We start from the raw sequence: 72089 nt of genomic DNA, 5'->3' as shown, positions 1-72089 counted from the left end.
GGTGGAGGCGATGGTTAATACAAGCGCTGTGCCCGCCACAGCCATGCAGCACTTTGTTGGCTGCAGGCCCTGCGTCAGCAGCATAAATAAAGTGTCAAAATGCTGGAGTGAGGACAGCAGTGCGGCCACTGACACTGTCTGTGGAGGTCCACCATTCCACCCGCCTGTCCCCCGAGACACAGACGCCTGATTGTCAGAGCTGACAACTCTCTTGCTTTGCAATTCCGTCTTGCCCTCGCGCTGGTCACTTCGCAATCAACGTAAGAAGCAAAGACGTGTTTTGTAATCAGACGACCATGCTCACCACACATGGCGATACATGCACTCATGATTTGCACATGGACAAACACACTCGCACACATCCTGATAAATGAAGTAATAAAGATCGCTTGACAGGTGTAAAGTTATGTATGTGTTGTGAGAGGAGAGTGGTAGAGGCACAGAGAGAGAGAGGCACTTTCAACTCATTCTAACGTGATTTCAACGTCATGTTTACGTTACTCTTCCGTGATTCTCTCTATGCAGTATCCCTTATACTGATTTATACTGATGGCCAGGTACTCAAATATATTGTACTGAACAAAGGAGAAAAACCACATTAATGCCTGTACTGAAATGGTCAGATTTGTAAACGTTTAAAAGAAAAAGTTTTCTCTGTTTCTGGTTCGTTCACAAGAAAAAATGAAAAACAAATTATATTCGTACTATCAACTCATCTCAAACCTTGCTTGCTAAATGTTGTAGTATCTCTGTAACTGTTCATGTTGAAAATGTTAACCAACCTCAGCGCATGTGACTAGTCAGTCAAATGAACTGTCACAAAGTCTTGTAATGGGAACAACATCTCTCCTAAGCAAATGAGAACAGTCCCGATGGTGATCGAGTTGCCAGTAAGATTTGCAAAAATAAATAATAAAATGCAAAAATCAACTAACGTTGTTTCATTTAAAATCAGGGCCTGGCCTAGGCTTTCAAAGGTGGAAGTTTTTTCTCGAAGGACTGTAAAAGAAAATGGACCAAGCGCAGCGCCGAATCACATTTCGTGAACCTTCGGTGTGTGTATTTTATTTTGTTTGTATTTTTTGTGAGTGTCTGCATGCAGGCTATAAAAAGGCGTTCCCAAGCGTTTGAAGGAAGTGAAACTATTCGCCTATTTCCATTTATGCAAAGTGGCAGTGTCCAATTCCTTTTCCGTCAATCTTTCTTGAGAAAACAGGAACTTTCCGCTTGACTACTTTCTCGCAGTGCCATTCACTATCGACACATCTGGATGTCACACTCAATAAAATGTCACAGTACAGTACAGCTTGCCCAGAGTTAGAAGTCTGCTTGAAGGAAACCTGTTCAATCAATACTGAATTGAAATACAGACGGGAAAAAAAAGAAAGAAAACGCATACAAAACTGCGCAGACGCACATTCAGAGACACACAAAAAGATTAATCGAAAGGCAGAAAGGCTGGTGGACGAATGGAGTTTGGAAGGTATACAAATTTGAAGTGGTGGACATATAAATCATAATAAAATGAACAACGAGAAAAATAAGATGAGAGTATTAGCATGCAGTTGGAACAGCCTTATTCTCACTTCTGGTGGGCTTTGGGTGCAAAGGAACAGTTTAGAGAAAAGAGTTTCTGCTTAGGAGTAATCAAAATGCAGTAAAAGGAAATACAGGAGGCATATAACCACATCCACTCAGAAAGAGAAAATGCAATTGGAAAAGTGGTTAGCCACACACACACCAAGCTTTTCCCTTCACCAGCCTGCTGTCAGCGTTGTGAGAAGCAAATTAACATCCGGGCGCCTCGTGTCCAATCAGTGTCTTTGTTAGTCTTGGATGGTGTTAGTGCAGGTGCTTGACTGGATTACAACCTTTCGAGTACTGGCTGACATTTGTTCTGGATGTCCAGGCAGGCGACATGAAGGAGAAGCACAGAGATGTGCAGCAACAGTCCAGCTCCGTCTTCTCCAGTCCTGACAAGAAATATACGTGAGGAGACTGAGAACGATTAAAGACATATTGATGCACAGTGCAAGCTGTTGGCGGTAGAACAAAGCAACCGCAGAAAACCCATATTTACTCAAAATGTGAACTGGTTTCATAGTCTAGTCATACAAAACTGAATCTGCTCGTGTTGCACGGACTCTGCTCATTACAAACAAACTCTACCCGTGATAACCGTGTTTCTATATGTTGTAACCATCGCACTTTTGGGTTTGAGAATACAGAGACGACTGCGTGAGCCTGCACTCTTGATGCCCCCGACTTTCTCAAGGACACGGGGCACGGTGACCCCTGACCTCAGATGCACGCACGCATTAGTACAATCCAGAAACAGAAAACACGCATCAACACAATCCCTTCAGAACTGAAAGATATTTGTTGACAATGTATTTGAGCTAGATCTTTACAGACTGTTGCAAATAATTATAATTTCATTTGATATTGTTTAATATTGTTTCAAATCATGGTAAGGGATGAAAATCCAGGAAACAAATATGACTAACAAATATTCCCCCCAAATGTAACAAATTCAGATGGTGACACCCGTGCTCTTTTTCCTGTGCTATGACAACGAGTTATTTGTCACAAGACTCAGGAGTATGACTTCAGCTATAGTCGTTATTCAAAACGTAAACAACGTGTTATTTTTCCTTTTTGTTTTCACCTGAGAGTTTCGTTCTGGCCGGAGCACATTATGGAGGCAAACATTTCACCGCTGGAATCTCCTAGTCTCCAGATTAACATTTGCTGGTCATGGCGGACACAGCTGGCTAGCAACAGGCAGAGAGTCCTCTAGAGTAACCCCCATCAATTTTTCACACCCTTTGAGAATGCTTTGAATGCCAAAGCAATTTCGATTTCTTGCGTTCGGAGAGTCTTTCCAGTTCTTGAGCTTAGCGTAAGCTGACAGGGTTGTGCCCTGTGTTGTCTGCCAGGATACATAAACTGACAGGACTGTGTCCTGTGCTGTGTGCAGGATACATAAACTGACAGGGTTGTGCCAGGATACATGGAATCTGTCAACGCCTCACTGATGAGACTGTGGGAAATACAAAGCAGGCCGACAATCAGTGCTTACTGAGTACAGTCAAGGCAAGAAGAGGTGGGTGTAGTCACGCCAATTTTTCTTTCTTTTTTTTTCCCGCAATTTCGCCTATGTTCCTCATTCATTTTGTTTTTTCAAACCACACTAAAACTTTGTTGATTATTTTTTTCATTCTTTTGTTCATATTTTTGTTCGTTTTTCCTTTCTTTCGTTTGTATTTCTTACTCCCTCGCTCTTTTCTTCTCTGAATCACTCGTCTAACTCCTTTCTGTAGACTGTGTGACAAACATTAGACGCATGCTCCACACACGCGCGAAGGATTTTTAGAGCGCTTGATAATTATTTCACTACTGGTGTCTTCCCGGTGGCTTAGCACTGTGATTTGCCTGCATCATATCTGGGCATCTGTATGAAGAAAAAAGAAACAGAAATGATTACAAACTTGAAAAAAAAAGGATATTTTTCAGATAAAACAAAGCTACCAATTCTTTTTTTTTTTCTCAAGATTAGATATCTGGAACTAGCATATTTTTTAGAGAATTTGAATCCAGAATCTTTATAATACTAAAAAATTCAGTTCATAAGATGTGACTACTAGCATCCCCGCGCACACAAACGATTAGTTTTGTTAGTGAGCATGACCACTGAGCCTCATCTACTACTTGTGCATTGTGTGATACGATAAGTCATGTAATGACACCTCAGGTCAGGTTTCCTGATGAGCCTCACCTAGCGAACAGGACACACCAGCGCCACATGTGTAACGTAGAATAGGACGTAAGGGAGACAATCGTTACATAAGGAATGGAAACAATAGGCGCAGTCATACATAACCAATGAAGTCTTCTCTCCAGCCACCAGGACTGAAGACGAGACCTAATCTCGAGTAAAGCCTCCTGCATAAAACAATTAGGACACAGAGGGCGCTGCGTGTTACTTGTTTCAAAATAACAGCAACAAGAGAGACGGATTCATTCCATTAAAAGCTCGATTCTATAACAAACTGTCAGTGAAGAAGAATAATGGGCTTTATTATTGCTTCCGCTGAGTTTCACTCATCAGATTTGATCATTATTCAATCCAAGACATAAAACCTTGCTGACGTCATCGTTGATAATAGAAAAGCTAAGAATAATTCAAATAACAAAAAGTGATTCTCTTAAAATAAAAACTTGCATTAGAGGCGAAATGGATCTGTGGCGTCTATCTCCTCTACACAAGTTCTATCCGTGGTCGAGGTGCCTGCGAGGAACCTTCATGCTCAGCCCAAAAGAATTTAGAAATCGCCCACAACACCAGGTGGCGCCAGCTGTGTTGTGAAGGGTTCACTGGGATAATGAACTCTACAACAGACAGACAGATGACACAGCGTTGAGTTTTACTCCGAGGACGACCTGCTTTTGCAAATTTCTGGACTTTTTGCCGAAGTGAGGGGGAGGTGTGGACACAGATCGTTAAGGATGCCGAACTAATTAGACCGGTCGCCACTTCCGTTTGTTAGTTTGCTTAGAACGACTAAGATAAGTGCCATCCGCCGCAAACCCTCTAGACAAACAGCTCACACTCACGCTTTTCAAGATTTTATTGCTGTAATTCCTTGTCCTCTGGCTGCTCCGGTTATCTAGTTCGCAAGCTTCAGAAAGTACAGACTTCTTTCCTTTTTATCTCTGTCACCACCCACCATAGAGTCTTTTAAACGTGCATTAAAACACGTTTTTTTCACCCGAGCACAACTTACACTCCTAACCACAGTCCTTTGTGATACTACCCTGTTCCCTTTCTCTTCTTCGTTGTCGAAATAATTCCGACATGATGTGTGTGCATATGCTTTCTGGTAATTCCACTCACACGTGTAAATTTTGAATGTTTGAGATTATCACAATTGTCATATTAGTCACAGTTGTCATTTGTCAGTATAGTCACAGTTGTCACTTATCAGTCACAGGTGTCACTAGTAATAGTCATAGATGCAAAATTCGCCGAAAATGCCGACAATCGTGTCATCTTCATCTGACATCTATTGGCTACAAGAAGAGTCAGACAATCTTCTGAGAAAAACCCTAATTGTTTTTTGTTTTTTTTTCTTTCAAGCTCTTAATTGAATTTTCATTCACACGAGACTAGCCTCTACCCGAAGATGAGCTCAACACCAGATGTCTATGTTATCCTCTCCTTGTAGCTGCGTTGTCGCAATGAAACTGTAGCATGTGGATGTGTTTTCATCCGCAAAATGAACTTCTATCAATGTAATGTGAAAAACACTTTATTTGCCGACACATTTATTTCTAATGCTGCCTTTATAGAACCTTTATGAATATTACTGTTATTATTTGTTGAGTAACAACTGTAAAATTATTAAAAGGCTCATTGTGAACCCGTTGAAGTACATTCTGAATACAAGGTCGCAGTATTTGGCAAATAATTGTTTATAACATCAGTTTGATAGACTGTGTGTCGCTGTAGCTTGCCACCATGAGTGCCGCCATTGCCTCACAGATGTCGCTGTGACCTGCCAGCCTGCGATGGCAGCAGGCAAGAGGATAGCCAAGTGCTCAGAGCACCAACGTGAAAGGTCAGAAACGTGCTGACTAACCGGTTCGATACCCGCGCGGGGTGCAACCTGCCTTCCTACTTGACCTAACCGACTTCAGGACTGGGGAACAAAACACAAAAATGGAAGATGGTAGCCACCTTCACAAACTCGCCCCGAGAAAAATTCGTTCTCACCCCGCTATCTCAGTACCTAAAGGTCACGGAACTGCTCTTTTTCGGTTGCTGTCAAATAGAATGTGTCTGTAGAGAAATATTATTGACATCACTGTCTACAGTGACACATTGTTAAAACTGTAATGCCACTCTAGTCATGCATGATTACAACTGTAACCCAACTGTCTGTCACGCTTGCTGTTACGATGTTCTTCGTGGCAAAAGTTTTTATGTTGCATAAGACCCGATTGCAACACAACTGCTGAATTTAACCCCGATTCAGTAAAAACCAACCAAAAAATCCAGCTTACGGGGGGAAAGGAACATCACCTTTGGTGCCAAGGAACCAGGTTACGTAGCAACAGTTCTGACATCAGCGGGTCACAGGAGGTGAAGAGAAGCGCACGGACATAGTTCCGAGAGGGTGTGGCAGGGGGGAGTAGCGGACGTCGTTACAGTTTGAACTTTATGAGGCTGGGGCACTGTGAACACGTGGCAAAGTGTTTCCGCAGTTCTGTTATCGACTTGTCAAAAAGAGTTAATGAAGCGTTAGCACTGAATTAAAGGGCTGAATGAAGCAGTCCGCGTACATGGACAAATGTGAGGAAGGTTCACATGGATAGTAGCAAAAATAGTTAAAAGATTCTTTTTGTCCGATTTTATACGTATACGAAGTCAACCACATAAAGCAGTGAAATGTTCAAGAAAGCCTTTGTATAAATCATTTAACCATGAAAGGCATAATTACAGAAAAAAGCTAAATGAAACAGATACATGGCAGTTATTAAAACTGGGATGGAAGGCGCGCTCAGCATCACGTGATGTATCAAGGCAACGAACAATAAAAAAATGTGATTCATTTGAGAGAATATGATGTAAAATCTACAGAAAAGTACCAAATAATTTCAATATTGTGAAATTTCTAAACAAATCCACCTGAAGAGCGACTTTTATGATACATACACACACATGACTGCGTACTCACAGTAGATCCTTCTGGAAATCAAGAAACGAACTGATTGAGACATACTATTGACAACAACCATTTTTTGCTCAAATTATGTATGTATTCATTTCTTTATGTATTCTACGACATCGTGTGCTCATGCTGGGGATTGGATTTAGTGATGTACTACATGTCGGCCACAGAAATGAAGTAACAAAACTATTGGTTTTCTTAACACAACGTATGTCTTCGGTAGACTCAAGTAAGAATCCTCCATGAGAACAGTGGATTTCTTTTGTTTTCCTGATTGAATCCGATTACCAACGGTTCCAACCTCAGCTGTGGAAGACAATTTTCGATGCGTAGCAGGTTATGTCCCTTCAGGGGATGGATTTTTGGACAGAGAAGATAGTCGCCTGGGCTGCGGCCACTTGAGGGAGAATTTCGGAGAAAATGGGATGTCTGGAGTTTGCCGGAGAGTGCCAGACCGAACCACTAAGCCCCCATTTCCGCTTTTTGAGGTCCGTTATTCAGTGAACTGCTTACCAGTTAGAAGACAAGATCAGTTTCAATCAACGCACTGCGCAAGGTCGGGGGTGGGGTTGTTAAGGATGTGCGGCCACCAGACGACCCTCTGGAGAGGCTGTCTCTTGTTACTGCTCAATCGAGCTGCTGCTCGGGACCAAACACATCTTAGCGCACTCTTTACACTCTTGCTGAAGATGTGTTTTTAAGGGTGATATTTCTGGTCTGTTAGATCGGGACAAGTACGTGGGTGTCATAATGTTGCCCGGAAATAGCAGATGATGTTGGCGATATGTGATGCGATAAATAAATGTAGGCGTCCTCGACATCTTAAAATAAACACATTGGTCTGTCGTTAATGTGTCTATGTTAACTTTAGACATAACAATCATGACAAAGTATATAACAAGGAAAAATATTTGAAATTATAAATTTACATAGATATTTAGATATTAAGAAAAAGTATATGTAAATCATAAACAATGTATTAGAATGTCCCAGATTCGAGAAATTGTGTGCCGTAAAGAAGGTTCTAACAGAGAAAATAGTTCCTACGAACAATTATTTGATGAAGACACTAGAACTCTTACTTCCCTTCCTCACATTTTTCAAGTATGGGTTAGGAATCATACCTAACATACTCTGCATTTTGTTCAACTCGTAGTTTTGTGTTAAACTTTTCTACAAACCGTATCTGGGTAACCGTTGCATTGACCATCGACCTGGTCCAGTTAGCAAGCAGTTCAAATATTTAAATATTTATAATGACTGATGTATACAATGTGATAAGAATAAATGATTTTACGGCTCAAAAGCACACGTTTCTGCAGAGAAGAAATATTTTTTGAGGGAGGTATGACCAGGAAAGCAATGAGATCATCAAAAGAGCGAAATAGTGCTGGTACGAACAGGATGACAAGAATGACAAGGTATAAATAGGTAAAATGATGTAAAATAATTCTAGATTATGTACACATATGTAGTAGACACGGAAGGTACAGGCAGACCCTGTGAAAAGGCCTGAAGCATCAGCTGTCTGGATGAGGCTGCAGCCTGCACACCTCATCGATTTCTTTGAGGTGTGATTGATGTCTCCTGCGATGTCACAGCCATGATTTAATGGAATGCCTCTTTCTGGTCTTCATAAATCTTTAAGCCTGTGACACATTTGCCAAATATTTCAAGGCGTTAATAATTTCCTCTCTTACTCAGACCATAAGGTACCGACATTATGGTGCACACGCCACATTTCTCCTGGACACATCGGGGTGCCCCGCCGGGGAGGGTGGGCGTTGATGAAGTAGTGTTTCTCGGTGAGAGAGGCCTGCTGTAGCGGAAACATTTGACCTTTGACAGACGGCTCCAGGTCATATTGAGGACGTATTAGAGGCGCTGTCATCTAGGATCTCGAGGGTTTGTTGGTGGCATTGCACTAGTTTAAAGACGTGCATGATAGCAATATAAAATGTCTGATCGCAGACTGATTTTGGAATATCACTGATACGTCCTACAACTACTATTTTTCTTTTAATTATAAAACTCGTTGCTCTTAAGTAGTCATGGCCTACATCTGCATGTGACTTTCAAACTGACCGATTCAAAATCATAAAGTATTTCTTTACAACACGTAATTACGTGTGTCGCAGAATTGATTGAGTAAATGAAATAAAAACATTATTTTGGTACCGGAAATACAATAATTACCCTGAAGACGTCTGCACCACGCTGTAGGATATCAGCTGCAATACTAAAATTAGCTTTGTGTGTGGAGGATACTGTCACCAGCTAGTGACATAAAGCCAGAGGGAAGTCGCCATTTAGCAGAGGGTGGTCCATATTCTCAAAATTAATACACTTCCTGCCTCACAATATGAGTTCTGACAGATAGGGCTTGGGGGATGTGACCGCTAGCTAGCTCTCCGTGCTCTTCGCTTAGAACAACCAAACGAGGAAAGACAAAAGACAAACCAGACAGGTTTTAAAAATTCCTAATATGTAGCTTATGATGAACCGTATCCAAAGCTTTGACATTCAAAATACACTTATATTCCATTATCATTTTATGAGCAATATCTCCCATCGGAGAATGAAGAACTGAAGACAGTACTTTGCGCAGCCATTTCTCAAGAAAATGGAAATGGAAAGCCCCGATGAAATAGCCATTTTCCTTGAAGTCTGTCCTTGCTCGGGTAGTGACTCTAAAATGTTGCATTATTTCTTGCAGCCTGCAGGTACTTGTGCGAGCAGCGACCGAGAAGTGGAAGATCACGAGCATTTTGCTCCTCCCACGTGAACAGCTATTATCGTGAATTAACCCCCTATTTCTTGATTATTAATATTTCACTTCCCTAGCGCTGGAAGATTCGGACAGACAGAATAAAATTGCCATCACGGCATCCTCGTGTAGGTTGTGTCGTGCGAAACCTTTGGTGTGCCGCCCCAGTGTCGCTGGTGTCTCCCCCGGCTGCCGCCACGCCACCCACGCCCTCACCTCACGGCTTCCTCCCAGAGACCAGCGTGGAGGACACCTGAGAAGACATGGACGGTCTCGTGTACGGTCGCCACCTAGTTGTCGCTCCCAGTAAAATAATTGGGGTTGCTGCCAGGCCAGTGTGATGTAAGAGGACGAATGTTCTTACAAACTATTCAAACAGTGGGACCTCGATACAGGTTCGGTACCTTGTCACGTGATCAGCTTGCATCAGTGCCGATGCCTTGCTCCTTCTGATGTATATTCACAGAACGTGCATGGGAGTTGTATGTGTAAGGTTTACATAAGTATGTATGTGGTCATGTGCTTGTTGTGGTCATATGCAAGTACCGAAGTAAAATACTTTAAACAACTATGAGCTCACACAAAGCTGCTTACCTGTTACGCACAGGTATTTATTTATCCTATACTATTTGTATCCTTGTGGTTTTCGATTCTGTAACTGTACCTTTTTCATTTAAGCTTCAAGTGTGATTCGATGATTTCTTGTTCATTTCACCTCCAATCCACAAAAGCACTTCATCAAGTGACAGATAACTATCTTGATGTCTCCTCAAGTTCAATATTGTTTTTTGTTTTTGCGCTTTCCTTTAAGTTTTTAACGTTTTAAATTATTTCCCGACAAAGGACACAAAAACAAGAAGATCAATGCAGATGGCTTTGACACTCAGATATCACCTCGCTAAATGGTTTTTTATCTCCATTAATCATGCATCTTCTGGCTTCTAAATCTCTACGTTTCAATTTTGTTGTTGCCAGAAGAAAATGTGGTGTTCAGCATTTTTGACACATTATTTAGTTGATAATTGAGTATTGGAATCGAGAATTATATTTCAATACATAAAACCTACCATAAGTTTAATGGCTGACTGAAACCTCGATTGTACACAGAGAAGATTGTACAAAATACATCTGGTTACTTTCAAAAGCATTCTTTGTCTTTGCTTCTCTTTCAAGATGACTGTACATAAGGACTTGTTTACTTTTAACACGGTTAACCTTCTTTGTTCTGTTTTTATTGAATAACACTTACGTGTAGGCAGGTGGGAGCGCAAGAAAGATTTAACAGAATAATTAGAAAGGGAGGAAGTGTGTGTGTGTGGGTGCCTATATTTTACTGTATGTATGTGTGTACATATGCATGCATGCCTGTACAGGCCTCTTCCAGTCATTGAGTATAATCAAGTCTGAGGAAACAAAAGTTTCGTGCTCAAACAGTGGACAGTTGAGAAAAAAAAAAGTTTTTTTCAGTCAATACCTGTCGTAGGTATCTTGCAGAGAAATTTAATAAAAACCCTCGTGGGAAAGTCAAACTTTATATTGAGTTTGTGTAATTCTTTTTTCGACTTGCAAATACAATTAAAGCAATTCCAAATTGGAAAATATATCTTTTTTATTGTTTTTCTGTATGTTCTTCTACCTTTCACGTGTCTTGTAAAACACATTATGTGCTGCTCCCTCGCTCATTCCTGTCTAGTTTTCCCCCCGCTAGGAACTATCCTGTCTATAACTGCCACCCTGCTGCGGTTGTCTCACTCAAATTAGATGCATTGGCCGACATATGAGGAGCACTGCATGCACAATCAGCGGGAATTCCAAGCACGATCTCAGTCTCCATCAGGGATGGAATGAACCCATGTTGTTTGACTTTCATGAAGGCTGTCTCCATTTCCAGCTTGCTGAGTTTTAAAATGTAGCTGGGTGAGCGTTGGGTTGTGAAAAATACACTTGCTTACAAAAAGAATTTCAAGGATGGTGAAGCTGTGAGTGTAACAGTTGCTGGACTTGTCGCTGAATTAATTACTTTGCGATTTGACTATTGAAGGTATGGGATGTAAAAAGAGAAAGTTCTTTTGAAACTTCCTGATTGAGACTTTGTCGTTAATTAATGGTACTTATTTATCCATATTTATCCATATTAAACAAGCATTAAGTCACTACTCGGTCCTGAATATCTGTCCGCGAGAAAAAATGATTGGTTGGAATGGTTTATCTTCCCCTTACAGGCATTTTTTTTTTTACACCTCTCCGCATTATGTGTATATCTGCTTAATTTGTTTATTTTAATGAAGATTCTAAGGGTAAGTGCATTCTGGTGTCTTCGTGACTGTGGAACTGAGACTTTTTTGTTATTTTGTGTCGCCTACCGGTCTCTTCTCCTTGCCGCCATGATGGTTTCAAGTCGCCGCTGCTGTTGACCTTCTATCAACATTTGTCATGTTTGGAATACAGCTTCTCTCTGTCTTGTGACTACCAGCTGAAGTCTCTTGATTTTTGCATCTACATTTGGCCTGAGTATGGATTGATGTGTTCGCCATAATAATTTCCTTCAAGACCGACAGGTTATCAGTAAGTGTAAACAAACTGCTGTATGTACAGGTAAAAGGTCCACAGCAAACTTGTTGTACAGGCAGTTAACTTTGCCTAAGACACGGCATGTGGAAGGTAAACATGGGGTCCAGCCCTTTCCTTTACCTTCCTGAAACATCAGACACCATTTTTTTTAAAGCTGCGTCATCTAGGTCAAAGAATTGTACTAGACGACCTTTGACACGTTAGGATCAATTCTTTGATCCTAACACTTTTTTTTCTCACATTAGCCTGAAGTTACTCGAGTTGATGTACAAGGGAGACGAAGAAAAACAGGGAGGCAATGACATCGTGCACGCAACAGCTAGGAGCTGATTATCGGCCTAATCAGTTTTCTCCCTCGTCGGATGCGTACTTTCCCGCCTGCTTTCTACCCCTGGACCCTCCTTGGCAATAATCGGAAGGAGCCTGGAGTGCAGGTTCACAAGGGGCCGTGCACGAATCACGTGACAGAGTGGCATTCTGATAAAGACCCGGCACGTGCGTTCTGTGTTTGTGAAGAGGACACGTGCAGGCTGAGATGCCAGGACTGCTGGCGGGGCGGAGGCTGGAAGGCAGGTCATGTGACAAGTCACGCGGAGCTCCTGTCGCTCTCAAGAGAACGCATGTGGAGTGCAACAGTGAACGCGTCTGCTGCTGCATTTCCGAGACGTGCCCAAACTGAACAACCTGCGGGAAGACAAGATAAAAGGGGTGAGAAACAGCCGGAAATCATGTGACGTGTATACTCGATCATGTGATTGCAGCAGAAGACGCTTTCATGAGAAGGTGGCCAAGACCACGGCAGGCGTCAAAGAGCAAAGATGTCAAATAGTTTAGAACCAGATTAGTATGCAAATTTCTTTTTCTTCATTTGAAAAAAGTTTTAAACATTTGTATGTGCAACTCGTACTCTAAAGAGCGACATGCTTCTTGTATTTTGTTTTTAAACATGTCTTCTTGCGGTTTTGTATCCATCACTTCTTCTCTTTAACAGTGCGCTTTTCAGTAACATATTTTTTTGGGTTGTTTTTGTTTATTTATTTATTTATTTATTTTGTTTTATTTCTCGCGTGTTACAGTTTCTTAATTTTCTACAATTGTCTAGACTGGTCTTTGGTTGAAATGGACAATGATTTGCTTGGTGATCAATAGTACACCACATTACACGCCTGTCGCATCCCATCAACGGCAAGAATTCTTAGACCCCTTAGGGGCATTGTTGCCCTTCCATTTCCCCCTCACTTATAGCATGTGTCTTAGTTTATGTATCTGTTTTCAATGTGGAAAATGTCAGAGACGCTACCCACAAGAAAGTTTTTTTTTCAGCCTGGTAAACGGACACTTCAAACATATTAACAGACACAGAAGTATTGATGAGTTTGTTAACTGCCAGGTTTTGTCTGAAAACAGTTTGTGCCGTCGACACGTTTTGATAATGTAACGTAATGAAAGAATATCCATCTGTTACGTCACACGTGATGGACGGTTGACAGACGTACCACGTGACTGTTGTCTGCACGATGCTCACAGCGACAAGCTCTTGAGCACGATGACATTCCTACTAACATCATCATGGTCCAACTCCTCTTTGAGAATATTCCTAAGTACCAACATTTAGACCCCTTAAACTCGTCTCATAAAAACTCGGGAGGTTTTAAAAGAAGTTATCAGCATGAAAGAAACTAATTACTCAGTCTGCTTGTTAAAACGAAATACACTCAATACGTGTATAAATACTATTCATCTATAGCTTCTTTTCTTTTCTTCTTGCTTTTTTTCTTTTAGTGGAAAGGCATACGCATAATTATCTACATTCAAACTAAGGATCAATGAAGACTTCAGCCAGTGTAAGAGCTAAGCAGCAACCAAAGGAGTCTTTTCTTGTAATGTAGTTTGAAATTAGGTCATGACCTCTTCCCAAAGTACAAAACAAAAAAAATGTTTGCACTTGAGCAACTGAAGCAATTTTATTTGTTAAATTATGCAAAGAAGTATCAATTTTGTAATGAGCTTAATACAGGCAGCTAAGAAAAGTTTTGGGTAGCCGTTATCGTTTCTCCGGGTGGTAAGATAATAAAACTACGGAAGTGTAAAAGTGGATTGCTGTCTGTTAGTCTCAGTGAGCCTTAGCCGGAAGCTTTGTATACACCTGCCTCGCTTTAGTAGTTAACTGAAAAAAAAAATCATCTGCAAGCTGTCCAGTAATACAGATTTCGTGAATACGACCGTCTCTGTTGCTCATCTTAGAGGAAGGCTGCTGGTTCCAAATGTCAAGCATCTTAAGAAAACACTTGATACGAGCAGTACAGAAATAAAAAGCGATAACCTATCGCTCGCGCTTACAAAAATAATGATCGACACATGGAGTTAAAGAAAAGAAAGTTTAGCACGAATACAGTTGATGAAGAGCGTGGGACATGTGTGTGGGCGATAGTGGCTTTTATAGATGATGATGATGATTGATGATGATGATGATGATGATGAGGAGGAGGAGGAGGAGGATTCCTCGCACTGAAGAACGCTGTTGAGAGCATCTAAATGGACAGTCAGTCCCCCGAGGCAAGCTGTGTTTGAGAGGTAATTTAAACTAAGATGAAAGACACGCTGGAATGTTTGCTACAGTCAGATAGACTTATTTGTACAGAGTATACACGGCAAACATTTTTCATCTGAGTCCATTTGACGACTCATAGGACGATAATGCCTACTGTAAACGTTTGCTTCAAAATAGGCAAAACTTGATTGTACGAACCAATTGTTTGTGGAAATGATTAGAGGAGCTATTCCATCATCCTTTAAGCCATAATAAACGAGGTCTGCACGTTATCTCGTGCAAGGCGCGTGCAGCTGGTTAAGAGGTCACGTGTGTACATTTAAATAAAGTCACTCTAGCTGGTCATGCTGTAGTAATGTAATTGAAGGGGATCCATCTTCGATGTCCGTGCTGGGTCAAGGTCCACGAGCCTGTCCTAGTTAACGAGTTGTCCTGAGAGGCTGCATTGTCAGGACTAGTCTGGCATCGCCCGGCCGTGCACTGGAGACAAGAACTTACATTTCTAATGGACTACTGATTCCGATCACGCGATCCCACAAGACCTCGCGCTGGCGCCAGATACCATATCCGTGTTGTGCATGCGCAATGGTTGATATCCCCAACACTGATCAAATTCTCGCTGTAAACAAACTAGATTTATATCAGGATTCAATTGTTTCCACACGTTTCTGTCAAAAACAAAATGTTTTTCAAAGTCTGAAGTGTTATTGCTGTAGGTAAATTTCTGAAGATGTTTGAAGGCTTTAAACCAAATATTTCCCTCACTTGGGACATTAACATAATTTCAGACGGATGAGGGGTAGGCGCTGGAGTTCACATCTACCCACCTCTTTAGATTCATGTGCACTACGGGGAAATCTCACCTTCTCTTCATGTACTCGGAGAAAACAACTGTAAACAATGGATGCTCCTGACCAACAACATACTTTGGGAAGAAAGTTGTCCTGCCAGTGACTATTTCCTCTAATGTCATCCTTAACACTATTCAAAATACAAAAGCTGTTTTATTCATGCAACCGCCTTCTTATGCGTGTGAGAGCGACACCAAGAGATATTTATTTATTTATTTGAAAAAGCTTATATTCGCTTAGAAAATTTTCTCCTCAAATCCTAAGCACACGTTGGTTACAAGCCATCCTGTGTAAGTAAACAGTCGACGTCGCACCCCTTGGAGTGCTACAAATGCCAGGATATCATTGTTTCTTTACAGAAGATATCTGGTCAATCCCTACTGTCAGATTGCCGGTACATGATGTCACACATTCCTACAACCAAACTGTTTTGTCTCCATTTCAAACTTCATTTGTAATGCGTCAGGTTCTGTTATGACTGACAGAAGGACTTAAAATTGTTTTGTAAGACGCATGGTGCAGATTTTCTTGCCTGAAGTTCTTAGAGAATAAAAGAAATTTCGATGGGGAATCAATATGGCAGCCGCCTCTCAGCTACATTCTCTAAACTAGAAATGAATCATGTGAATATTGAACGAAACACGCTGAAGAAGACAGAAAGTGAAGAGCGACGCAGAAAAAAATTGATTAAATGTCAAAGTAAAGTCGTCTTCTTTATTATGCTATGTGAAGGGTGACCACAATGATCTACCTGATCTGCAGTTCGTGGCATCTTCAGCTGTCATCATCTGTTTTTACAGTCTCTCCACGCGTCGGTGAGGAGGGGCGGGCTCCCCAGAGAGACATGGCGGTCCAGAGGTCTTCGATCTGCAGACGAGTCTTGGATTCGGCGTCTGCCTCATCGAGATGGCCACTCCAGATCCTTCAACAAGCAATCAATAATCATATGAGCCGCTTGATCACCGGACACATCACGTGATCTAGCGTCGGAAATTGCTGTCAATTTTTTTATGTCTTCTTTCTCTTTTGCCCTCGGAGTCAAAAGCGATGATATCGAAAACGAAACAGAAAGTAGAGTTGTTTACAACTTTTTTAAAGAAAGTTATAGACATTTGTAACTCATTACAAAGATTTAACTTACACTTGGAAATTCTTGTGCCATTCTTCATGAGTGTCAGCTTTTGTGCTTTTTTGAACTTCTGACAAAAAGTTGTTTTCTTTCCGAATTGGGCCAAACTTGTTTTGACAAGTTATCCAAGGTAACGGTTCGATAAGCTCTGTCTCTTGTAGCTTTCTATCCTTCTATCTTTCTTTCTGCAATATTTGCAAACAACTATTTACAACAGATATTTTGCGTCTTTTAAGACATGGAGAACTACACAGAATAATATAATTTTATTTATTAGACACTTCGACTTTTTAATAAATAATGCGGATTTTTTTTATATCATACCGGTACAAATGTGCTAGAGTAACGGAACTCTATAACTTGATTATTATGGTTTAAGTAACGACTTTATATATTTTCAGCGGTTTAATAACAAAGCTCCAATTCTTGTTAAATAAACTCATGGTGCACATGTGAAACAACTCATGAATAAACGCACGCAGACACACACACTAAACGCGCGCATATGGAAGGAGAAAAAGATAAATTTTAAGAGACTTTTTGAAGGAAGAGGTTTACAAAAGATACCAAGTGGAAATTCAGACAAGACGACCAGAGACAAAAAGGAACATAGACCAGATGTAAGAAGTCTGGTAGGGAAGGCAAAGCCTGAGAGGATTAGAAAAGAGCGGAAAGCTTAGCAATGTGGAGATATCAAGATAAGTATTAGGGAGTAGTCATTAACATGCTTGGAATGGCTTAGAATTATAGAACACAACTGATGCCTAAATATAATATTGGGACATACGAAAATCAGGTTTATAGCTGAGACAGTCAGAAATAGGAATGTTCAGAGTATCAAGACTCTTCCGCGTAGAGATGTTTATTGTGATATGAAATAAAATAAAAAAACGAAAGAGAAGTGTACAGAGTAAACAAAACTTGAGGAACACCGTGCTGTCATTAACGAGATCAGTTTACAGTTTGTTGAAAGGTAGAAACCAAGAGAGACCCTAGACAGTGATGTTGAACGAATGATAGTCTTTTGAGAAGGACGAATGATCAAAGGTCAAAAGTAGGAGACACATCGAGGAGGTTGAGTAGGGAAATATTACCTATATCAGTTAATATAAAAATATTCGTTCACATATGAACCATAGTAGCCTCAGTGCTTTGTAACTGTCGATATATTTGGGGAAGAACTGATTTTTAGGACAAACAATACGTATATACTTTATCCTTTCTCTATTGTCGTCATTCCGTCACCTCTCAGATTAGGTCATTACCAAAAGCCGAACTGTACGAAGAATTTACTTTTCTTTCACTTTCTCTCTTTCTCTCTCTCACACACACACAGAGAAATTCACACTTTTATGCCTAATTGGCATTTGATGCAAGCTAAGTACGTGTCTGTATTGTTTGTCTTTGATTTATTAAACTATTCTAGTCCACACGAAATGTCGAAGGGGATTTTGTCAGAAAGGCGAAAGGCGATGATATTTTATTGTGCAGTGACAGAGAGGCGGATTGTTTAACCCTTTTTACGCTAATTCCATTGCAGGTCTTCGGGAGAGAGTTCTAGAGTTGCAGGTCGCGTCCTCGTTAACAGCAGCAGCTGTCTTTGATTCCAAACACAAAGTCAAACAACCGTTTTATACGACAACCATGTTGTCAGTGGGGCTACACTGACGAAGTGGAGTGATTTAGGGGTCTGTATGTGCGGGCTTCTGTGCTGGAAGTGCTGTAGAATAAGGTTTCTGGACAGTTGACGCGCTCTGTTGCTCCAAAGTACAATCAATACGATCTCTACATTTTATTCCAGAACTTGGTGATACGTTGGTCTTCAGAGAGAAATGTTGAGTAAGAAACACATTTGAGTCAAATATGTCATATTCCAAGAAGTAGTTCTTAGTATGATATAGCCGACTGCAACTACTACACCAGGATATCATCATCATCATCATGGGTATTTCGTTAGCTGCGGCTACACATGGACCTCTACTGGGGGTGGTATGTATATCAGAACTTGGTGGAAACAGAGTCTTGTAAAATAAACCAGTAAGCTAGCTAAGTAATCACCAAACCAGCCAGCTAACCAGCCAGTCACCTGACTAACTTGCCAGTCAACTTACAATCTCTCTCTATTTCCATGTGTGCGTGTGCTCGAGAGAGACAGATTCTATGAGAGATACAGAGGGAGAGTTTGTTTAGAGGGAATGGCACGACCATATCAACGGATCCTGAAGAAGAACTATAAAATTCCACAACTCACTGACAGTCTAGGCTGGCAGAATATTTGTCAGCCCCAGTGGGAAATGGATGAGAAGCAAAATGCTGACAGAACTAAAACCCTTTTCACGTTCATGTCACATGTTTCAGGGGGTGTGGGATGTGTCAACAGCAGAACCCAGCCATCACCCAAATGAATAAAACAGTTTTATGTCTGGCTAGAGACTGACCTGTCCCCTGATAATCCACTCACGAGGCTCCGCTTGGAGTGTTTGAGTTTCATACACGGGCAGTAAAAATTAAATGCCTGATTGGTTTCATGTCATAGGTACTGACCGTGCTAAGCTATACAAGATAGTCTTCAGTTCTCATGCAGCTGAACAGATAGAAGAAGACTTAATCCTAACTTTTCATATTCGTTTAATTATTTTTCACAAGCTAATGAGCACAGTTCAATGATTAACCCATCCATGATTCATAAAACATCACTAGGTGATTGTGACTGTGTCACATACCCCTGGACAGCAAGCATTCACAGACGACTATGAGGAGGATGCGACAAGATGAGCCTCCTGTAACCATGTCAACTGGACGTTCGATGAAAGACGCTTCAGCCATTCCCTGGAAAAGAATCATTTTTTCTCTCTCTCAGCAAATTTAATAATGGCTCGTCTACAAAGTGTCACGTGGCTTCTCACTTCTTCGAAACTTTTCTGCAACTCAGCACGTAAAAGCTTGTTGACCAGCGGGTCACGCATTTTGTATTTGCTTTTCAGTCACTGATGGCCGATTTTCTGGAAGAATACACTTCATCTGTCTGTTTTGCATATTATCACGCCAAGCAGATGTTTGGTTTCTCACGTGCAGACAAGCAGGAATCGACAAAATTGTTTTGGAGGAATTGTAAGAGTTGAGGAGTGAAGAGACTTAAGTGCAGCGCAAAGAAGAAATGTTTGCTCGATGCCTTCGTAATTGCCTTACAATAAACCTGATATTTTCTCCTGTAGATTACTAAATGCAGATATCTTGTATTCTTCCTTCCTCTGTCTCCGCCTTTCTTTCTCATGATAACTGCCATCGAGTTCAATAGCAGGAAAATGCCAATATCTCGCCTCCTCTTCATCTTGTTCTGTCTGTTTGTCTGTCTGTCTGTCTCTCATACACATATACACATGTACGCATAGACACAGACATGTAGACATAAGCAATTAAAACAATTTATAGTATGTCAACTTCTAAGAACATATAGAATAGATTTTTACCGCCGAGTTGGCAAACTTCCTTCGATATGCAGCCATACCTGAGAAGAGCTAAGAAATGAGAAATGTCCGTGAAAGGAGTGAAAATGTCAGACAAGACTAAACCAGATCCAGAGAACCTAAGATATATACGAAGTGAACAGAACTGATACATGCATGTGTCCATAAAAACAGAAAAATAGCTGAGAGACCAACAATAAACTTCCATAATTTATCCTCTCTCGTTTCACAGTCTGACAGGATGATACTCTGTGTTAACGCTCGCTTTGTTTGTATTTTTTCAGATCAGATATCGCAAGGGAGGCTTCTACTAGCAGTCACACCTTACAATGATTGAGGACGTGTGCCCTCGCCTGCTGCGGCAAGAAGCGACCCGTAGCCTGACCTTAGATGCTGCGGCAGAGAGTGACCTGGAAACAGGTTGGACCAGTCCAGAGGATGTGAACTCATGGCTACAAGACTGTTCCGCATCCTCAGCCTTTCTTCCTAGTGTCCATGACTGCCAGCCTCAGCGATTGGTGCTCCTGTAAGTGAGTGAGCAGTTTTCAGCAGCCGTCCGCTAGTAATTACCGCTGAGGCGCCAGTTGTAAGGAGATTGTGTACACTAGAGAAGACACCATACGTTCGTGTCTTCTTTCCCGCGACGACCCAGGGTTGATCAATCGTACTTAATGTGTAATTTCCACACGCACTAGGACCTGACAAAGAGGAGGGAGGGGGAAGGGCTCAGAGGATTTGTGAGCAGTTCGCAGTCAAGAGGCCTCACGACACAGCATCCATCTGGATTTTGCTCTGAAGCGGCACTTGTAGCGATCATTGTCCCAAAGATGTGACTACAGACAGACGGATGGCAAATACAACGAGGACTGGCAGCCCTCTTGACAGCAGAGAACTGTGAACTGTGAAAAGAATGGTGTTCTCCAGTGGCGACACCAGCAAATGCCAGGGGCAGATAAATGCGAACGGAAGGTGTCATATACCTGTCGATTATGATTCATCTTAATAGCTGTTGTACACAGATGTGGACAGGGAGGCATCGTGTCTGCCAATTGAGACTAAGGCAACACTCTTCTATAAACGCTTACCTTTCACTTACAGAGGTCAATATTTAAATTCACATTCCTTACAAAAGCGTAGAAAGGTACCAAAAAATAAGAACAAGTAATGTAATATCAAGAACTTAATGACAAATGTGACATCAAAGATGTGATAGTAGGATGTCAAAACATAAAAACTCGTGGCAGTATTATATAAAAAACGGGACAACAACGTGTTAACAATACTAAAAATGAAAGAACTTGCAAAAAACTTCGAGAACTTGATAAGGACATGTGAAGAACATGACAGTAAATCACTCACAAACGTACACACACGCAAACACACACAGACAAGCATACACAATTGCATATACATTCATGTGTCCCCATCCACACTAGCTGCATTTTAGGGTTATACCCCGAAGGGATACAAGCTGATGAAGACTATGTAAATTAGACCTATATAAAATTTCGTGAGATTCCCTAGTGAGACCCTATTGCTTCCTTATAGGGCCTTGACCGACGATGAAGCACAGTAAAATGGACGAGAAAGCGTGAGGGGAAGTACACAGCATCTGTCCCATATCGTGGGACTTGATCGTGACCACTTAACACACCGGACCAGTGTGAAGGTTGTGGTTGAAAGCAATGCTACTAGGAAGTACCTCTTGAAGAAGAAATTATCTGCCCGGCGTAGATGACTTGCATAGAAAAGAAAATAGTGTACTACATAAGCATACATACTTTGCGCACTTTCATATCGTCCTGGGTTTCTGGAACCAACTAACCACAGTTTATTAATCATCTGAAGTTTGCTTTGGTAGACCTATTCGTGGTATCCGTTGCTCCTCGTGGTGGTAAGCTGTGACTACGGACTTCGTCTAAAAGTAAGATCGTGGGACACACAGGCACCTCTTTTGCAAGCAGACAGTTGTGAAAGTGGAATTTCTACATGAGATAGAAGGCTTGACTAGCAAAAAAAAAAAAAAAAAACAGAAATTCTTTAGACTGCTATCACTACTTTTTCCCTATGTAAACCTGGAACTAAATCCAAGAATCAAGAACAGCCAAACACATTTTGAAAAAGACATATTCTTCTTACTCTTTACCTGAACGTCTTCGCCATGAATTCCTACTCCGTTGAAGACAGTTCCATCATCTCTATCGTCGAAAACATCTCAAAGTTTGATTCCCCTTCTTTCGCCAACAGTGGCTCTGGGTCACTAGGACCTTGTGAAGTCGGGTCTCCTGGCGGCCACTCCTACAAAGATTTTTATCTCATGGCACAGTATGTAACGGGGTTGTTCATCTACCCTATCCTGTGCATACTGGGCATCACCGGCAATGTCCTCGCCCTGATCGTGCTAGGTCACCGTGACATGCTGACCTCCACCAACGTGTACTTGTCGGCCCTGGCCTTGGCGGACACCATCAAACTTGTCAACGACGCCATGTATTTCCTCCTCCTGCTCGTTCTGCAAAGTAGTCCGCAGACTGGACAGGTCATGATCAGCTCCGTGTATCCCTACGCGCACTACATTTTTAACATGTCAGTGTGCGTGACGGCCTGGCTGACCATCTCCGTGGCGGCGGAGAGATACATCTGCGTGTGCCACCCCTCCAAGGCGAAGGAGTTGTGCACCATTCCGCGGGCCCGCCTCATCTGCTGCTCCGTCTTCGTGTCCATGATGGTGTTGTCTATCCCGTCCGGCCTGCGCTACCGCTTGGAGACAGTCCACGACAGCCTGAACAATGTGACATGTCCCAAGGTGGTGCCCACGTCACTGGGACTGAACGAAGAATTCATGTTGCCCTACACGTGGATTCAGAACTCCTTGCGCGGCATCATCCCCGTCTTCGTCCTCGTCTACGTCAACGCACGGATCATCAATGAACTACGCAAGGAGCGGGTGAAGGGTAAAAAATTCTCCGCGCGCAACCGCATCACCCTCATGCTCATCGTCATCATCTTCATGTTCCTCGTCTGCGTCACCCCGGACGCCATCATGTCCACCTTCTTCAAAAAGGGGTACGTGGAGGAAGACTACTTGGCGAAAGGGGTGAGGGAGATCACCGATTCCCTCTTGGCAGTCAACTCTGCCTTCAACTTCCTGCTGTACTGCTCCATGAGTCAAGCGTTCCGCGTCACGTTCATCAAGATCTTCCTGCCCTTCAAGTGCGGCACGCGGTCGCCAGAAAGAATCCCCTTGTCGCGCAAAAATACCAAGACAGACTGCGAGGTAGTGCGAGGTAACGGCTGTTATAACGACTCTTCACGCGAGACTTACCTTTAGTACAGCGAGACTGCCATGGGTTCCGCGTGAGTCTAACGTGATTTCACGAGACTTGTGTTTCTCTGTTATCTTGCACTATAGAGCACAACCTTCACTGCAGGGAATTCAGTGTGACATGCAAACGTGGGACTTGGTTGACCACGTCACTGAGTTGCTAGTGGCGGCGCTGGAGGACACTGGTGCCTGTAGGGACACCGCAGGTGGGGCGTGCTCTGGACCCTGATACAACATTTTCTGTAGTCAAGTCAAAGTCTGATAGATGTTTGACACAGTGTCGTGATGTCGTCCTGAGTTTTATTTTCGTACTCTGAGCGATATGGTGACAACCATTCCTTATGAATTACTACTCTCAACTGGCAATCTGAAGTTTTGCCTCACTTGGATTTCGATAATAGACGATTAACTTAAACAACGTGAGTGCAAATTGTAAATAATTTTTTTTTTTTTAAACATGATTTATCTCGGACAAAAAAATCTATGTTTGCAACGTTAAAATACAACTTTTGGAATATATAAATACAATTTAATTCTTTGCATGTGGCTGTAATTCTAGTTGTTAAGAGAAGCAAACATGTGTCGCTTTTGTGAACTGTCAACATATCTATGCTGCTGGCTGAAGGTGAGACTTCATGATGCACAGAAGCGATCTGTTGGACATATAATGATACAAATATCATTGTTGACATCAGTGCATGCCGTAGCTCTCATTGTTTGTGTATAATGGATGCTTGCAGCCCTGGTGTGGATGTGGTTGCTACAGTTGAATGTAATGTCAGTGTGGTAGTGCAAACATCAGTCGGTCACTGTTTTTGGGCCAAAGTGACCAAAGTGACAGAGCTGGCGTTTTAAAAGTCCGAAATAGTATGAACTGTGCCACACAGCTGTCTGTCTTTGGGAAACTCATGCATTGTATCATCCATGAATACTGAAGTGTTTTAGTCATCGTTTGGTAACACCTGCATGCAATGTTCTACTGCAGCTTGAAGTGGAAAAAATCGTTTGCACAAGAATAAAGTGTTCCATTGTTTTAAAGACATTCACAGACTTTCATAAATGTGTAGAATATCGAGACCAATGGTGCATCATTTTATGAAATCTTCCGAAAGAAATGCAGATGTCTTTCATATGTCATTCATTTCGATACAGTAGAAATTGGGGAAAAAAACGTGCATGTCGGATGTAACAATGTCATAATCTTTTTTTATTTTGTTTATCATCTTAGTAAATTCGTATTTTGTTCATAGAACCTCATGTTCTTGTATCACAATGCAACAAAATAACTGCATAAGGAGCGAACCCTATTTCTCGTCAAGTTTCTTTGTTTAAAGTAATGTATGGCAAATGAGCTCCAACTATAATGAGGTGTATATTCTTAACATTTTTGTTTATCATCATCATCATCATCGTCATCGTCGTCGTCGTCGTCGTCGTTATGTTGGCATCCATGAAGAAAAGGGAAAGTAGTATTCTGATGGTATTAGATATCGTTGCGTTTAGTACATATTGCTGTGAAATAAACTGATTAACGTTTAAGAATTTCAAGTTTATGTGCTCGCATGCACACACACACACACACATACACATGCACCACACACGTAGGCGCAATGTTTCCAACAGAATTCAAATTCCAGTGCAACACATAATTACGTCAACTTTAAGAGTTCGATCCGTTAAAATTCAGTTTGCCCTAATTTTTTCCCATCTATAGGCAATTTGTGTGGCTCAGAGCTTCTGTTTACAAGTAGCAGGCTGACTTTTATTTTAATTAACGAAGAAGTACACTCTTAATAAACAAACATTCCAGTCAATGCACCGCTCATGACAAAAAAAAAAACAAAACAAACAGGAAACACAAAATTTCTCGTAAAACGTACTAAATAACCGTGGCAGAAATAATTAGTTGTCCACTGTGTTATTAGTGATTTATGCCACTGGGATATGTACAGACGATTAGGCAGAAAAATCCTCTTGCAAACAACCGACGATGAGAAATGCACTTCGGTGAGATGATGCTGTCGCAGTGGGAGGCTGGTGGGGACAATGGCGACTGAGCTGACGGAGCCTGTCACACTAATGACGGTCAGGCGAGCTGGGAGACACACACCACAGATAAAGGATGCAGTTAATCGCTTGTATCCCAGAGTTTTTTGTAGAGCTAGAAGAAGTGAAAAACACCCTCTCCCATTAAACCAGTGGTGCTAGAGGTGGAACAACTCCGTAATGGGTCTCGCACGGACGACTGCTGCAAAGATCAAAGAGGAGGTCAAAGTGCAAAGGATGAGACAAGGGACGAAAGCATCGACCGAATGTGTTCTCTTTATCTCCATTACTTTCTGTTGCCCTTTCTTAGTTTTTATACGAGTACAAATTATTATAGGGTTAACCATTCTTCTGAACATCCTCTGATGGAAGTCAGCTTGTCGCGATACTCGGTTTTTACTCACAACAGTTTTTTGGTATCTTTGATCTTTAACAAGAAACAAAAAGGGGATGCATGAGGCGAAAATGTCAAAGTGGGTTATAGAAAACATTCTTCTACAACTAATCATCTTCCCACTTTCTAAATGTCGGATGCTTTTTAAGAGATTGATGGTTCATCCAATGCACGACAAGATTTCCCAGATATCCCGCAAGTGTTTTGTACCTTTCCTTGAGATTTTCTCTGCGATGCAATATTCTCATGAAAGAAAGGATGCAACTAGCCATAAACTTATACATTATCGAAGCAGGACATGCAGCCATCCTTTTTATCTGGCCGTAGACCCTTTCCAGCTGTAGCTCATCTCATCCGGGCTTTCTTGTAATTTTTTCATAATTTTTCTCGAATCAATTACAGTCGGCTCCTTTCATCCTGTGAAGACTTTGAGTCGAACGTTATCGCTAACACAGGATTCCAGCTAACATTTTAATAGTTATGCACAGTAAAATAGTTTAATGCCATGGTAATAAGATTTCAATGAGCTGACATATTTCACACGTTTACAAACTTGATTTTTAATGATTGGCTCCAGCTAGTAACACCTACATTTTACAACTCTGGCCCGTAATATTTAAAACTTGCATTTTCCTGCGGTCTCATCCATTTTCGTGCAAATATAGTAACTTAAAAAAGGATTTCTTCTTAAAATTTAAAAATTTGCGGTAAAGAATTATGAACAACATACACGTAAAGTAAACATTTTTGACCAAAAACAAAAAATAAGAAAACGTTTTCATAGTTATTGGCAGCTGAACTAGCATTTTATCTGCCTCCCCCAAGCATACAGCTGACAGTGTCGGTTGATTGACTACCGAGGGCTTAGCAGAAGTGGGAAATGGGTGGCGATGCATTAGTACACGCACCACGTGCATCTTTTCTCACGTCCTCCTCTGAGCTCCAGGGATCGCGGGTAGGATTGGCTACATTACAGTGCACTCGTCATGTAAACATGAAAACAAGATCCATATTTGTTTTCTTTTTAGCCAGGCCATGCATACATCCGATCATTGGCGTATTAAATAAATTCAAAACAGAATCTGATGAGCAGTTTATATATATATACAATAAATAAGCAGTGCATGCTCCGTTCCTCAATACTACTAGGTACTCTCTCAACAATCTTCCTCAAATGAGTTAGCACGCGATTCTCTTCCCACACCTCCCTTCCTCATTCTTCTATCCTCACTTCCAGTATTCCCCACAAATCCCCATTCCACCAAACCACGAAATCGCTTTAGGTGGAAGCACTTTTCCCTTCCAAAATCTACAAAACAGAAAATTTTAAATTAGAGCGTGATTAAACTATTAGGACACCATCAGTATTTAGTCATCGATAAGCTTTATTCTAAATTTTCCATCTGTTTGTAAACAATGTAAATGTTAATTAGGAAATGTTTTATAATTTAATGATACTCAAATCCACGCTTTTGCTCTGTTGTTATCAAGCATTGAGTAACTATATTAAAGGCACTGTATGTATATCTGCATATCTGTCAGTTTGTCTGGTGAAGTCTCTGTCCACCCTGTCTTGCTGTGTATACTTATCATGTCTACAAAATCTCACATGCCATACCGCTACCACAGCTAATCGTCTGTTAAGCTCCAATAAATTTTTATGAGATGTTGTTTCATACTTCCACTGAAGGAACTTTTTCGTCGAAATGAGGAATAGTTTCCTTAGTGGGGAAACGTAATGTCGACTACTGTACTAACCATTCGTTGGTTGACACAAGCAACAAGTTTTTTCCAGCTAGCGAAATAATTGAGAAATGTGAAAAAAAGTTTGTACTGCTGATCGATGAGTATCCTGTGTGTATGCGTGTTTGTGTGTTCTTGCCTGTTGGTACTGAATGAGTTGACTTTACTCGGGCATCGGGTCACTATCAATCGGTGTTGTTTTGCAATCATTTAATATTTTGAATTGTTAAATTCCTATATTGCATACTGTGAATTCTTGATGTAATATTGATGACCCATGAACTCAATCATTGCCGTCACATTATTAAATGATTGACAGTCACTCTTTTAATAGCTCCTTTGGATTACTAAAGAAATTTGATTTTAATTGTTGAAGCTTCCGTGACTGTTTACAGTGGACGACTGTGACTACTTTATTACAGTCAATTGATTACTGCATATTATGTGCCTATCATTCTTATCATGGGCATGATCATCATAATCATTATCATAATCATCATCATCACGGGTACGCCGCCTATTATTACTGCCACTACTACTACCTATCTTCTATCCATAGCTCTGCTGCCACTGTATGTTATAAATTTGCTGCTGTTGATATTATTATTAATAACTGACACCTAGCGGTATCAAATGTCGAAAACATCCGGGTCCTATCATATATTTCTGCCACGTGTTTCCTGGAGTTGGTGCTCCTTGGGTCAAGGGCTAGGATTTAAAAAGCTCACTGTGTTCCCTGCCATCACTGATTAGTGCCAAGAGAGTAACATTATCCAATTACAGGAAATAATCGGGCAACTATTTACTACAATTTTCTATTTTGTCTGCTTGCTTTTGTTCATTTTGATTGTTCACAGACAGAAGATCAATATGCGCCAATTCCTCAGACTTTGATTGTCGTGAGAAAGTAAAACATTCCGAAACAGGAGGGCAGAGGGCAGATGGCACAGAGAGAGAGAGATGTTGGAAAGGGTATCTGTCAGACAGTTTTAAGTTCTGACTATTTTTGCTGTGGGCAGGATATCTTAGGCCTAAATACAATGAAGTGCATTTGGGACCTGTTGTCACACATGGAATGAGGAAGGGCTTCAGAAACTATATCAGAATTTGAGACAACACGTGTGAGATCATCCCAGGAGCCATTCATTAACACCATACATTTCCCATTCAACTGCCTCTCGCATGACACTAAGCTGTCAATTTGTGTTCATTTGCCTTTTGGTTTTAAGAGTTGAATGGATTACTTTTGTCAAGAAAACATTCATGTGCTTTGTATCGGTTTTGCCCAATCCATCTGCGAGAAGGAGTGGACCTATTTATTTCCAGCTCTCTCAATGGCTGAGGCCTTGACAACGTGAAGGATGTGAGTACAATGCTGAAGTCTTTGTTGACCTTCTGTGCATGGTGATGTTTGCAGGCGTGACCTCTCTAGTGCTGGAGGCAGAACAGTCAGTCATGATGAGTACTAGAGTTATTACAGTCGGTACAATGCATTTGTCACCAGCACGACACCACACTCAGTTTTTACTAGAAAATGTCAATTAGGTGGCGGAAGAAATGTTCCGACACCCATAAACAAATCAACCTGTACATAACATCAACTCTTCCATCCGTATAGTCCTTTACTACAAATCTGTGGTTACAAACTGACTTCACATTTGCTGTTATTTCAAGGATCATCCGTGTGGTTCTGTATAATTTTTTTTTCATTTCACCCTTGTGTACACTTGGCCAGGCTTTTGAGAGACAACAACTGCGACTTCAACTGTAAAGATTGGAGATGTCTCGATCGACAGCTGAACTGCGGTTGTGAAAGTTCCTTTCAACGTCTTCAAAAAAGGCGTGAGCGAGGAAACATTCAAAGTATTATGATTTCAGTTTTACTTGATATCAACGTGACATCAGTTACAGTTCGCTTGTATCAGTGTTTTGTATTTTGTATTCTTTGTACTTTGTAATAGATTTCTTGGTCACGTGACACGTGGCAGTTAAGGTCCGTGGCTCCTGATTGGACACTGAGCTAGTGATGTACGTATGCAGCTCAGAATTCTGATTTGCTGACGTGGATGCGACCTCTTTTCAATGTGGAAAATGCTCACTGGGATTATTTGTTGTTTATTATGATTTCTTTCACAGTTGCTACGAGGAAATTAAGTAAATACAATTAAAATTTAAATCGTTTTTGTGTTATCAATCTATGCATGGTGAGTGCTTGTGTTTATGTTCGGGCGACATGTATCAGGAATACCTTCTGCAAACTAATGTCGCAAGTACTTTACAAGTCTTTTACTTTGTTGATAACACAAATCACAATTGTTTGATGTGAAACATTTTGCTTTTGGTCTGGATACACCTTTTTAAGCATTAACCATTGATGGTGCCCAGGTCGTAAAATGTTTTCTTCAAATATCTTTACAGAAGAAATGAACTGAGTTAATGTACACTAAATTAATGATAAATTAATTTTAAGAATATTGCCTACTTAAAAAGTGCTCCATTACGAGAACTTACTGGCGAGCTATTTCCTTGGTGGTTTGAGAGTATCTTGCACTGAATTTCGAAGGTGATCACCCAATGGTGAGAGAAAAAAAAAACCTTCTTTGACCCCTCTAGCCTTAATACAGGGTCAAAATGGAAGAAACGCAGTGATTGTCACGTTGGCGATAGGAAATCAGAAACGTGCGTTTGCAGTATAGTTGTGAACCCTACACTCAGTGCCTTGCCTGCCTTTATCCCTTCCCTTGGGTCAGCAGGCTAGTTTACGGTTTATTTACTACTTCACACCATAGCCAGAGTTCATGGAGTCACCCACCCAGCTGGCGAATTTTCTTTTCCCAAACGAACACTTTATGGGCACCGTTTGTTTACAGCACTGTAAACTGTATTTCTCACAAATAATGAAAATTTGTAAACACGTTTTGTAAACTTGTTTTCTCATTCCCAGAATAATATATTGTCTAATATATAACTATATATATACATCTTACGAAGCTTCACTTGCTAAAGCATAATGGTGGCGTTAAGTTCGAGCTTATTTCATTCGAAATCAATTACTTGATGCAATTCGATGCTTAGAACGAAATGTTATACATCCGTTATATAGTATGAACTCTGCAGGCTTCCGGTTATGTTACCCATTATTAAAGTGATATAATTAAGCGAAAAGCAGTAGAAGCTATATCTAGAAGCCATCGTGAGACTAGTCATGCGAACATGTTGGCCACTCAGGGGCTCAGATAGGGTCACTATAAAATGTGTCTTTGAGGAGAGAAACTTTCCGTCCGGCTGTCAGATCCTTTTTGCAATGATTGGGGAGATAAACTCTGTGGTGATGTCGGTTGCTCCCTCTACACTCCCCTAACACCGCACCGGAATCCATTTCTTCCCTCCCTCCTTATCTTTTGTTCTCGTGTGTGTAGTAGAGGTCCTCTCATATTACGTAGGTCGCAACTTATTCTTCTTCGCGTTATCATCCTTCTTTGAGCCACCGGTAATAGAGAAAATAAACATGATTCGTTCCAACGTACACCAGCCATAGATAGGACAGGAATTAATTGCTGCCAGCTTTAATAAGGATCAGACAGACGTTATGAATTTGCACAGTTGCTCTCCTTGAATAACTATTTAAATCGGCGTCAGCTACCAAACTAAAGTCAAAATTAAGATATCTTAGTACAGCATATTTATTATTGTTTCAATAATTAAACACTACTGATCATCAAAACCCTTCTATTCTCTCCCCTTCCTTCCAACTGTCCCCCAAAAATATCAAATTCTGAATGCAAGAAATTTATTTTTCTCATTACATTTTCCTAGTCAGAATGAATTTCCCTTGCATCAATTTGCCTTTATCCTAAACACCTGCAAGCAAACAATGTTTAAAAAAATATATATTTTTTGGTTGTCGCTGAATAGGAGGAGGTTGACAGCTGAATTTCCCATACATGGTGACATTCTGTCATTCAGATCTGATGTGAGCTCTAAAGTAATAAATAAGAGACATGAATATTCTTTTCAGCCTCCCACTTTTATAACTCCATTGTTCTCTCTTTTCCACTTTCCCCATTCTAAAATACAAATGTTTCTAATATAGGACTTGACGTTTTCTCTATTTTTTTAAAAGTGTAAATGTCCTAAAATCTATGAACCCTACAAGAAGAAATTTAATCTCAACGACAATCAAACATCCAGCAAATCATCTGATAACAAGTAAAAATTCTAATAACTACACCACACAAAAACATGCATGATTGTGTGAACTGCAAATATTTAAATGCAGGAGATGAGAAAGACAGATGACATCTATTGCTTTTGCTCAGTAGAAATGGCATGAACTGATAGGTGGCTGTTATCTATCCAGTTTAATCTTACTACAGTGGGAAGATATCTCTCTACAGCTGTAGCACAAAGTCAGATGACATTACCATTACCACAATGGTAATTAACACAACCATTACCCAAGCAGATTCATAAAATGTGCAAAAATTATTCTCCTTTTATTTGTTAAGATTTCAGAACCATGGTTGAAAATCACAAGAAAAATCCATACATAAAACTTATATTTGCTTTTGTGACTGAAATCAGAAAATATATCCAATGTGCAGTAAGCAAAACAACATTTAACACAGCACTCTGAATGAATGAGAACATGGACAATTTTCATCTGTTAAAGGACCAGTATGTTAGGAAATTCTATTTACCATAGCCATAACCATTCCTTTGAAAACAAAAATAAAGTCTATGTAAACAATGATCTGCTAGTTCCATACATTGTTTCAATTCTTGTTTGCTTCTAAATATCTGCACACAAGCCATGCCTAAGTGCCTGAATGCATGTCTACTCACTTGCCAAAAAAAAAAAAAAAAAAAACCAAGGCATAGGCTTTTAAATGTACAGTAAACTGACAGCATAAAACAGGTAAAATCCTTTTTTTTAGCCTTAACGTCCATCTACATAACAAGATCTATGGTGGGGAATGAAAAAGGGAGGTAATCTCTACACATACTAGTAGCAATCGAGTTATATTCAAGGTTTTAAAAATAATCAGTATAGGCGCGCATGTGCACGCACAGACACAGAGTGGTGGGTGGTTGGGCCCTTAAGTAAGCATGAGAGAGAGACTAAACAAAACATAATACAGCATTTTCTAAAGTGAAATGTACCTTACACGGATCCAAATCATGTAAAGAAAATTTTTGAATGGGGTCTGACATAAATGATTTGGTGTTACTAAAAGCATGTTAAACAAAGCCTAAAATACTGATGGTGACACTGAAAATGCTGGAAAACACTTGATAACTAGAAGGAGAAATCATTAACAAATGAAAGATGCATATCTGCACACAAAGACTTACACATTCATGCACAATTAAGCAAGACTTTTACACAATCTAAAATGTGTGATATTCTTGTGTACAATACCATGGATGACCTGTTTTTGATGACATACAAACTGTAAAAAAGACTGTGCTACCTTAACTACATGTTGTGCTTATGTACATACCTAATGTGCTATTTGTGTGTATTTTATGTTTTTCTGTGAAATAAAAAATGTACTATTACATGGTAAATAATAATGAGCATGTGCTTTATATACTGCACAATCACACCACGGAGAAGCATGCTCTCAGAAGAAGACATGGACAGCACACGAAGGACGGAGGAGAAACAACCATGTAGACAAATAACAAAAGAAAACAAAGAAGATAAAAAGAGGAAACAAAATTCTGCACAACAGGCATTTTCATGTTTCTACATGTTGGAGACCTTCCCAGGTAGATGACCAGACCCTAATGGCACGAATTTACCTCTGCTATTCATCAGATTGTTCCCCTTTGAGTGGTCAAAAAAAAAGGAACTAAAGAAGGAACCCAGTTATGGGGCAATCTGGATCTGGATATGTAGGTTTTTATTGGAAACACAACTGGGCAGAAGATTAGGGTTAGGTTTTGGGTTAGCCAAAGTTTAGGCTTAGTAAGGTTTTGAAATGCCCTGTGGCATCAGGGGCAAACTGGAGAAGTATACTAATTTTCAGATTTGAGTGTTTCTTTTTGCAAAAGGAGGAATATTTACTATTTATGACACTGCCTTTTGAGGCTATCATTAATTTTAAAATAAATTTTGAGCTTAGGACCAGCTGTGTACTTACATGACCTCTTCTTGTGGCTATATTAATGAGAAGTTGTAAGAATGAACATCTCTTTGTCTAGATGTCGACAATGTTGAGTTAGGATGGGATAATACAGCCAGAACAACCTAGCCCAACAGGTAAACAAAAGTATTTTAGAGCTACAACAACCATTTCTACCAGAGAGCCCAAAGATATATAATAAGCATCATACTGAACTATTTCATTAGTTAGCTGGTGAGTCATTCAGTCATTTGCCCCTTGACTGGTACCTGTTGTTTGGGAGAACCCATTGATAGATGTGGATATGGATAGTTAGCAGGTTAGGTTTGTTATTCTAACAAAATGTGTCAGACAAGTGTGTTGATAAAAATCATGAATAATAAATATTTCCAGCAACAAACTAGAAAAACAAACTGTGCAGGCACCAAATTCTTGACTATCTATCTTGACCTAATGCAGTTTACTCTTAGAACCTAACTGAAAATAATTTAATTGGAACTAATAATATTGTAAGGTTTTCAAATATTTATAACATGTTAATCAAGTGGATGACAAGCAGCATTAACAGTAATCCCCAAGTACTAGAAATCAGGTTCAATAACATTGATAAACTTTTTGCAAGTCACTGCAGAGTTTGTTTCCCAGGAACAGAAATTGGTTATCTTATTATACTATAGAACAAGGGTGCCCAACCTACAGCCCTCCGGCCACATTCGGCCCGCAAAGGTGTCTCATCCACCTGTTCACTTTAACCCGACACAACATAATTTCATTTTTAACGTAATAATTCTGGCAAAACTGCCATGTTCTGGCCAGTGCAATTTTATATCATGTCCTGTGTGGCCCTTGAGCAAAAAAAAGGTTGGGCACCACTGCTGTAGAGCCTGGTTAACAAATATATATTTCTCCTTCATGCTAACCCTAGTTCTCATCTTTACTGCAGGGTCACAGACAATAAAATTCTTGTAGTTTTGCACTATATAAAATAGCTTAACTTGATGAGGATTATGACAGAAATGATTTGTGATTTTTTAAAACATATGAAATATAACATTTCACCCAGAACATAAAGTCGGCTACAAAGATCAAAGATATTTTGTTATGTACATATCAATGAGTTAACTATGTTATGAACATAGCATGACCATTATCAGCAGCCTTCACCTATGGTGGTGATAACAGCTGCTTGAGCGAAAAAGAGACATAAAATCTGGATATCTTTTATCACAAATTATTTCACTTTCACTTGTATACTTCAAGAAAAGATAATATGCAATAAAAACATATCAATCCCACTTGCACTCTTCAAAATAACCTAAATAAAAGGATGGATGGAAAAAGAAATGAATAAATGAATGACTACAAAACAGACTATGTTACAGACAATAAATACAAAATAAATGATTGAAAACAAGTCTAACACACAGTGCAACTGCAAGACTGACAGAAATAGACTGGTAAATTGATGAACTGACAAGAAAACAGCTGATCCAGCAACACAAAGTCATTTCCCTTGTAGGTAAACCACCACACTTAACAAATGTGATAACACATTTATACCAACAGGTTCTTCCTGCTTTTGCAAGGAGACAGCCATTCTTTGCATGCGTAATTACCCCTAATCACACAGGTTTTGCTGGCAAGTGGCCAACACTGGAATACAAGCCATATCACTCACTCAGGCACCAATTAAAATTAAACTGTGAAAGGCAGTTTAATAGAGGGATCTAACAATATTACTGTCAGTCTGCATATGCTATTTATAACCATTTCACACTTGCTTTACACAATGAATGGAATAAACTATGCAATGCATTAAGGAAAAGTTTCTGCATACCCTTAAAGCTACCTTAGTTTCTCATTTACTCCAGATGCTGACGAGCCTGTCTTCGACCTCTTATGGATGACAATAAGGCCATTATGTAAATAAAGCTCACACCAGCCAAGGAAACTGTGGACACAGCACTAAAATACTGTTTATAAAAAAAGCGGAGATACCAAATCAACATCAAGGCACAACCGAAAATCGGGAAGACCATAGTTCCAATTTCCAAGTCTTCATCACTCCTCCTGCTTGAAGAAGCTGGTTGGCTGCTCTGTTGATTTTGAGTGATCAGGCAGTGGATAACACTGTTGTCACGAATGTTGTATGCTCGAAGTGTTGACAAGTCATTGCGCAAATCCTGACCATTGAAGATAAATCGCACTATCTTGTTTTCCTCTAGTTCCGAGGAAAAATGAGTCCTGCACGCAAAATGTGAGAATGTCCAATAATATGCCAGTACATGGTTTTGGTATATAATTTATTTGTGCATTTTCACAAGTTATAATAGGTCACAAGGTCAACTTAAAGAATGTATGATGTAGTGATATAATATACCTGAAGTGCTTTTTGCTTCATTAAAAAAATTTTAATTAATAATTATAAGTAAAAGCAAGTTGGTCACAATTTTATTCTCTTAGATTTAATATTTTACAGACAGGCAAGAAAATAAATAAGAAAAAGGATTTTAAGGATTGCAGCTATGCCTTTTACTCCTTTGATTAGCACTATGATAAATGATAAGCTATGAAACAGACCATGCTCACTTATGCCTGCCCACCTCATAAAACGTGTGATCCTGTAGACATCTGAATATCCACGACAAAAACTCGCAGTACTGCATTAAGCAATTCACTTTATTATTAAACCAGCACCTTGGTCTTTAAAACCAGTAAAATTTTAAAAGCAGAAGCTAAGCCTAAACTAATAGTACACTTACCTCCGAAAGTTACCAATGGTTTCTTGAGGACTGGCATAAACAAGACGCTGGGTGTCGTTTAGGTATTTGAGACGGACACGAATCTGACTATTTTCTGCTCCATCTGACTCTGCTGTAGGTGTATTTGATGCTGTATCACTGGCAGCTCCATTTTCGTTTACCTCTGCTGCATCATTGACAGTTGGTTCACCACCCTTTATTTCACACTGCTGATTAAATTCTAAATCTATATTCTGAGAATCTGAAAGCTCTGTTGTATCATGGCTTATAAACTGTTCATGCTCTTGCTGAAATGGTGTATCTTGAAGAGTGGGAGTCTCTCCTTTTGGTATCCTCAACTTGTCATCACCTTCCACTTTTGTAAAGTAAGCCAGGCGTCTTCTGCGTAATTCCGGGCTCTTATCTTCTGCATATAAAGGGGTGACCTCACTGGCAGAATAACTGCTTGTGCCATCATCAACTGATGATCCACCACAGCATTATCATGTTTGGCAGCATTTCCTCCTGCTGTAGTATTTGCATCACAATCACCATTGAAATTTGTTTCACTTTTTGTGCCAGCGCATGCTGATCTGACACTGTTTTCAGTATCCATGTTAGGGCTACTCTCAGAAACTCTTTCGTTAGCATCACTTTCTGACAAAGGATGGGGCAAAACAGGGTTATTGACAGGGTACACTGTACATTCAGACATTGAGCTACCCTCAGTATCATGATTTTCTTTTATCTTATCTTCCATTGTCGGGTCCACTGAATCATGTGAAGGGGCAATATCTGAACTGGTTTCACCCTGTCCTTCACTGCCATCCAAGGAAATGACATCACCACCTTCTGCAGCACCAGCACTTTCTACATTTTCACTTCTTGTTGTGGATAATGATTCTTCTACATTGTTGCCACTACTTCTGTGACGACGCTGAGAAATCTCAATCACAATAACACTGACAAATGGGATATCTCGCGTATGGGTGGACAACCAGGCTAGCAAAACCAGACATAGAAAAATAAACAGTCCAACTCCAAATGTCACTTCATCACCTATTCCTTCAATCAGAGACATCACTGCATCACCTCAAGCCCTTGGGGCCTGAACCTGAAATTTGGTAGACAAAAATTATTTCATTTTCAGAAACTCCAGATGTGGATCCAGATGTTAATGTCAATAACTACAGTTTACAGGTAAGATGCAATGTGTATAACATCAATTAATAATTTAATTTTTACATTAAACGTCCTTGTCATATTACATCCACATCAATATTATAGAATCAGAAGGCCACAGATGGAATGAGTAGATGTATCCGTCTTCCGTAATCGCTAAGAATGATGACGTACCGTATTGGTCATTTAAACCCAAAGGTACGTATTTCAATAGTATACATGTGTTCATTGTGATTCATTTCAGCATGGTCATCTGTCTTTTAATGTGATTTTTAGAGTCATTCTTAATATTTTACAAAGTGAAAGGAAAGAAACTGGAAATGCCCGTATTACATCTCGCAATCGCGTTGCAATGCATATCTCTGTCGGTGATATTCTTGGAAAGCCTATTACGTCACAAAATTAAACCCCATCCATTTGGCAATTTGTCGTAAATAATCTAAATTGAGTCCAAAGATGAACTGTTATTTTCAAAGAGCCTTTACTCTACATAAATTACCTCCTAATTACTAATAACATTTATCAGCCTTACTAGCGCTTGCAGACGAATTAGGTTGGGGGTCAACTTTCGGAAGTTCGTATGACATTATGTAAAGCCACACACTGTTAATGAATTATAAGAAAATGAAAAGTTATCCGAACAGTATTAATAAAAAACTAAATTTACTTTTATTATCTTTGAATTATAAAACTTAAGTTTATTTACGCAAAAGATGAATTCGAAAGTAGAAGGTTTTTCTTTCATCCTTCTTCATAAATCACATGATAAATATTGTACAAAATGGCGACTGCAGCCGCTCGTGGAAGACTCATCGCTGTAATTGGGGATGAGGTGAATATTGTTGCCTGACCAGTATAATTGGATTTCTACTGTAGGCTAACGTTTTTAAATACTTATATATATTTTTGTTACATTAACTTGCCGAAACAGGCACTTTTCGATTTCTTTAATGTGGGAGGTAGTGTAGAAATACGAAAAATTCGACGAAGCTGTTAGTGACTTAATTGTACTCTTCTATATACTTAGCTTTTTACAAGTAAGACTCAGTTAAGTTTGTCAAAAAATTAGTGAAAAGCTATTGCATTGTATTATTTCCATTACTAGTGAGATATTTAATATTGCAAGAATGTGAAGTGTGTAGGAGTAGGGGATAAGTGTTTATTGACAATGAAAAGATTCGTCTGAGAAGAGTGTCTTCAGATTCTCACCACTGATGCAACTAAAACTCTAATCCGTGCCTTTGTGCTCTCGAGGATTAACTATTGTAATTCTCTTTTGGCTGGCATTCCCTACTATCTTCTTGATAGACTTCAAAAGATCCAGCATACTGCTGCTATTCTCATCTGCAGACCATGTAGATATGAACATATATCACTCACCATTTGCTGTCTTCACTGGCTGCCAGTTGCAGATCGTGTAATCAATAAACTTGACACTCTGACTTACTCTCGTTTTTCTGGCACTGGTCCTCGGTATCTCTCCCAACTCACTCCTGTCTGTATGCCTTCACGACTTGTTCACTCATCTTCTGACTCCAAACTTTTTTGAGACCCACCAGCTATCCCAGTGACAAATGGACAGAGGTCTTTCTCCTACCAAGCCCCAAGTTGGAACAGCTTACTTGTCAGCCATCACTCTGATTCTCTTACTACCTTTGAAGTCTAAACTTTAGAGGCTTCTTTTTGGAGCAGTGACTTTACTGCAACCTTATCCTGACCATGGTGTGCCTTTATTTACTTTGTGTATGAGTAGGTGTTTCTGTTGTAGAAGTGAGCATGTCTGTCATGTGTGAATATGGGTGCATGGTTAATGGTCATTTAGTTTACTTCTGTCTATTATTTCTGTAAATCACTTTGAGCAAATCATTGGAAAAGCACTATATAAATGTTCATTATTATTATTTCTTACAGGACACATGCACTGGCTTCATTTTAGGGGGCATCGGAGAGATTAACAAGAACAGGCAACCCAATTTTCTGGTGGTGGACAAAGTAAGTATTTTAATTTTGTTTAATAGGTATTTTTTTTCAATAAATGAGAACTTTATATAATTACAGTAAGTGCAAGAAGTTATATAATCTTAAGCAAAAAAATTAAAATTTAAGATTTTTACTACTTTTTGACCATAACACAAATGGTTTTCAGGTCGCATAGTGTGATGGTGGCATCTGTGAGTGTCCACCATCATGGCATCCTCATCAAAAAGACAAAAATAGTTTTCAAATAAAAGAAAACAAAGCAGAAGTTTTTCAGCTGTCATATTAACAAGTTACTAATTTAACTAAGGGATGAATTAGTGTCCTAACTTAGCTTAAGCAGGTATGGTAAGTAACGATGGGGTAGAAATTAAAGGGAGTTAAGAGAAGGTACCCAGAGAGCGGGAAACTTAATCTCTTTTTTCCTGGCATTACTGACAAATGGTGATAATTTTTTCCATCTAGATACAAGTATAGGAGAGATTGAAGACTGCTTCAGAGGCTTCTTGAAGAGAGATGACATTGCAATTATTCTGATCAACCAGACTGTAAGTTATTTTGCATGGGTTTGTATGTGCATGCGTGCTTACCACTTACACGCCTAAAAATGATTTTAGAATGAGATATACACTAAATTCAAGACCTGCAGCTTATTGTAATCTTACAGTTCATATATACCATGAGTGCCATCCACGAGGTTTGCTTCGTAATAGATGACCAGCTAGCATAGGAAAATGTTCAGACATAGAAGAAAGATAGATATTTCTAAAGGCAGCAGCAGTATATAGCATGTCTTTATGCTCTAATATTTTCATTGTGTGTCTTTGAAAGAGAGAGCAGGATGAAGTCTTTGTTTACATGTAAGATGTGCTTGAAATATCCCCGTTTATTTTTGTTTATGCAAGGAGCCTTGGGTCACTTTTAAAAGTGACCCAAGATAGTTGGGTTAAGTACTCTATAAAAAAAAGCATTATCATCATTATTAAAAGATGTGCACACTTTAACCATTGTGTTACTACATTTCCTGCATTCTGTTTTCATTTCTTCAAAACCAGATTGCAGAGATGATTCGTCATGTGATAGATAAGCACATCAGCCCCATTCCTACAGTACTTGAGATACCCAGTAAAGATTCCCCCTATGATGCTTCCAAAGATTCTATACTCCGGCGTGCTAAGGTCAGTTTCAGAAATATCAGCATGTTAGCGTTTCTTCCTAAATGCTGGGGTCTAATTTGTTTACCTCAGGGAAGATTTTTTTTTTTTTTTTTTTTTTGTGTGCAAAGGGATAGTGGATTGTAACTACTAAAGGATTAAAGAGAGAGGCATACATGAAAGAGAGATATTATACAAGAAAGCATTTATTGTCTATTCATGTTTTCTTTTTAAGTATATTCAACTAAACATGTATCAAAGAAAACATTTTTTACAAATTAGACATGCCTAAACAGAGAAGTATTTTGCCAGACTGATCATGCATTTTATTAAGTGCAAAAAATGTGTATGAAGCCAAACTTGAAAGGTTTCATCATGTTTCTAGATGTCATCTACTTACTATGACAGATTATTGATTATATTCAAAAGGAATTATATTTGTTTGCAGGGAATGTTTTCTGCTGAAGATTTCCGCTAAACAAGGACCTATGATCTGTCCTGGGGTTTTTTTTCTTCTCCACCAGTATATTATGGCTGTATGTCACCACTCTGACACATATGTATCTGATGCCCTCTAGCTTTGACGAAGGTTTTAAAAAAATTTTAAGACAAACAGTAATTTTACAACTACAGATTTTTGTCCATTTCACAAGTGACATGAATTAAACTTTGAATTGTCTCCCTTAATATTTTCTTTTACTAATGAAATGGGGATTCCTATTCCACGTGTCCTGGCCTGAGATCCACATTGTGTCATTAGTAAAAGAATAAGAAAAATGAAACCTTTGTATCATAACTCTTGTCAACAAATATTTCCAGGTAGTGTCCCTGAAGTATTTGGCTTCATTTGACATAAATACTTGCAGTCATCATAGTGCAGTTACAGAACAATATCATTCCAAAATAATTTTTATGAAGAGATTTCTTGGGATAATGGGTCAGAGTATTCATTTTACATCTATATTTTGTGAGATTATTTAATCGCAAACATTGAATCAAATTTCTTCATTTGCTGCCTTATTTATTTTGCATAATAGGTGTAAATTAAAGGTTGACTAAATTGCTGACTCAGTTTACTTACTGTTCATTGGTTTGTAAGCGCATAGAGATCAACATATGGATGAACATGTTGTGAGTTTTGTTGGAGCTGCTTTTATCAAGTGTGAGCTGTTATGAAATGGCAGTAGAGAACTATGTATGAAGAAAGTAAATCTATCCAAGATCCTCTTTCTTGTTTTCTTTTCAACAGTTTTGTGCATTTACTAATTATATAAGAAATAGTGATTTTTTCAAACATTTCTTATTTGTACCTTATTCTCTAATAGCCAAGAAAAAGAATACATTTTATTTAATTTGGAACTTGATCACACATAGTTATATGCACATACATTTCAATTAAGATGCAATCAAGCATCTGTATATTGAACAATTGAAGGTTTAAGTAAGAGGAAAAATGGATGGTTGAGTGGTTAAAGCACTGCTGTCCTAACCCAAAGGTACACAAGTTTGATAACTGTTCAATGCAGTGAACAACCCTAGTCGATGCATCTGTTCAGAATGGGTACCTGGTTCCACAAAGGGTTGGGGCAAGGTAAAATAGTGACAGTGAGAGATGGGAAAAGTAGGGTCTGACACCACTCCCAATGTCTAAAAGACTGCCTAAATGAAATCTTTGCACGCTTATTCCCAGCTCAGGTTCCCTCTCTGATCAATGTGTAGTATCTCTTCACTTACTCATCCACAATATACAACAAAAAAAGTTGTATGGATAATAATTAAAAGATATTTCACAGATTTTATCGTAAAGTGGCAACCTCTTTTTCTTGTCTTGATCACAGTGTGGGTGGGCTGGAACATTAAATCCAGGGCAAATATACTGATGGTATCAGTAATCACAAATTGAACACTTTCTGGGGATCAATAAATATCGATGCCATTTGTTGAGACCTTTTGTAGCTAGTTAGCTGGAAGATTAATTTTTCATTCTTCCAGCATTCTACCTTACTTCACGTGCTTCTATTTGTTCAGCCGTTGTAAGATATTTTATATGCGCTTTTCTGCAATAGGCCAGTACATCAATCTGCTAAATACTGGTTGTGTTTTGAATGTTTACGGAGGTCTGGCTCACGGGAATGCAATTTTTTTCAAACCGTAGTAAAACCATAAAATGCAGGAAAGTAATTCCCCAGATAAGAAAAACACTAGCTATAAAGCTGTTCTCCTTTTGAGATTCAAGTTTTCGTCGTCAATATTCTCAGGTTAACAGGTTCACCGTCAAAATTCTCAAGGTCACATATCCTAGCAATTATCGCCGTGTATCTAAACGACTACGGAGAAGGAAAATGAAAACAGTATAAACTGTGAACCCGAGGCCCTGCCGTAGTGCATAGAATCACGAACTTGTATACACGTCCATGATAGAATCGTGCTATTCAAATGTTGCCGCTACTGCAAACTCACTAAATGATACAATTATATGTGGCGACCAGTAAGACAAGGAACATGACTCGCCGGCTTAGGGATCATATAGGATGATGATCTCTGATTGTTTGTAGGAAGTGCATCGCCGTGATGTAGCCTTGGCTGGTGCGGCGTCAACCACAAGCCACACGGCGCGCCCAAGGGAGAGCATTCTCACGCATCAGTGCAAGGGAATCTTCGTCGATCTGTAAATTAATTGGAAATAATCTCACTGGGCTGAGACACAGAATCGTTTGCTATAAAGTTGTGGTTTGCTGAGCAAGGATACCATAACACTTCATGCATTAAAAACTGCAGGCTTCAATAGCTGTCAAATGAAAACAGTAAACAATTCCTCGTGATGGCTCAGTAGTAGCCGACGCTTGCCATCTCAAGTTCATTACTAGGAATGATCAACCAAACTAACCTGTGGCACAGTTTATGATGTCACTGAACGTGGTAAGACTTATTGTTACAATTGTGGTGCTTTTTTATTTAGCAGACGGCTTGTTCTTTGACATTCTTTATTAAATTTTATTAGATTAAGAAGACTAACTTCTTCCTATATTTTCACCACGTCCAACATCATCAAAATCCTTGAATTGATTTATTTTAGTATCGTTTCTTGTTTATAATGTTTGTGTCTAAAGCACAGTGAATAGGCAGAGATGTTGTCAACTTTATTTTTGTTTTGTTTCCTTTTAACAAGAAAGAGGGTGTGTAAACAAAAGTCCAGCTAAATGACAAGGAAAACTTTCTCAGTCAAAGCATTTTCTACTTTAGGTTGAAATTAAGGAAGCATTTTAGTTTGTTTCAGACAAATAAGTATGCAAGAATACTTGATCGTTTTCTTAGCACAGTTGTGATGTTCTCAAATACTTTCAGTGGGAATGGTGTTTGCTGGCCTTCTATGACTGTTCTGGCTGGAATTTTTAATTGATGTTTTGATTGCTTGCATATGTGTGTGAGAGAGAAAGAGACATGATTGAGTTAAAGGTAATTTAGTAATTTAGTAAATACATAACACTCTATACATATATAAAACAGCCTCGATCATTTGTTTTGTCATATTATAAGTAATTTGCTTTACCATAATTCAGGCATCATCGTCTAAGTCCATCATCACCTTCCTCATCATTATAAATACCAGCCATTATCATCATCAGCAGCAGTATTAATCAAATTCAGCGCATCTTTCCATCATTGTTTTTTTTTATCTGGGTAAGAGGTGAGGGTGAGGGAGGTTTGCACCACAACTACTATCCATTACATCCAAAATACTTTTTTTTTGCATTGAGTTCTTTAGGGGGAACATTTCTTGTCTATCTTGTTTGCTGGCTAGGTGGATCATCAGTTGTTTCTAATGCATAGATTATGCAGTGCTTTGCCATCAACCTGTGATCATCTCTTATCTGCTTTTTGGAAAGTGCATGCTTACTATCACTGTATCAGCTATGAATGTAATGTAGATAAGTGGATTTGTCTTTGGTGGTTATATAGCTTGTCAGCTAATACATGGTCCTTTTACCAAGTGTTGACTCATAGTCCTGGAGTTGTGATGTTTGCTCAGCATGTGGGATGCATTAAAGCTATTTTTCACTCGAGGCTTTCAGGTCACATCCAGTATAAAGATGATGAACAGAGATCATGGTCTTAAATACAATGTGAGCTTTATTTTGTTACTGTTTTAATATGGTGAAGGACACACATTTTATTTATTATTACTCTTTTGAAATATTGTAGATAATCATTGCAGTGACCAGATTAAGCAATATTTCTGTGCTGTTACATTAGCTGTGACAGTAGGTTAAGTCAAAGATTTCATATACATATTTTCTGATATATGTAAATGTTTATAGCAAACTTACATTTGATTTTGGTCTAGTATATTAAGTATTTCATAGTGTCACTATCAAGGATATTTCCGTTTCTTTTTCAAGTACACCTACACTTACAACTTTCCTTTTCCATCCCTTTTGAGAGAAGCTCATTGACCAGTCTTGCTGTAGCAGTTTCACTACGCATAAATGTACTACACAATATTTTGCTCCCTAACACCTTTGGGTTGTGCCTATGACCCTATTTCAGCAATATTATCTGTTTTGTTTATCTTCTCATTCTGATAATACTGTTTGTCATTTTTGTTTGTTGTTGGGCAGTTTACCTACATGCCAGTCTTTATGTATTTTACATAACTCTTATGGGAGTTTAAAAGTTAAGTCTTTAAGTCTTTTTTTTTCTCTTTTTCAGTAGGAGTATATTATTAAGGGATGAGCTGATATTAGAAGATTGAGAACATATGGTCACTAATGTGGAGTTTCTTCCTTCTTGTTTGTGTGTGTCACACTTCTTGTGATAGAACTGAGGCTAAAATCTTGTAGAACTTAAAACAACAGTGACTACAGCACAATACATAAAAACTGGAACCATCACTGAAAATGTCAGGCAATTTCAGACTGAAGCAATAATTGTTTTGTTGCTGTTTCTTAAGGTATTTTGTGTGCATTACCAAATTTATAAGTTTTCCAAGTTGTTTTTTTTAATGAAAAATCTCATATTACTTGCTCCTCCTTCCTCCTATCTCTTCATTCCTTCATATCTCTGGAAATGTTCACTGTTCATGTGTGTTTATGTCTGTTTGTTTGATTGCTATGCCTATCTCTGTCAAACAGCATCTTTACCTACTCCCCCTTGTCTCGTAAATTGCACTGAGCTTGCCTCCCTGTGGGAAAATGCACTATTTAAATCCAATTATTATTATTAATTTGTTTGACATAGCTGTATTTAATTTTACACGACTGTATTAGATTACACTGCTGTATTTTTAAAAAATACCAATTTGTACAACATATGTTTACTCAGTGATACAAGAGAACACTATTTGCTATAGCAGCATGCCATTTAACATACATTGTCTGTTGTTTTAGTGCTACATTCCTTACCTCCTTCCATTTCCTTATTAACCTGTGTGTGTTTTAACATTGCATCATCATTCCTCCATTAGTTACCTGCTATTGTCACCCTAGTCATCCAGTTTACACTACCATAGGTCATCCATTATCATCGCTGCCACTTTGCTCTAATATTAAGCTCATTATCATTCTCATGTATCTATTGCTGGTGACATGTCATCTAGCATAACTGTCTAGTGCTACTTGCAGGCACCAGGCGATGTTTTCCCAAGGGGTGTACAAACACATGATGAGAGAAGGAAGCTGCATTCCAGTATCACCTATAGCAGGTATGTGGTAGATTTATTTCTCCCTCCCAGAACATCTAGTTGTTAGTGGTATTAACCAACACTGTAGTTGATTAAGTGGACCACACTGTGCCAGTTCCATCTTAAAATGCTTTGACATTTTCTTTGAACACAGTGCAGGAATCCATTTAGGATGTGACAAAATCTATGGTCTTTTCATAGTAAATGGATAGTAATAATGTCTTTTCACTATAAAAACTTTAGGCTACAGCTGGCTATGTTAATCTTACCTGTTTGCTGTTTGGATTAGTTTTCACTTCTAGTCCATTGTTGACTCTCGGGTAGTCTGGTGATTCAACGGTTAGCCCAATAGGATTGGTTGTCCTGGGTTCAGATCTCATTTTGGGCATGCCGTTCTTTCTCTGCACGTGGCATCTCTTTACAGGGATGGCTGCTTTGCTGTGAAATAGCCTCAGTTGCTGACCTAAAACATCAGTTCCCTCCCCACTCCTCATTGTACATAAGTACTACCTGTAAAGCAACATTCTGTGGCTGTTTCCATTTTTATATGTCTACTTCTTGTCAATCAAATGCAAACAGCTTATCATATACTGTGAATAAGAAAATGGTGTGCCACAGAAATGTTGAAGCAGATCACTTACAGCTCAATAGTGCTATTACACAAAGTATGATAATGTTTATATGCTGTAACTTTACCACAAATGTAACAAGAAACTGTTAATAATGGGTCTGTCTTGCATCATTTCTTTACTCAGTTGACAGTGTTTTTGTTAAGATGTGATTTTACAGCTGTTATTTTTGGGGCAAATATACTGATATATTTATTTTTTGTGTTCTGTCAATGTAATATGTAAAGATGTTAGAGCCAAGTTATGTTAGAAGGTAATTATTAAAATCCCATGAAAACATCCAATATGAGATGAGGTAACTTGCTTTCTCCTGAAAATATCAGAATCTGAGATCTCATGTGCCACAGGAAAGACGTTATCTGCATTAGCCACACTCTGAATATTATCTATCCTCATAAGTTGATGGTATCTTTATAATTATATTTCACATACCATAGGAATTTTGCATAATGAGGAGAACTGCTGTTTTGCTCTTATAGAGAAATATGTTGCAAAAATTAACTGTTCTGTAATGTTAAAATATAACCATGAAAATACAGGTGCTACTTTGTTAAAATATGCTGTGAAAATTACCTTTGCTGTATTACATGCTGTGTAGACATTGACCTGCTCGACAGATTACCAGTGCTACAGGTATGACTGTGTTGAAAAGCTTATCTATTCTAAACAGCCTACTTGTGCTGTAGGCATTGCCAGTAGGTTATAAATCACCAAGCTGTGAAGTGTAACCATGTTGTAGAAAGTACTTGCACAGATATTTATATAGTTTTGTTTCCTTGATTTTGATAAAATTTTGTACTTGCTGCTGTGTTAAAAGTTTTCTCTAGATAAGCCTTTGTTCTCTCTAAAGTTGATTCATAGCCTGTCACATGAACATTGAGGGGCCTGTGCACAGCGCATGCTCAAAAACTAGCTTGAGTGTATTTGTAGCATCTGATAACAGCATGATACTAAACACTAAATGCAAAATATCAAGTCATATTTGCATAGTTCCGGATTGAGTCATCCAGGATGTGTGTTTTATTAGATGTGTAGTGAAATGCTTCCTAGGACAAGTAAGTAGACCTGTACTAACACACTAGGGAATGAATGGAGAAGCCGTAAATAGTAACAGACCCTCGTTCAAGAGAAATTGAAACTACGTATGTACATCACTGCAGTTTTTTTGCCTTGGAGTCAGACAGATAATGAATGGCACAATGAGGATCATATGAGCACCTTGATGAAGATAATAAATAGGTCAAGTGTGTGTGTGTGCAAGAGAGAGAGACAAAGAGACTATAGTGTGCCTTCAGATAATGACCTCAGTAGCTTATTCTATTGATGTATTTAATGTATCCATCCTACTGTTTGTGATAAAATTACTAGAAGAATATTTGTAGATGTGTAGTAGATATTTAATAGCGCCTTTAGCTGATTGTTGACCTTGCCAGTAGAATGAGAGATATGAGGAAGCCAAAGCTTGATTCTCTGCAGGATGTTGTGTGTTATGCCTTTTGAAAGATTTTGAAATTGAATTCACCTAAAGGAGTTCATGTCTTAAGAGGCAAGTTAAAGGAAATGTAAATGTTATTATCATTGAAAATTAGGAAAGTTAAAATAAAAAATCATTTAAAAAAAAAATAATATATATATATTAGACTGAAAATGTGATATTTTGGTAATGTGGCAGAGCCACTAAAGTATGAGACATATTGAGTCAGAAGATTCTATCTCAAATCCTTACCGGAGATCAGTATTGCTTTATTTTTTTTTAAAAATTTGTTAAACGAATGTTGCATACCATAAAGGTAAGGACTGTGATATTTTCTCTCAGACCTGCAGGGAGGATGCCAGATATAACTGTGTCAGATAGCACTGGTGGGGAAGAAGAGGGAGGTCGCATGTCCTCAGTGCGGCGTACTTTCTGCCTTTTTGTGACCTTTGACCTGGGCCTCATGTTTATACTGTGGGTCATATACACTCAAGTGAGTGAAGAAAATAAACAAAATAAAACACATCATAAAAATTTGTTTATGTATCACATCTAGATCTCTGATTCTCATACATCTGTACAGTGATCAGTATACAAATGTATATCTCTGGCTGTTAATAATAATACATGTGCATATACACATGCACATGGTACAAGTGTAAGCACATCTTCCTCTGTGTTTAGCATATTTTGGACATAGTGGAAGGAAAGAGAGAGAGGGATTAAGCAGAAGACGAACATTAGATTATTGTTTTAGGATAGAGAGAGACAGATATAAAAAAATTAAAAAGAGGGTAATATTTAATGATAACTACCAAATAATTATGCCAAGTAAGACTGAATCATTACTGTTTGTGAATATAAATAGCTTATAGGTGAGACAGGATGGAGAGCATTTATGCATCAGGTGCAGGGCTACAACTTTACGACTTCACTTTTTGATACTGTGGTGAGTAAAAGTAGTATGAAGAAATAGTTTGCGGCTGTGTTGTGTGGTGTGATCCTTAGTTTGTCGCTGTGTTGAGTGGTATGAGCACTACTTTATGGGTGCAGAGTGGATGGAGTTGGAATGAACCTACTGTGTGTATCCATGAGAACTGGAGAGTTAGTAGGAGCATCAAGTGAGAAGGAAGGTCGCAGAGCTGAATATTGGGAATCCAACTGCCAAATGAAGAGGCCTGTCAGTCATCCATGAACTGACAGAGGAAGCAGAGACAGCAGTTATGCAGGGAAACATAAAGTGACCATATGAAAAAAGCATAAATTGTCATCCAGGACCATTAACCCAAACAAGCTGGTAAAAGATAAAGATGGCAAGACCATAACAAGTGACAACAAAGAGACCGCTGGATGGAACACTTCGAAGAGATCCTGAATCGACCTCATCCACTATCTTTCCCTGACATACCACCAGCAACTGAACAACTTCACATCAACACCAGCCCCCCCCCCTCTCAAAGGCAAAAGTCATCTAAGCTATTAAAAGAATGAAAAGTGGCAAAGCAGCAGGCCCAGATGGCATACCCCCAGAAGCACTAAAGGCAGACCCAGATACAACGGCAAAAGTCTTACAGCCCCCTCCTACGCAAGATCTGAGAACAAGAGCTAGTATCAACAGACTGGAAATTAGGCTATCTGGTCAAGTTACCAAAGAAAGGAGACCTCTCCCAGTGCAACATTTGGCATGGGATGATGCTGCTGTCCAGCAAAGTCCTGACAAGGGTAATACTAAAGAGACTGAAGAAGGCACTAGACAAGAGACTGAGACCAGAACAAGCAGGGTTTTGCCAGGAAAGGTCATGCACTGACCACATTGCCACCCTCTATATCATCATTGAGCAGTCTATCGAGTGGCATCCTCTCTTTATATAACTTTTGTGGATCTTGACAAGGCCTTTGACAGTGTAGACAAGGACATCATCTGGAGGCTGATGATCCACTATGGTATTGTGCCTAAGCTCATAATATTCAGGGGTTGTACGAAGATTCGTCTTGCCAAGTTATCCACAATGGCAAACATTAAACCTTTCGTAATGAAGACCGACATGAGACAGGGTTGCATATTATCACCAACAATCTTTCTGATGGTCATAGATTGGATTATGCATAAGATGACCCAAGACAAGAACACCAGTATCCAGTGGACCTTCACCAAATAGCTAGAGGGCTTGGACTGTGCAGATGAAATTAGTCTCCTATCTCATCGTCAGCAGAATGCATAAACTAAACTGAGTAAGCTAGCAGAGGATGTGAAGACTGGCTTAAAGGTGAACAGAAAGAAGACTGAAGTGATGAGAATAACAAGCAGGAACTCTCAATCCAACTTCAACAAGAGAACATCCTGGAAACAAACTGCTTCGTGTATCTGTAGAGCATTATCAGCAAGGATAGTGGAGCAAACAATGACATCAAAAGCTGCATCAACAAAGCCAGGCATGCTTTCAACAGCCTACACCCCATCTGAAACTCCTGAGCATTATCCTTCTGCAGTAAGACTCACATCTTCAACACCAATGTGAAAGCTGTCCTACTGTATAGCTCTGAAACGTGGAGAGTGACAAATACCATCAACAAGGTCCAGACCTTTACCAACCGATGCCTAAGTCATATTCTGGGAATAAGATGGCCTGGAAAGATCTCCAATAGCAGCCCGTGGAAAAGATCCAACCAGAATGCCACTAGCCAAGACATCAGCAAGCGCAAATGGGGCTAGATAGCTGACATTACCAGGCAGGCATTTGGCTGGAACCCTCAAGGGAAGAAGCAAGTTGAGAAAAGAACAGTAGAGAGTTAGGCAAAGTACATTCTAACCACATGGGCACAACTGAATGGGGCTGCCCAAAACCGGGTCCGCTGGCTAGGTTTTGCTGCGGCCCTATGCTCCTCGAGAAGTAACGAGGAATAAACTAAAACTCGTGTATTTTTAGAGGCAGTATTTTGGTGGATATATATATATACAAGCAGGAGCTGTTAGTGGTAGATGTATTAGATATGCTATGTGTATGTGTATCATTGTATAAGTTTGACCTCTTTAAGAAATTGCCACAGTTTCATTTACCTTCTACTCAGACCAATGCACCAGTCTGTCACATTAGATTTTGAGATGATGTGAGTGCAGAGGTCAGTTACAACTCAGTCTTATTTCACCATTCTTGTGGGAATAAACAAACAATTTGCATATTGTGTTAAGAGAGAGAGGGTGTTTTGTAAGCACATACATGCATGTGTGTGTCTGTGTGTGTGCATGTGTGTGTTTGATGAATTTCTGTTAATATCTTTTTTCTGCTGTGTTGTCATATCTTTTTAATCTTTTCCAGATGATGTCTGCAGTGAGATTTACTCTGCTGTTACTAGTCTATGGGCTGTTTAAAGCCAAACACTGGTGGATGATTGCAGTGAGTCTTTTTTTTTTTTTTGTGGTCTTATATCTTATATGTTGGAAGATGATTCCAATGATAATTTGCTTTCATGCCTTTTCCTCTCTTCTCCACGATCATTTTTTTTTCTAAAGTTTTATTTTAAAAAACTCATATAGCACATTTTTGTGCATTATGAGCACAATTTTAGAGCAAGTTACGGTCACTACCTATGTCTGCTCCCCTTTTGACTCTGATGTCTTGAAGTGTTTGTCATCAATTGCCATTAATGACAAAGTGGTCAATCTGACTCTCCTGCCATCAGATGTCTTCCCTGTCTTATGCTGAAAAATTGTTCCTCCAATCGAAGCTCATTTTCTTAAATAAGCTGACAGCCTGTTGCCATCGTCTGTTATAAATGCTATACCTTTCTTTCCTTTGGTTCTTTCTCTTCCTTCATTCTTGTTCATTTCTTTTCTTCTTGCAGATAACTACAACACTCTCCTCAGTTTTCCTTATATGCAAAATATTCCTTTTTGATGTGAGTACACACAGTTTTCTGAATTTTTCATAAAGTGTTGATATATTTATATATAGCAGGTATAGACATCACTGACATTGTTGACTCAAAATTTTAGTCAGTTCAAAAAGTCTAATACACCAAAGATGAAGTGAAAATAAAAGATAACACACCCATTTGTATTCTTTAGGGTGAATCATACAGGGGTAGTACAGATGTTAACCTTGCAGGATTAACTGCACATTTAATTATGATAAAAGATATGCTAACAGGTCACATTAAAAGGTGTCTTATTGCTAAACTCGAAAGGTAATCCCTCATTGACATACCAAACTGATAAAGTTTTCTGGAGGGCTTAGAAATCAAGTTACGTTACTTGAATCTTCTTTGGAATCTTTAGTATTTCATTTGTGCGTTTTTTGAGTGAAGGCAAAGATGCTTCATTATTTGCTGTGAGGGAATAGAAACAGAGAGGAACTATTTTGTTGTGCTGAGAGTGCGTATAGAGTTGTCTTCTAGACTATTCTGAAGGTAGCACACTTAACAGTGCCATTTTGTATGTTCCAGAATTTGAATTTAAGTTTTTCTTCTCATATGTCCAAAAGAGACCCAAAGTAATATTATCTCCTGTGTTCTAAAGTTTCAGGGCACAAACAGCAGTATCAATCCTCTGAGCTATTGTCTCCTCATCATTTCTTTTGTTCTCGCATGGGTCGAGACCTGGTTCCTTGATTTCAAAGTTCTACCACAGGAGAGGAAAGCTGCCCAGCGTCTGTCAGCAGACGTGTACAGTACGTTACAGTTAAGCAGACTTACTTTACTGTTTTACTATTCAACTTGAGGCATTTTATGAATAAAAGCTTCTTTTTTTTAAGGGATCTGGATTAGGTATAACCAGTTATAAATGTGTGTGACATATGCTTCAATTTGTTCTTCACTAATGAACAAATTCATGTATACACAGATGTGTACATACACATGCATGTATGCATACATCAAATATGTATTTGATAATAATAAATTATGATTTATGTAGCACATAATAATGCACACGAAAAAGCATGATCTCAGTGTTTGAGACAAGTAGGAGATGTACAGAATATGGACAGAAGGAGAAACAACTATGGAAACAAGTAATAAAAGACAAACAGAAGACACAAAGAGGAATCAGGGTACAAACAATAAGGATGGAGAGTGTCATAAATCTGCAGAGGAGGGCTAGTCAATTGACTATAATCACTATTGACAAACATGTCTATTTAAAGAGTAATGTTCATGTTTTTCTTAAATGCATATTTAAAAGATTTGATGGTGGATAGAGGGTTGATATAGAAGAATTAGGCCTACACTACCAGTGCATTTTGTATTGCAGATTATGGGAGTGTGGCCCATTCAGCTAGTGATCGACAGCGACTGTTAGCACCTGATGATGCGGTGTCCACTGTGACAAATGAGCAGTACTACTCACCTGTAGCCACACCTGAAGGTTTGTATGTTCTGAGACAAACTTTTGTTTCTTGCCTACTAGAAAGCCTAAACTGTTGATCAAGGATGGACACTTACAGGGGATTAAAAGCAGACCAGGGTCCAAAAGGTGCACAAAGATATGCCATAAAGATTGGTATACAATCTTAAATCTCAGTCATTGAGAAATGTGGGATTTGAAAACTTGGTATTTTCCACTCAGGGTACTACCAGCCTTTTGGAATGCAGTAATCCCTTTTTTATCACGGGAGATGCATTCCAGAACCACCCACGATAACCAAAAATCCGCAAAATAGAAACGGTATAATTATTTATGTTTTTATACACTATATTAAGGCTTTGCAAACCATCCCCCATACTTTTACACTCCATAAACCTTCCCCATTTCCTTAACTATTCCCACACTGTTGTTTACAATTCTTTACAATTGTGAGCAGGCGCATAGTGTCTCAGGCAAGCGATGCTGATTCTCATTTCAGAGTAAATACATGCACTATTTCCTGAATTCATATTACTTTTAGTATTTATAACATTTCTTTATTGTTAAAATTAATATTAGTAATATATTTTTATACACTTTGGGCTTTTTCATTCTAAAATTTCATAATATATATTTTCCACTGATCGAATTCCGCACAAAATCCGCGAAGAAGCATAGATCTGCAAATCATTCTTCCCATTAATTTCTTATAAAAACCTGCGAAATAGTGAAGCCACGAAAGGTGAAGTGTGAAGTGGCAAGGGATTACTGTAGTAAAAACTTTTAGTAATTAAAAGTAGGGAGTGATTGCAATCTGAAAGGATTAAAAATAGCAAAACAAGTATTTGAATTTTAGGTAAAATAAATGTGTTTAATATTTAAGTGCTTATGATGTATAAAAACTATATGTATTTAATATTTGTTAAAACTATGTGTCGGATATCTTTTAAAAAACATTGCTGCTGCCTTTACTGTTGTTGGTTTTAATGGCAGTAGTAGTGATAGGTGACTTTGCTCAATGGATGCTAAGCACACATAGACTTAATGTTAATCAATATATTTGTGTTTGTACACACATTTTATTTAGCAAACATCTGCAAAAGCGCATTTTACTTGCTGTTATCGTATGCACATTTTGAAGGGGCGGTGGCATAAATGAAAGGACACAAGTGAGCAGTTAGAACCATCTTTATTGTTAACATACGTTTGGGAAGTACTCATATATACATATATAAAAGAAAGATTTAGTCAAACGTTGTTGAAGAGACAGGACTTGTAGCATTAATGCAGACATGAGCTGATACACATTGGTGGTTGATGAGAGTACATGTGTGCGTCTTGGCTTTGTCGCTGCTGTGTATTGCTGTCGGCAGGGCCCATTTATTGGCTGGCAGGTCAGTAGGTTACAGTGGGGTGATCGTGTTGCTCAGCCCACCTACCCGGGGTAGATAGGAGGACGCGTGTACTGAAAAAGCCCGTTGTGTGGACGGTGCATGTCGAAGGCGAGGCGAATGTGGGATCGCGTGCTAGGGGTTGGGATGGGGGGCTACACGTGATCAGAGGAAATTCGAACGTAAGACAACCTCTACATATGTATCGCCATGTCATAGCAAAGCGAATAAACAGCGCCATCACTTCACTTATTCGTGTGATTCCCAGAGCAGTCCTGTATCATTACATTTCTCTACATTCTTGTTGCTGGAGTGGTTGGCGGGGTGGAGTTGGGGGTTTGGGGGCTTCTCAACCGAAAGATTAGGACACGGCGTGTGTGGACCGTAAAACCAGCGTTGTCTTGTCAGGGAATGGGGTGAGTGGGGAGAGGTGAAGTGGATTGCCGGGTACGACGCTATCGTCAGCTTTGGCAACACGTACGCCGGCCATCAGTGATAGAAAAGGCGGGTAGCTTTCATCTTGAGCTTCCCCAAGTCCCTTCTAAGAAATTCATTCAAGAAACACCCCTTTGCGCATGTTGTGACATCGACCGACCGAGCTTTGATTAGGAGCGAATTGTTAATCTTTGGAATCAGCGTCAAGCCCACTCGAGATGTTGAGGCTTGTATCTGTGCGCGCTGCCCAAGGAGCTGACAAACAGCAGTTATTTAATTCCGAGGATTTGATCTTATTTGACCAGGGTTGCAGATGGTGAATTAGGCAACTGCACTTAACAAAGTATTTCCCCGACCCACTTTCCAGAATCCACGTGCTTCATCACTAGCATTGCACGCATGAGTGACAGAGCTTCCTCGTGTCCTATGCGGTGTGCTACTCGTATTCACGCTCATAGACAACCAAGTCAGCTCTTGAGGTGGGGAACTTGCAACATACCACAGGTGGATTATGACTAAGGACGCTCTCTCCCCACCCCATAAAGTGATCCAGCACAGTGAATGGTCACAAGTTGTCCCGCTTCAGTTGCTGTCAGAGATCACGTGTTTCTGGTGTGGCGTGATTTCTAGCCAGACCTCTGGAACTGTCACTGTATACTGATTTTTTACTCCAGCCAACTCTTCAAAGCGATAGCAAGCAGATCTTCAATGGACTGTTACAGATCACCTGTTTAGGTAGTGAAGCAGAGACGAGATCTGTAAGCAATTCCTCTTGGTGTCTGTTAATCTTCTGGCAGGCTTAAAAGCCATACTATTGATGCTTTTCAAGAAGAGTTCAAGGAAACTTCAGGAACATTTTATGAATTATACATTGTGAAACTTGAAGTTGCTGATTGGGTTGTGTCTTTCTGAGGACTTCTGCTAAATCATTACTTTAAGGGAAACAACACAGGCAGATAGGCAATTGTTAAAATGTCGCGGTTTCTTCGTGAAATGTCACGGCGCCTGCATCTTACATCCCATGAGGAGCAAAAGCCTTACTTGAATGGAGTGAGTCACGGTGACCACATCCACCATCATAAACACCACCATCATAATCAACACCATCACCACCACAAACATCATGGCAACCGTAAGTTTCTATAGTCAGGGTGGAACCTTATTTATGTTCTTGTGCTCAGTGTTTCTGCAGATCTAGACATCACTTGTTCATGTTATATGCTCAGATTTCTTGTTCATGTGAAACCAGTGGTATCGAAAGTCCTGTAGTTTCTTCAAAGATACACATGGTTTTGGCTATAGGTCTGCATGCTTATGGCCACAATTGCAGTTAAACACATGCATATATCTACATACAGATTCATAAATGCTCTGTCACTGACCTCTTTAAAATGTTCAGCTTTTTTTAAAATTAAAATTAACTTATGCTGTTATAGACTGATGCTCTGTTTCCCTCAGGATCAGATATAGAAGAGGAAGGAGAGGCGACAGACACTGCCAGAGCTTCCTCAAAACAGGTTGAGTGCTAATTTTTGATCTACAAACCTTATTTTCATGTCTGGAGTTGAATTCTTGAGCTATCATCAAAATGTTAATAAGAGTATTTTTGTTCTGACCTAAGTGTTCAGCCAACCTATCTAGGGATGTAGCATGACTCAATGTCTCTCATCAGTTTTCTTCTGTGGTGTCTTATTTGAGTAAGGAAGGTGTTAGCATAGCTACTCAATGAGGATTTTTGTTATGTTTGCCTGTTACCATTCTAGATTATGCACATTTTTATTACATTTAGTTCACTTCTGAAAAACAATTTTAACGTATACATTGTACTTCATTCATAATATGATATTCATGCCTAAAATCAGTTATAGCTTACCATTACTGAAAGCTTATAGTGTTGAACATAAATTTAGTGAATTAAAAGAAGATGGTTTTACTATCACTTTAGCAATTGGAGGAGTACAGCTCTGTAGCTAAGGAGTGCTGGGATGCTCTTTGGGAGTATCTAGTGATGGATGAATCCAGGTGGAAGCTGGAAACGGGAGACTCGCTGAAGGAAGGAATTATACACAGTCAAAAAGTGAAGGGGCGTGGCAAGGTTTATAGGCTGCAGGTAGTGTCAACATTTTATCTGTTCCTTACCATTGCTGATCCTTGTTGAACTTTGTTTAACTCCTACAACTTTCACTTTCTGCTGTCTGTAAAGCTTACTTTTTCATTTGCTTTTCATATTGCTTGTTTTTCTCAGTCCTGCTTCACAATTGAAATGTACAGTTATATGCAGCACCAAAAAAAAATATCAGTTACTTTAAAAATTCATGCTCAAATGTATTTAATTTCTAAGAATCAAATTTGTATCTTTTAACCACTGGACATAGGAAGGAGGTTAATTATGATGATGAATTACATAATTTACATCTATATTGCATTGCTTATGTTTCAGGGTGAAGTTGACATGGATGCCAAGAGTTTATGGGAGGAGATGGTACACAATATCAATAAAGCCCCTACCTGGAATCCAACGTTACTAGAGTGCAAGGTAGTAGGAGTGACCTATCACTGGTGATTCATAGTGTTGTTTGTTGTTGTTTGATCATCAACAACAAACACTGTTCATCATGGTAGTCATACAGTTTTTGAGCACAAACAGCTAATAAAACACTACTTATTGTATTTGAGTTGCTGTTGTAATTTTTATTAACATTGCTGAATGATAGATAAATATTGCAGTTACTTAGAAGCATTTGACTTTTCCCTATCTGTCTAATTATGTTGGGTGCACTCTACACCTTTGTGTGAGTTGTATATGATTTTTAAAACCCCAGTAACTTAAAATGAGGCAATGATTCAAATGGATAGAGAAAAAGTATCTTTTTCAAGGAATATCCAACAGTAAGATCTACACTAACTGTGACAGTGGTTGTATTTGGTTTTACAATTCAACACTTTGGTGAATGAATAAGAATGTCTGATGTTAGAATGATGTGTCTCTTACATTGGGCCCCCTTTTCACCTTTTCCAACATACTCATTGTAAACTGATTCTAGAACCAGTCTCTAAGTGAATTCTGATATCTGTCCTCTAGACCGTGGCTGTCCTTGATGAATGCACCGACATTTCTCTTAACGTTGCCAATCAGGCTGTTGGAGGTATTGTGTCTAGCCGAGACTTTGTTAATTTGCGACACTGGGGAGTAAGGGAAGGCATCTACCTGTCTGCTGGCCAAGGTGTCACTCACCCTGATTGTCCACCAACCAAAGAACACATCAGGTAGGTAATTTTTACACCTCCCCATCAGAGTGCTTGGAAAGACTGTACTTTCTTTCTTTGGCATGTGACAGATGAACTTCAATCTAATGGTTGTCTTATAGTTGCTTGTTCCATAAACTTTAACCAGACAACAAGTCACAATGCTTGACATTAAGGAAAAGGAAACCGTCTGCTCCCAAATCATTGTGTGTAATGGGCGAGGAGAGACACATTAAATTCTTGATATGTTGATGGCTTAGAACTTTATTAAAAGGTGTCACAAAGTAGGAAGTAATGCATCCATCTCATGTTATCAGCAAGTAAACCGTAAATCACATGATTTTGGGTAGGTTTTTTTTTTTTTTTAAGAAAAAGGTCTAACTTGATATCATTGCTCACCTCCTATTTATCTTGTTCATTATTGGTCATGTAAAGTCATGTCAAAATAGAAAACTGATAAACTATCTCAAACAGGAGGCTCAGATGACTTTTAACTAGAAACAGCTTGAATTTGGATTTCAAAAATGTACAGTGGTAATTAAAGTCTTGAAGTTGTTGATGACTGCTGAAAGGCTGCTGAAGTATCAGTTAATGTTGCTGCAGATGTGAGTTCTGAAGACATAAACTTTTAACTATTGAAGTGTATTTGTTAAGATGATTAAAAATGAAATCCGTTAATACATTTTAGCCATATCTAAAGTATGGCTCCATAAATTTCAGCACTGTATGTTTTCAAGCATTCAGCTCCTTGTACATCATTTACTAAATATGGGTTCATAAAGTAACAAATAATGAAATATTTTGTTAAAATACAAATTAGACTTCAAGTATCACTTATTTTGTCATATGTAGCTGAGTACAAATCTAAATACAAATTGAGTAACCAACAACCAAACATCGCTCTTAACTGACTCATTGCCTATTTTCACATATAACAAAATATCTGATGAGTTGATTATTTGAGCTCATTAAGGGATGTAATTCATAGTAAAACAATCCATGAAGGAGCCAACAGTTTTTCCCTTATTTATTCATTTATTTATGCTCAAAAAATATGTGCTACCTAGTTTGCATTACATTGTGAAGATCTTCAGGGAGAGCAATCCTGGAGATAAGGGGATGGAATCTACTTATGATACAATTTGTAGAAGAATTTAAAGTGTCAGAGAATATGTGTAAGTCAGTAGCATGGCATGTTTGATTTAAAATGTTTTTCACATTCTCTTTACAACAATTCTTTTATATTTTAAGGGGCTACAATGGTCCTGGTGGATGGGCTTTTAAACCTGTTCCTGGTGAGCCTGAGAAAAGTATCTTTATCTGGATCATGGACACAGACCTCAAGGTATTTACCCATAATATTCTGGCTTAAAACCTCTTTGTGAATCCAGGCCATTTTCCATTGCCAGAACTCATCTTGTGTAGGTCTTTAGACTTAGTCATGCAATAAAACATAAATATTAATGTTACTACTAGCAGTCTGTTGTGGCTGCCATAATTTTAGGCATTATATAATTTTTATTGCAAATTGGACCCCACAGACCTTTAGCTTCTATGGTGTGCAAAAATGATGGAGGTAAAGAAATGAAAGATCTTTGAACATATTCATGTCTGTTACGTGAGTGCATAGTTTCTAACTAAATTTGTGTTTGGTTCCTTAGTTGTATTAGGCAGTTTCCTGGAATAATAATAAAAATGTGTATGTGTTTTCTCAATAAGTATAGTTGTGAGTAATAGTTTTTTTTTTCCTTTTCTTTTAGAAAAATATCTAGGTGTAGAAATTATATTTATAGTCCGATTCTGTAAATAAAAGATAGCAAATACTATTTTCTTGCAATTGTATTGATGTTTCAGGGATGGATTCCACAGCGCCTTTTAGACCAAGCTTCAGCTTCAGTCCTACAGCAGTACCTAAAATACCTACAGGATTATGTTGCAGCATTTCACCATCGTGGTTGATAACATAACTGTCTGCTTGAAAACTGCACTTAATTTCAAGCAAGGACTAGAGTGTGAGCACAAACTGACATTTGCCAGTCCTCTGTGATATAAGGTGTTCAGGGACATTGTTTCACGCCCTTTTTACCAGTAGCATTTGTTGAACCTTCTGCCATTTCAGGAAAAGCTGAGGCTGATTACACCAGGCTACAGATTATGTTGTTCTGGTGATGTGGAAGAAAAACCAATATTCCTTCTTCAGATTCTTCTTGCTCTCAGCTAAAGATTATGAGTTCATTGTTGATGTGGTAACTATCTTTTACACAACTACAAACTTTTGAGTGCAAATGGATGTTCACCACAAACAAACAGTGTTCAGTAACTGAAAAAAGAGTCAAGGATAACTGCATGTTCTTGAAGAAAAGGTAGGGGTGGAGGTTAGGAAAAGAAAACTCTTGAAATTGTGGAATAGTTTTTGTGTATTTTTCATCAGTTACTGAGGTAGTGTTATGCTCGTCAGTTCACTAAATTCTTACAAACTTTATTGTATTTTTGCATTTGTGATCATTGTGAGAATGAACAGTTTAATTTCATGTTTTTCTTGTGGGATGAAGGATGGTTTGGGTTTGGGATGGAGTTTATGTTTTTATAGTGTATGAATTAAGGGTTGAGTAAAATGGGAGAGGATGATATTGGAAATTTTGAGGTAAATACATGCTAGTGTTTATACAAATCAGAGGTGTTATTACGGTGTTTCTGTACATGGCCGGGTTTATAATCAAGACATTATGTGGTTGCATATATTAAGAGAAAAAGTGTATGCATTCCCTGGGAGGGAGAGGAGGGGCCTTAAGAAAATGACATGTTGGAGGTTGGTGTCAAAGAACTTCATATACAATTTGACAATGGCAGAATAAATATAGTTTGCTTCTGATCTTAAAATGCTTGTGTGTGAGAATCCTTGGAGTGGTAGGCATCTACAAATATGCATTTTAGGAATGACATGCCAGGCTTACAAGTAAAGGTTTTGAGGAGTATGAATGTGATGGGAAATGGGTGTGGGACAATACTAAGCCATCCTGAACATTTGAACAGGTCATTGCAAAAAGTTTGTATGCGAGGCTGTTGCATGTGCTATGAAATGTCAGTGAGGCAATTGTATGTAGAGTGAGAAGGCAGCATAAGGGACCACTACTCTTGGGATGGTGAAAAGTATGACAGTGTATGTAATTTGAAAATGTAGTCTGACATATTCTAAGATCATGTGTTGATTTGTTATTTATTGTGTGAAGAGCTTCTAGGCCATGACAGTATAGAGTTCATCTAAGTCAGGTGATTTTTTTTGTTGTTATCTCTTTATAAATTTTCACAACTAAACTTGTGTGAAGATGCTCACAGGTCTGATTTCTGCATAACAATATGTGCATTTTACATTCCTTTGTGACACTACTTGCCTTCATTACCTTCATAATGCTTTTATTACAGCAGCTATTTTAAGTGAGGCAGTCTAGCCTGATCAGGTGTGTTATAGTCATGCATCAGTAGCCATATGTCTTTTGCCAGCCTATAGTGTAAGTGGATGCTCATTTACTAGCATTATAATCATTATTTTTTCTGTGATATGCACTGTAATGATTTTTCTTCAGTATAAGATATAATTGTGTGCCCGCTACTGTCTTATTAAACAGTACTAATCAAGGAAGCAGGGGAGTGATAGCATGAGTCTGTACTTTCCTGTGTTGTCAAACAACAGGCTTGTCGCAAGCACTAAAAGAATTTTAGCTGACAAAGATTATGTTGTGATAGGAAAAGGGTGATTTTAGGACATTTTCACATTTATATCTCTCTTCATGGTCTTAGTTCACAGTTTTGTTCACATTTTTACCATTTAGGAAGGTCTGTGTGCATCTGAAAGGAAAGAGAGTTTCAGTTTATTGACTTTGACTGCATGAGAGTGAGAAAGAGTCACCTTCTATGTAAAATATTGTCAAAACATAATATTTAGATTTGTCAGAGAAGTATGTTGTTATGTTCTACCGGTGAGCCGTCTCAAAGGAATATACAGTGTAGGGCCATTAAGCCTTGGTAATTGGGGTCCAAACTGCTCAAATATTTTTTTGATAATGCGTAAATTACAATGAATAATGAAAAAATAAATGTTATAAGGTAGCATTTAAATATTTCATCTGCAATAGCACATAGCATGGCCATGTCCTGGTCCCTATGATCCATAGTGTCACAATATTGGGATCCAAGCATTTTGTGTGACTTAAACGAATTTGCAGATTACTGGACTGCAGCTTGATGGCTCAATACTATATCACACAGCGACCATGCATTTTTTGGTAGATGTTTGTGTTGACAGGGCTTCTAATTTTCAAAGCAAGCTATTTGTGAGAGTTACCATGAGATCAAACCAGGTTTTATCTTTTTTTTAAAGTTGAAATAATTGAATGAATGAAGCATATTTGTTAACGAAATGTTAATGACTTGATTGAGAGGGTGGGAGGGGAACTGTTGTAGCAAGGGATGTAAATCCTAACAGCTGCTCTGTGATGGAATTCTGCACAGTTATATCCCTCCACTAGAGCTAATCTTTACTCGGCACATTCTTGGAGTGGGCAAGACACTGGTTGAAGGGACAAGGCTGTTTTATACTGCTTTAATGTTGTGAAGTCAGACATTGGGTTATAGATATTTGATGGTGTGATGAATTTTAATGAGTATTTGCAAATGACTTATCTTGCAAACCATTTTCTCTTTTTTATAAGCATGCCTTATGCTCTTGCATAACACAAAACTGGTAACGGTTTTTGGTGCTTATCTGGGCATATTTGTGGTTTAAATATTTCAATAAGCCCAATACCATGAAGGGCTAATCCATTGCTTGCCCATCAATTTTTGTAATTATGCCTCTTGTTAGCAGTTTTATCGCAGCGTATCAGGTTTTTTGCAGTGTAATTTATTATGTGATTATTGTATTAACTGACTCTAGTTGTTTTCATTTATTGCTGGACACAGTAATACGATTGTATTGTATTGCTGTGTCCAGTAATTGTATTCATCAGTCCTTTTGCACTAGTCATAAACATTAAAAAATTTGGAGCAGACGAACAAGTAGCCATTGAACTTACAAGACCAAAGGCACAGATTATTTCCAAAATCCATGAGTTACTTGACATATTTATTTAAATATTCATTGAAACATTTATATTGCATTTTGTTAGCTGAATGATGGCAGAATCACTGACATCTCATATTTTTATAACATAGAGAATGACTTAATCACTAACATCAAACATTTAATAAGGAGAATGGCTGAATCACTGATGGGTGAAGAGAGAAGTGCTTATTCTGTTAGCAGCATTTTGCAAGAGGGTAATTATGAGAGTGCTACTGTCAGAATAAGAACATATTGTTGAGTTATTACATTATTACAAATTGAATGTATGGCTGGCTAGTTTTTGAAAGCAAATTTTAACTTATAAACCAAAGGACATTTATGTGTATGTGTGCATGATTACATATTTATGCAGAGACTTGCATGAATTGATACATTGATTTTTAGGTGCATTTAATATGAAGGATTGAAACGCAATCCTGAAACAGAGCTCCTTGATCTTTTTCATAATTTGCACAATGCAATTCATGTACTTCAGAATAATAAATGTGTTGACGTATTGGTGGACCTGTTTTTGTTTTGTTCCTAGACTCGTGTCCATTTAAATGTTGTGAAGTGAAAAGATATGTCATTTAAGACTTGCTTCTGTGTATGTGTAGTGGCAGGAGGATTGTTTTATGGCGAAGCCTCCAACATCTCTAGAGGCACTGAGCGGCAAGGCTTTGGTTCCAGCCTTCTGATTCCCAGGTAGTTTTTGTGTAGTCTCGTTCCTATGCGGTTGTTTTGTAGTCTGATTCCCATGTGGTTATTTTAACATTTGACTCATGCTCAAAAATTCAGATTTGCAGTGCCCAGAACATTAAGCGACACAATTTAAAAATCCGATGTTGAATTCCATGACATCAAGACACATCGGTCGGTGATACAGGGAGACTATACTTCAGGGACCAAAGCGGTAGCAAGGATTGGAAGATCAGACGCTACGTGCAAAAATGGCAGCAGCGAATGGAGAAATTTAGGGAGGTAGGGGAGGAAAGACACTGTGCATGAAGGAAGAAGCACAGAATGTGGGTGGGCATGAGTCAATGGACAAAGCAGAAGACAGTAGGGTCTTTGGAACTAATGCACATTCATATAAATATATTATGCGGGCCCAAGAACAGGTCCACTGTGTCGGGTAATGAAACACTGAGATTAGACTGCAGCTGCTCCGTGATTTGAGACACGTGGTGTTTGCTAGTGACGTCATCCGTCCTGTCGAGGTCGTATCGTTACATCACGTGGGGCAACACTTACGTGTTGTTGCCCTCCTGCCAGTTCGTTGCTCCTAAATTTCGGAAATACAGTCGCCAGCACTTAAAAGACCCCTTCCATCACCCCCTACCTCGACACTCGGTGACCGTTTATTTTTTTCTTTTTACGCCTTCATGTTGCTTTTTCTGCCATGATTTCTTTTACGTTCAAAACACGGTCCCACGTGTTCAGAATATTGTATTCCTGAACAAGATTATCAACACTATCTTTTCGTTTGGAGGGTCCTGATGTCTGCTGTCAGATCTCTTGTCCCTAGAGATCGATTGTCTGTCGTCCAAAAATGCCAAGATAGCTCTCTTCATTATGTTTGTCCTCCGCTCTCCTCCCGCCCAAAGCCTCACCGAACCTTGCATACCAGCACAAGGGACCACACTTTCGTTTCCCACGAAAATCAAGGTGGCATGATTGAAAGTTTTGAGGTCTTGTCAAAACTGAAATCTACTCATGTGGCAAACTTTCTGGCAAAACTTTGTTAGGACTTTTGAATGTCGACCTGCCGACGGTATCAGTTCGATAGTCGGGCTTTCCCCCTGAGATCCGCTGCTCTGTTTTGGAATGTTGCAATGTTTTGTTTTGTTTTTTAAATCAAAGTGGATCACTGAAACTTCACGTTGCTGCCCCACACAGGCTGCACGCTTGACTTCTTATCATCGCAATATCCTCAGAGAGCATTTCAGGAGCCATGAATTTTTTTAATGTTATCGAAACCCATGAATGTCACTGATGAACAGCTATCGGAATGAACGATACCTATGTCTCTCTGGCTAATATCAGACTTTTAGGTGAATCGTTATCACACCTTGATCTAACGTTGTAATAACCTTTCTCCTTTTGTAGTTCTCTAGTAATTTTGTTCTCTAGTAATTTTGTTTTCTAGTAATTTTCATGCTCTCATTTAAACCTTCAGGGAATTAACCTTCAATCGGTGCAAATCAAATACATGTTGCTCTGCAGAACCTCGACAGAGGTCAGCATTTTCAGTGAACATGCATAGAAACTCAGATGTGATTTGGACTCATCGATATTTTTCAAACTCCATATAACAAACTATTTCCCCCAAACTTGACCCATATTTTCTCTTTTGAATATTCAAGAAATGAGACGTATTCCATTATTAATCAACACACTTCTGGGCTTAAAATAAGACATAATATCAATCAATCAAAAGTAACATAAATTATAGCTGGTGTGCGATGCAAAAACTGAAAAATAACTGTTAAAAATAACTTCATTTGAAGGCGACAGTATTAAAATGCTAATTTATAAAAAAAAAGTCTCCTCTTCTTTAAGGAAATAAGAAAATGAAGAACAAAGAAAACATAAATGTCAGAAAAAAATGTAAGTCCGCACATGTTTGTCTTACAACAAATGTTTGTAATAACAAATGTATAACAAATGTTTGTTTGTCTTACAGCTTCGAACTGTTGTCGACAAATATGTCGTTGAGGACGGAATGACCTTTTACCGCGGGTGGCTCATCACCCTTGGGAAATAGAAGAAACCAGCTAAGTGTGACCAGCAAAGGCAGGGTTTCTACGGAGGAAATAAAAAGTAGAACCTCTCCTTGCACTCAAGTGCTCAAAACAACAACCCCTGTATGTGTGATTGCCATGTCTTAAAGATATTGTAAAGGCAAAATAAAACTGCTCAGAATCTCGTAAAGAGTAGGGTCAGTTTGAACCTCGGATACACCACCAAGATCCGTCAGTCTTTCTCACCCCTCCCACACCCCTCTCTCTCACACATACACCTTTCCTCCCGAACACACGCAGCACTATGTGAGTTGTTGTTCCACAGTTTAATGAGGCGCAAGACCCGCACGATGAGTTTTGTTTTGTTTTGGTGTTTAGTTTTGTTTTTTAAAGCCCTGGCGGCGTGAAGTACACTGACCGAGTTCGTGAGGTTGTGAGGTTGGGACTATTTTTACACGCGCCGTTGGAGAACATGTCACTTCCCTCACAACCGGTTGTGACGTGCGATCGATCTAAAGGTCAACAAAAACGACAAGTAAACCTACAGACTGTCAAACAGCGTTCAACATTATTTGTAGGTTTAAAAAAAAACACAACAAAATATTAAATTTGCAGCAGGAGGAAATCGAAAGAGGAGGTCGCGGAGTGATATGCCAGCATAAAGAATCGTCACGTGGTTGCCATGACGAAGATTTGCGTTGAGGTTCGTCTCTTTGTTGCAGTCTCGCGATTTAAAGGACGGTGAAATGGCAGCCTTCGTGCCACTGAACGCTCACTGATTTCAGCGGACAAATTCCGAGTTGAATAAAATGTGACGGGCGTCTTGATGTTTCTCGAGGTTGATATAGTGATCTTGTTAGGCGCTGCAGTCGGGGATCAATGCCATGCAAGTGCTTTTGCCGAGCAAAGACCTCGCAGGACCTTTAACATCCGAGGTCATAATGTGAAACTTTGATCAGCGTTTGGCTGTTTATAGATGGCGGGTTTTAGTTCCCAAGCTTGCTAATCTTTTCAATTGCTGTAGTAGCGCTGGCTGTTTATTCACACTCGCCTTCGGGCGCATCGTCTCCAGTTTCTAAAAATGAGTTGCAGTAATGTCTTCTCTTGGTTCCTGTCTTTCCCTTCTCTCTCATTAGAGATAGAAATGTGCGTGTGTGCGCGTGCGCGCGTGTGTGTGTGTGAGAGAGAAAGGTTTGTGGGTGGGTTGTACAGGGGTAGTCATCCTAGGGCAAGAGAAGAAATGTTAAGGGGAAGTGGTTTGCTGAGAGAGATGTGCGTTCACCGTGGCCAATGAATTCTTTCAACATCACTCGCCTGTGTTCAGTCAGAATGGCCGCCCGACGGGATGATAAGATTTTGCCGGCAGACAGATCTCGTCCAGGCTTGATGGCCGGCCTGGCTCCGTGCGTCATTCGCGCCTGCAAAGCAAGCCTGGGGATTATGTATTGAACTACACGAGAGGGATATTACCTAATCAGGAGTGCACACGCACATACAACATTCTGCTCACTGGCACTGACGACACTACGCCATCCTCGGGGCCATCTTGCTGACAGGCGGCTGGCGCAGCCTCGAGTGGGTCGACTCCACGGCGTTAGTCATCTCAGCTTGGAGAATCGCACAACCATTCGGCGACTTGTAGATTAAGTAACGAAAGAAGAACAGATATAAAAAAGAAGGAATAAAGAAACAGGCACTCAAAAAACAGAAAAATGAAAAGAGACATCAAACAATTCATTATGGGGAGGTTTAGGGAGGACAACCTTCCCATCAACCTTTGCTCTTAAATGTGGTTTGTTGTTTTTCTGTGTACTCGCAGCAAAGATGAAGAATACCAATGATTAACATAATCTATTTGTTCAGCTGAGAAGTTAAATTTGGGTACATATATGTGAGAAAGACAGAAGAGCGACAGTTTGTCCACGTACTGTATGAGTTTTTCCAGTTTTCCCCAGGTCCTATATCAGGATGCGAACTGACGTATTTGGAATGACAGATCTCGGCTCTTTGTACATCTTTCTATTTTAAGTTCGTTGACTGCTACTAAAGCTGCTGCTGCCACTACTACAACTACTACCCTCCACAGGTTTTACTGGCACGTGTTTGTGGGAATATTCATGAATCAGACAAATGCCCGCAGCACTTATATATATATGTGTCATGCCCCTTACTACTACTCAACAAAAATCCTCGACCTGCAACTATTTTTAACAAGCGTTTGTGACAAATCTCAAAACCAAACAGTTCCCTTTGAGGCAATATAGTGTATGACTCTTCATCCACATCTTAACTTCGCTAGCTGAATCTTTCGCAATGCCTGCAGAGTTTGTAAGTTGCCCAGAATGGCCGACTCGTCGCTTTGTGTTTGATTAGGCTTAAGAATGCGATTACAGAAGCACTGAATGAGAAAATGGAAGAGATGAGAAGACGAGGGGACGGAGTAGGGATGTAAGAGATGCCACGGGGGATGTTACACTAATCATTTCTAGTATCGATCCTGCTTTGCTCTTTTTTGGAATGGAAGGAGGGGTGTGCGAGGCGGGACACCACGCAGGGCGCCACTCTGTCCTGGACATGGGCTCGCCGATACCATTAGTGCTGGAATATACCGAGAGCGGCTTCCGTCTGCGTCACAAGAGCGCGCGGCGCGTGGTGCCAGCGTGCTAATCGCGCTGTTCTGAGAGTGGTGAACAAGCAAGCAAGGGCATAACCTGTCATTAATCAACGGAGTAGAGCTCTGTCTGTGAATTGCTTTCCCTTGAGAATTATTTTTCCCTGTGACATGACACCGCCATGATGAATCGAGTCCTGTGCGCCCCAGCGTCTTCAATTTCTTCGGCACAGGAACAATTACAAGAGGAGGCAACTTGTACATATCATCTACACAGCCAGGCAGCGTCCCACGCCAGACATCTTTGTCTGTCGACGAATTTCCTGTTGGTTGCCCGCCCATTATAGTACCCATTGGCATGGAACTCTCTTACATTTCTCAGTTTCTTCCTTCTTTATTCATCCTTCCCCAGCCTGCGTCTGTTTGGAATATTTGGATATTTCTATCACTGTTTGTCGTCGGATCCTTGGGTTTATTGTAAAAGGCGATAGCATGCTTGGGGTGGGGAGAGAAAGACTTGGATGCAAGCCAAGGTTTGAAGGCGAGTGAGGAGTGAAAAAAGACGAGAGATGTGTGGAGTCACAGGACAGGAGCCAAAAAGGTCAAACATCCATTACCAACGAGGGGCGTTACATGATTGATAGTGTCAAGGGTTACAACTCAAGAGACAAAACTGTACGCTAGTGTGACTGCGGAGGGATGAGAAAGAAAAGGGCACCATTCAAATTCACAAGAATTCGTTATAATAAGTCTCGGTGATAAATATAAAATGTCACACAGGGGCATGCGCGCGAATTTCAACTTTGATTGAAGAAGTTTTCGTGAATGTAAGTTTTCTTACAATGATTCACGCCGGGAGCAGTCTAAGCTACCCGGAGTCTTGAAGTCATTTTATGGCAGGGTGTGGGTAGGTGTGAGGATTGGCTTACTGCTGTTGTCTTTGATTAATAATTCGTTTACGCTTTTTAATATTAAGCAAACAATAAGCGGTAATTTCTTAATTAAAGCACAAAATAAATTTGGAGCAGGCAAAATAAAATCACACATTGCTGCTTTCAGACATTTCACAAATTGGGGTGGGACGCGTGATAAACCAAAAATAGTCTATACACTTCCTGTAGACAAACAAGCAATGTAAAAAAATTGGGTAGGTTCGGATGAAGGTTCTGGATTTACATACTAAATAAAATAACTCATGGACTCATACACAAAGATAACAACAACACAAACCCAGAGAAAAAAGAAAACATGGTAAATGAGTGAACTGAACTTTACTCCCTGTTGGCCGGCACTGCCAGCGCGAGACAGGGTGTGTCAGCATCCTCATTAAAGTGTTGACTGATCAGCAAAGAGGTGGGAAGATGAAAGAGGCCAGCGAACAGACAGGAAGACTAGCCAACCACTTGGGTATTGAAATTTCGGGTTTCACTTTCAAAGTCTTATTCGCTATCGTCTCTTATAATCTATTTCTTTTTTCTCCCAGCTCTGATGCAAAGGGTCGGTTTTGTGGACAGTATACTACTACATCAATCGTCTTCTTACTTACGCACGAAGTATCCATAATCGAAAATAATAGATTGCATTCAACAGTCGCAATGTCCCACACATGTGCGAAGAATTTTTGCACCTGTCAGTCAGGCTCAGTCATGTAATGGCATAAAACCCTGGTAATAAACTGTACACCAAAACCGATGTCAATCCCGGTCTTGTGGTGGCAGTGGATAATGATTAATAGAGCCATTATTTTTTAATAGTTTTTCGAAAACTGCTTTTCTGTTTAAACTTTACAGTTTGAGGTATTAATTAGTGCTACAAACGGGGCTTTCAGAGCGCAACATGTTTTTGTATTCGGTGTGGTCGACATGCCGGCGATTGATTCTAATTGACAAAGACGATGAAATCCTAACCACGCTTTTTATTATAACTAAATTTTTACAAGGTTTTGAAACCGGATGCTGTGTCATATTACAGGCTCGTATAAATGATTTAACATGGAACTGACAACATTATTAGACACGAACACGAACAGAAAATAAAATGAGAAAAAAGCATCTCCGTTAAGCATCTTCCAGAACTCAAGAAAAGACAACTACTTGCAAAAAACACTAGTTTGGGGGTGGTTGGGTGCGTGGCATTTTTTCTTTGCTCCATTCAGGCTCTTCGTACAGTTACCATCAAGTTTTCATCACAGTTTGGAATGGATGCTTCCCAACATCACTTAATATTTTCTCGAATGTCCTTCATTAACTTCGCTGATAAAAATGTGAATGATCAAATAAAGACCTTACAATCCGTCTTACAAGACCACTCACGTGTGAGAATGTTTTTTGCTAAGATGAAACTTTTGACATGTTCGTGCTTCAGGATGCATGGATCCTAATATTGTAAATGCTAATCACGTGTGCGGTTGTTTTTTGGGAGCTAACTTATAATTATCTATCTGGTGATGTTCAGAGTTTTATTATAGAGCGAAATATGATATCTGGAAACATTAAAGAACTTTTTTTTCAGAAAAAATCGGTATAATCTCTGTGACAGGTTTGAAAATAGTAAGGATAAACAACGATTCAAAAACAGAGCAAGAATAGAAACACGAGAAAAAAGAAGCAGCAGAAACGAAGATGAAAGGGGAGGAGGACAAACAAACAAACAAACCCACCAGTGTTTGCATCTA

General features: G+C 39.2%; 4 protein-coding genes and 1 long non-coding RNA gene across 7 annotated transcripts; 3 read left to right on the top strand and 2 right to left on the bottom strand.

Moving 5' to 3' along the window:
* Positions 1-22150: 22150 nt before the first annotated feature.
* LOC112557438 (FMRFamide receptor-like) lies at positions 22151-23749 on the top strand. Its single transcript, XM_025227294.1, has one exon. It carries the CDS (start codon positions 22232-22234, stop codon positions 23399-23401), a length of 1170 nt encoding a protein of 389 aa, XP_025083079.1. The 5' UTR covers positions 22151-22231; the 3' UTR covers positions 23402-23749.
* Positions 23750-31697: 7948 nt separating this feature from the next.
* Positions 31698-38235, bottom strand: LOC112556271. Its single transcript, XM_025225113.1, is given in 4 exon segments — positions 31698-35953; positions 36472-36926; positions 36929-37564; positions 38165-38235. Coding segments are annotated over 3 exon segments (1440 nt in total). The 5' UTR covers positions 37532-37564; positions 38165-38235; the 3' UTR covers positions 31698-35571.
* Positions 38236-38352: 117 nt separating this feature from the next.
* Positions 38353-41985, top strand: LOC112556272 (V-type proton ATPase subunit F-like). Its single transcript, XM_025225114.1, has 5 exons — positions 38353-38464; positions 39544-39628; positions 40075-40157; positions 40665-40787; positions 41212-41985. The coding sequence occupies exons 1-5, from the start codon at positions 38414-38416 to the stop codon at positions 41239-41241; spliced, it is 372 nt and encodes a 123-aa protein (XP_025080899.1). The 5' UTR covers positions 38353-38413; the 3' UTR covers positions 41242-41985.
* On the bottom strand, positions 41772-47664 carry LOC112556273. The gene is made up of 2 exons (XR_003097698.1): positions 46713-47664; positions 41772-43429 (listed from the first exon to the last, which is right to left on the bottom strand). It is a non-coding gene; the product is annotated as an uncharacterized LOC112556273 (long non-coding RNA).
* LOC112556270 (steroidogenic acute regulatory protein-like) lies at positions 43393-64579 on the top strand. 3 transcript variants are annotated; one of them, XM_025225110.1, is made up of 15 exons: positions 43393-43682; positions 44837-44887; positions 46385-46464; positions 48889-49039; positions 49415-49495; positions 51864-51941; positions 52390-52443; positions 53063-53213; positions 53795-53908; positions 57172-57230; positions 57659-57823; positions 58154-58249; positions 58796-58980; positions 60211-60304; positions 60814-64579. In XM_025225110.1, the coding sequence occupies exons 1-15, from the start codon at positions 43665-43667 to the stop codon at positions 60916-60918; spliced, it is 1482 nt and encodes a 493-aa protein (XP_025080895.1). In that variant the 5' UTR covers positions 43393-43664; the 3' UTR covers positions 60919-64579. The 3 variants fall into 3 exon arrangements, with proteins under 3 accessions (XP_025080895.1, XP_025080896.1, XP_025080897.1); XM_025225111.1 differs by lacking the exon at positions 44837-44887 and having other exon boundaries at positions 43394-43682; XM_025225112.1 differs by lacking the exons at positions 43393-43682; positions 44837-44887; positions 46385-46464 and adding an exon at positions 48191-48618.
* Positions 64580-72089: the final 7510 nt, after the last annotated feature.

The sequence above is a fragment of the Pomacea canaliculata genome, linkage group LG2 (genome assembly GCF_003073045.1).
Source record: "Pomacea canaliculata isolate SZHN2017 linkage group LG2, ASM307304v1, whole genome shotgun sequence".
Lineage (NCBI taxonomy): Eukaryota > Metazoa > Mollusca > Gastropoda > Architaenioglossa > Ampullariidae > Pomacea > Pomacea canaliculata.
The sequence above is the reverse complement of the archived record's forward strand: the minus strand, read 5'-3'. Positions and strand labels throughout refer to the sequence as shown.

Coding starts and splice junctions, on each gene's coding strand:
- LOC112557438 (XM_025227294.1), top strand. CDS start 22,232: ATGAATTCCTACTCCGTTGAAGACAGTTCCATCATCTCTATCGTCGAA.
- LOC112556272 (XM_025225114.1), top strand. CDS start 38,414: ATGGCGACTGCAGCCGCTCGTGGAAGACTCATCGCTGTAATTGGGGAT. Junction 38,465..39,543: donor TCGCTGTAATTGGGGATGAG/GTGAATATTGTT, acceptor TATTTCTTACAG/GACACATGCACTGGCTTCAT. Junction 40,788..41,211: donor CTATACTCCGGCGTGCTAAG/GTCAGTTTCAGA, acceptor ATTTGTTTGCAG/GGAATGTTTTCTGCTGAAGA.
- LOC112556270 (XM_025225110.1), top strand. Junction 57,231..57,658: donor CCAGAGCTTCCTCAAAACAG/GTTGAGTGCTAA, acceptor CTATCACTTTAG/CAATTGGAGGAGTACAGCTC. Junction 58,250..58,795: donor CAACGTTACTAGAGTGCAAG/GTAGTAGGAGTG, acceptor TCTGTCCTCTAG/ACCGTGGCTGTCCTTGATGA.